The 71,496-nt window shown below is 45.6% G+C and overlaps 1 protein-coding gene, 1 long non-coding RNA gene and 1 other non-coding gene across 4 annotated transcripts; 2 read left to right on the forward strand and 1 right to left on the reverse strand.

Moving 5' to 3' along the window:
• The first annotated feature begins 9,251 nt into the window (after positions 1–9,251).
• Positions 9,252–14,175, forward strand: KLF4 (Kruppel like factor 4). 2 transcript variants are annotated; one of them, XM_033237887.1, is made up of 5 exons: positions 9,252–9,933; positions 10,048–10,168; positions 10,832–11,804; positions 11,904–12,068; positions 13,096–14,175. In XM_033237887.1, the coding sequence occupies exons 1-5, from the start codon at positions 9,929–9,931 to the stop codon at positions 13,269–13,271; spliced, it is 1,440 nt and encodes a 479-aa protein (XP_033093778.1). In that variant the 5' UTR covers positions 9,252–9,928; the 3' UTR covers positions 13,272–14,175. The 2 variants fall into 2 exon arrangements, with proteins under 2 accessions (XP_033093778.1, XP_033093777.1); XM_033237886.1 differs by having other exon boundaries at positions 10,832–12,068.
• Positions 14,176–18,751: 4,576 nt separating this feature from the next.
• On the reverse strand, positions 18,752–55,490 carry LOC117099393. Its single transcript, XR_004443796.1, has 3 exons — positions 55,431–55,490; positions 43,315–43,373; positions 18,752–18,782 (listed from the first exon to the last, which is right to left on the reverse strand). It is a non-coding gene; the product is annotated as an uncharacterized LOC117099393 (long non-coding RNA).
• On the forward strand, positions 23,270–23,376 carry LOC117099545. Its single transcript, XR_004443870.1, has one exon. It is a non-coding gene; the product is annotated as a U6 spliceosomal RNA (small nuclear RNA).
• Positions 55,491–71,496: the final 16,006 nt, after the last annotated feature.

Consider the following 71,496-nt stretch of genomic DNA (forward strand, 5'->3'; position numbering starts at 1 on the left):
ACCTGGGAGGCAGAGGTTGCAGTGAGCCGAGATCATGCCACTGCACTCCAGCCCGGACGACAGAGTGAGACTGTCTCTCAAAATAATAATAAATAAAATAACATAAAAAATAAAAAGAGGGCCGGGCGCGGTGGCTCAAGCCTGTAATCCCAGCACTTTGGGAGGCCGAGACGGGTGGATCACGAGGTCAGGAGATCGAGACCATCCTGGCTAACACGGTGAAACCCTGTCTCTACTAAAAATACAAAAAACTAGCCGGGCGAGGTGCTGGTGCCTGTAGTCCCAGCTACTAGGGAGGCTGAGGCAGGAGAATGGTGTGAATCTGGGAGGCGGAGCTTGCAGTGAGCTGAGATCCGGCCACTGCACTCCAGTCTGGGCCACAGAGTGAGACTCCGTCTCAAAAAAAAATAAATAAATAAAATAAATAAATAAATAAATAAATCAAAAGAAAGTCATACAACTGTGATGTATCAGTTTTTAAAATAAACACACACAAAAAGAGTAAGTCAGGCAGCGTCTCTGCCCCCTGATGCCTGCATTCTAGCAACAATGGCAGCACCAACCTCAGAGAAGTAATGTGAAGACAAGTGACTTACTGCATGAAAGTACTTATCACAGTTACCTGGTACAGAGCAATGATGTTAATGAATTTGAAGGTCCCTGCTCCCTCCTTTTCCTGGAGCGGGAACCCAGCAGACCCTTTCAGTACCCTTCTAGGAAAGACAAGGTTAGAACTTTGCTAACACTGTCAACGACTATAGAATTCTTCAATGTTGAATTTGACTTTGAAATTACCTTTCGTCCAACCTAACTCTTGACTGGCTTATGAAGGGTCAAGGTCACTGTCTTTAGCGATTTGACAGAGCTACAAAAGGCCTTTGCAAGTCATGGAGTGACCCTAGGAAGTGAGATTCCCAAGTTAATGTACATCTTCCCTACTTAAAACAGTGTCCGTGAGATTTTAGGTGAGCCTGGTCTTTGGTTGTGCATCTGTAGTGACACTGAAATATTTGTGGAAAGAAAATACTGTGACAAAGCATTTCACTTTTCAAACCAAGATATTATATCATCTTCCACAGCTGAATACTGTAGGACCAATTTGAAGTTATCAAAGGGGGATTAACTATGTAAGGTTTCACTGGTAGAGAGGACACACTAACATTAATGCCAGTATCTCACTTAATGTTCACACTAGCCTGGTGAGGCAGGTACATTCGTAGACCCATTTTACAGACAAGGAAAGTACAGTGCAACTAGATGATGTAGCTTGTCCAAGGTCACCTGGTTAGTAAGATGCAACTCGGGCCTAGAGTCCAAACTCTTGCGTGGCAGATCCCACCTAAGTCCCCAGAGTCTCTGCACTACTCATTCCCTGTCATTTCTTCTCCCACAGCCCAGTGAATTCTGCCAAGTTCTCCTCCTTAATTGAGTTATGGCAAGATGGCTCTAAGAATTAAAGTCAGACAATGACACTCTAATCTGCACTCAGACCAAAGATATTGTCTTGTCTTTAAAGCAACCCAAGTAAGCCTCTTTTCAAATGGAAAACTGAGTGTGCTGAATGAAACATCAGAACATTGAAATTCAACACTTTGCCCTGAGAATTTTGTTGGGTAAATGTAGCAACCAGAAAAATTCATCACTAACTGACACCATAGACTAAGTTCAGTCTTTGACTAAATTACCTTTTTTATTATCAGTGGTAACGCTGGGAATTCTTCTAAGATTAGGTAGCTATTCCAGGTGCTTCCCCCTTTAAGAAGCTTCTGGTCATCCTTGGATATAAGAGGAGTTTGTGTCTAGATGTTAATTTGAAATAAGACATCACACACTGTATGAGATATTTAGTTGCTGCCAGAACATTTGCTTGGCTTCCCCTCCCCCGCCACATTGGCACTCGCTAGCCCCCTTCCCACCAGCCAGGACATTGAAATTGATTAACAAACACAATGTTTGTGAAAAAAAAAAGTCAGCTACAGGGTAATCAAATGCATTGTTAATTTTTTTTAAAATCATTTCCCTGGTTCAAAGTACATAATTTCAAATTGGCAAAAATAAGCTCCCCTCTTGTCCAGCCCACAAACTGGAAGAAAATTAAACACAGAATTGTTTCTTATTTACATTTCTCAGGGTGTGAAGCATTCATTTTTATACCTTCAACATTCCTACATTTTCCATAAAACAAAAAAGTTCCCTCCAATCCAATCTAAACCTAGGGACTTTGTTTTCCTCAGAAGAACGATATTGTCTAAGAATCTGAGGCACTGAGGCTTTTAAATAAAGGAAGTAGAATCTTGTTTCTCTTCAGAGATAATTCTCCCTCCAAGGGAAGCAGGCAAAACTTGGTGAACCAAGTGAAGAAGAAAATTCCAGCAACAGGTTTTTTTCTGCCCACTGACTTCTTTGCTGGTTCATTTAAGTACTTTTATTTTTTCATTAAAATTAATACTTTTAAAATTTGCTAGTTCATTTACTTTTAAATGTGTTTCAAACGCATATAGTATTGGAGTCGCACTGTATGAAGATGGTAAATGCTAGCCTGTAATTTCTTTTGTTAAGGGAAATATTACTGAGATGCACCTTACAAAATCTTTCTTTTTTTTTTTTTTTGAGGCGGAGTCTTGTTCTGCTGCCGAGGCTGGAGTGCAGTGGTGTGATCTTGGCTCACTGCAACTTCTGCCTCCCGGGTTCAAGCAGTTCTCTTGACTCAGCTTCCCAAGTAGCTGGGACTACAGGCATGCGCCACCACACCTAGCTAAGTTTTGTATTTTTTAGTAGAGATGGGGTTTCACTATATGTTGGCCAGGCTGGTCTCAAACTCCTGACCTTGTGATCCACCCACCTCAGCCTCCCAAAGTGTTGAGATTACAGGCGTGAGCCTTTAAAAATATTTCTCTCTACTTAAACATTTAAAAATAAGCAACCTGGCTGGGCGTGGTGGCTCATGCCTGTAATCCCAGCACTTTGGGAGGCCAAGGCAGGTAGATCATAAGGAGATCGAGACCATCCTGGCTAACGAGGTGAAACCCCGTCTCTACTAGAAATACAAAAACAAAATTAGCCAGGCATGGTGGCGGGCGCCTGTAGTGCCAGCTACTCGGGAGGCTGAGGCAGGAGAATGGCGTGAACCCGGGAGACAGAGCTTGCAGTGAGCTGAGATTTCGCCACTGCACTCCAGTCTGGGTGACAGAGTGAGACTCCGTCTCAAAAAAACAAGCTGAGGACACTGAAGAGCTGAATTTAATATACTGCAGTCAGCATACTTCAAAAGTCTTGAAGATAATTTCATTAATTTTAGATTTTCTTTTTAAATAGCTTAAAGGATGTATTGGGCCTAAGTTTTTTGAGCTAAGAATGTAACTTCAGTGATCAAACCTAAGGGTTCACAAAAAAGATTCTAACGAAATTTCTGAGAATTGATTTTTAAATGTCTGTGATTCATTTTCTGCTCTGAAAATTTCAATGCTTAAGGTTTGGATTTTGAAAGGCAATGAATTTGGCTGCAGAAAAGAGTGGACTCTTTCTCCATTTGGTTTTGGTTTGGATTTTGGTTATTTTTGTTTGTGTTTTCAAGTTTGTTTTATTACAATGCCTTGGCCAGCACTGTTCTATTACTTTGTCCAACTGTTTTTGAGAGTACAGAGTTATGAAGGATTTTATTTCCTTCATAACTGTCTTTGAAAAGTTTTCCTTCATAGAACTTTTCAAAGAAAGAGATGAAGTGGTGAAGAAAGAGAAGGGATGGAAAATGAAGTACCAAACCAGTGACCTCTCAACTAGAAAGGAATGCTATTGACAAGGACCAGGTCCCCCCACTCCCTGCCTCCACCCCATTAATAGTTTGCCAAGTCAGTTTTGCTCTCTTCATTCATTCCACAATTAATGGTCACTGGGCATTTGTCCTGAAGATGCCACAGGGGAACAGGAGCTACAAACAACCAGATCATGCAAGTCCACTGGGTAAACATCATAGCAGTCATCACACAGCTTTGTTAGAGCTTGGAGAAAAAAGGACTGGCTTAAAAGGGAACTCATAGACCAAGGAACAATTAAGGGGGACTTTTTGGAGTTTGGGTATGATGAGGGCCCTGAGGGGAGAAAGGGCATTTCAGACAGGAAAAACAGCTGATGAAAATACACATCCTGTATTCAGGGATTTGAGAGAACATCCAGTTAAGAGTTTAGAGAGGGTGAGGTCAGTCTCTAGAGAAGATTCTGGAAAGTCTGTCTAGGGCCAGAGTAGTAAGTGTTGGGTACATCAAGCCAAACAGTTTGGTTGTATTCCTCTAGGCAAAGCAGAGCTGTTTAAAGATTGGCTGGTGAGGAGGTGAGTAGAGACAGAACTGTGGTGGTTTGTGAGCAAAATGGATTAGATCTAGCTGGAGAATGCCAGTGGGGCTCTGAAGGAGGAGACAAGAGGACTGTTTGGAGTGTACAGACATAATTAAAAGCTGTAAATGAGGCTGGGCACAGTGGCTTACATGTGTAATCCCAGCACTTTGAGAGGTCAAGGTGGGTGGATGGCTTGAACACAAGAGTTTGAGACCAGCCTGGCCAACATGACGAAATCTCTATCAAAAAAAAAAAAAAAAAAAAGAATCAGTGCTGCACGATACTCGCTACTCGGGAGGCTAAGGTGGGAGGATCGCTTGAGCCCAGGCGGTGGAGGTTGCAGTGAGCCAAGATAGTGCCATTGCACTCCAGCCTGGGCAGTAGAATGAGACCCTGTCTCAAAACAACAACAACAACAACAAAAACAACAACAACAAAGCTGTAAATAAGGTGAGCTTAAAGCAAAGCAGCACGAGTAGTAAAAAGATAGTGGAGATATTGAGGAATGGAAATGGATGAGTTCTGCGGATGTCTGGGTGCTCAGGTCAAAGACAATGAGGGAAGAGTTGAAGAAAATCCAGGTTTCTATCTTAGAAATCGGGGAGAGAATGATGAAATTTTAAGTCTGTGTGTGTTGTGGTTCTTGATAAGAAAGGGGATTAATGAGTCTACAGTTGATTGCTGAAAGATGAGCTTCCTGCTAATGGATTATTCAAAAAGAAAAAGTACATTAAACGTGCATTATTCATTCATTCAGCAAACACTTACAAGGCATTACCATGTGCTAGGTAGGCACTATAATAAGACCTGGGGATACAGCAGTGAACAAAACAATAGCCTCAGCCTCATCATGTTTATGATACCCTGGGGAATACTGGTGATAGTAATAGCTACTATGTATTGAGTGTTAAGTCTGTGCTAAATACTTTACTTTAGATTATCGGATTTGATCCTCATCACTCTAAGAAGTAGGCATTATTAATATCCCCGTTTTACAGAAGAGGAAACAGGCAAAGTGCAAAGTGAGGTCAATAACTTGCCCAGCTAGAAAGCAGCAGTCATGTCGGGAAACAAAGGGTCAAAGCCTACTTTCCTAACCTCTAAAGTCTACACAAGACAGAGGGTAAAAAGAGGCTGGCGTTCACAAGGAGATGAGCGTGGAGACTGAGAAAAGCGTTGCCACCTTGTGAAAGTTGCAAACTCCTTTTAGTTATTTATTAGCAGGGATTTCATTTCAAAGCAATTGGGGTACTCAAAATCATCTCGTTTTCACCTTTTTAAAATGCAGTTTTTCAGGCCGGGCGCAGTGGCTCATGCCTGTAATCCCAGCACTTTGGGAGGCAGAGGTGGGTGGATCACCTGAGCTCAGGAGTTCGAGACCACCCTGGCCAACATAGTGAAACCCCATCTCTACTAAAATACAAAAAATTAGCTGGGCATGGTGGCACGTGTCTGTAGTCTCAGCTACTCTGGAGCTTGAGGCACGAGAATCACTTAAGCCCTGGAGGCGGAGGTTGCAGTGAGCCAAGATCATGCCACTGCACTCCAGCTTGGGCTACAAAGTGAGATTCCGTCTCAAAAAAAGGGAAAAAAAGCAGTTTTTCTTGAGTCCTGCGGCAGTTATGCAGAGACACTCAGCCAGGGTGCAGCCAGGTCAAGGGGTGCTCTATGTGTCCAGACCCCATGCCCAGTTATGGGTCCTGAATCTTTCATCTGAAACATGGATGCAGCTTCTTCAGTCTATCACACCCCTCCATGGCTCCACATTAGTCCCCTAGTACTAATGGTGTTCATCACATCTTCTGCCAACTAATGCAGTTTGTGCTGGAAAAAAAATTATTTTCTAACTCCAAGGATATTCATAATTAACTTCTAGTTCACAAAACTAGTAATATCAGTTTGCTGAAATAAAGTCACCAGTGAGTGTTTAATTCTTCTTTAAAGGGTGTCTTCTATTATTATTATTCTACAGTGCAATTTAGTCATCAAAGGTTTACTCAGCCTCATGTTTATAAATTATACAGGGCAAGGATTTAACTCTTCTGGCCCTACCTGTTCTGAAGACAGGGAGGGCCATAACCTTGCTGTCATACAGGGCACCTGCCTTGAAAGACTATTTGTGAACTTGAAGTTCTTTGCTTCTTTTAGAACTAACTCTGGGGTGAATATAGAGATTCCCCTTTATGATGCAATCAGAAGAATAACCAGAGTTGCCTGCCACCAAGAGAGACTGGCTTTTATCCTTCAGAAGGCCGGTTGGAAACAAGTTCATGTTTTTCAATTGAGTTTCAGAATCTTGTCTTGATTATATGACATAATAATAGTGGCTTTCCACTTCATCTGTGCAATATTGTTTTTTCACTGTGGTGGTTACGGATAGTTTTTTTGAGGGGGAAGGGCTACTGCCTTAGAGAAATGAAAGTAAAGCAGAAATAATCTAGTGTGCTGCCTACCTAAGTTGGAAATTCCAAGTCCTGACCCACATGTTTACATCCCAAGGGAGATGGCTGCCAATCAAGGGCTCATCCACTGATCATCCAGGGTGAGGGACTTTGGCCTTCCTGAAAAAGTGGTGAGTTTTCCATGCAGCCCTCAAATCACAGCCTCCCAAGATGTTGCCATCACAATTAAAGGAGTAGGGGAGGAGGTGGCAGGTGTCTTCCTTTTTTGGTTCTTCTGTTTGAAAAGGGCTTAAAGTAAAAATCAGAGTTAAAGTAACTGGCCTGATCCTATGGGGGTGGGGTTGAAGCCCTCGAGGCCATGGGAAGGGGGACCTCAGTTTCCCTGCCAAAACACTCCCCTCCCCCAGCTGCAGCCCTGGCAGCCCTTGGCCAGAGCCAAACTAGAGGATGGAAGTCACACTCAAGGGTGTTCGACTCTGGATCTTAAGAGGGATTCCTGGCGTTGGCAGGGAGGGCCTAGTCAATTCGTTCCGGGCGAGATGCATTCCAAGAATGCTTCTGTGGTCGGCGAGGAGTGGAAAAATCAGGTATCACAAATATTCTGAGGAAATCTAATAGGTACCAGAATCGCAGGGTTCAAACAGGTGACAACGACAAAGGACGTTGGCAACTAGAACTCAAAATGGGGTGAGCGCACTCTCTGCCCGGTGCCCGAGCTTCCATCCCTTTCCCCAGTCTCCCCTCCCTTTTCTTTCCTAGGTTGACACCAGGCTAAGCGCCAGCGTTCACCGGTGAGGGGGCTCCGTGGAGAGGGGGGCGGAGCCCCGCGCCGCGCGCCCGAATCCAAAGTAAACACCTCGCCAAGCCTACGTTTAGAAAGTGATACCGAACACCACATTCACGTTTAAAAAAAATACTGTTTGCTGAGAAGATGAGAGCAAAACATTTCCCAGCTGGAAAATTACTGATCACAAACCAAGGGGAGTGGGGGTGGGGGAGGCAGCGTTAGAAGACTGAAGTAAAGATTGCCGTTTTCTATTCCCTTCCCGGGGGCGAGGACGCCTGAGGCGGGCTCGGTGTGCACTTTTCGGGAGCTAGGATCCTGGCACATAGTCAATTCCCAGCGAAGTCGGGGGGCCTACCTACCCGGAGCCTGAGCCGAAGGAACGAGTTGTCCTTTGACCTTTACTGGCCATTTCACCTCTTTATGACTCAGTTTCTCATCCATAAAGTGGAAAGGAGAGTGCGTGGCTTGAAAAGTGTTTCGAGGCTGGGCGCAGTGGCTCACGTCTGTAATCCCAGCACTTTGGGAGGCCGAGGCGGGCGGATCACTTGAGGTCAGGTGTTCGAGACCTGCCTGGCCCACATGGTGAAACTCCGTCTCCACGAAAAACAACAAAAATTAGCCGGGGTCGTGGCGCACGCCTGTAATCCCCGCTACTCGGGAGGCTGAGGCAGGAGAATCGCTTGAACCCAGGAGGAGGATGTTGCAGTGAGCTGAGATCGTGCCACTGCATTCCAGCCTGGGTGACAGAGCGAGTGTCCAAAAAAAAAAGGAAAGAAAGAGGAAAAAGAAAGGAAAGAGGAAGAAAGGAAAGAGAAAGAAAAAGAAGAGAAAGAGAAAGAAAGAAAGAAAGAAAGAAAGAGAAAGAAAGAGAAAGAAAGAGAAAGAAAGAGAAAGAAAAGAGAAAGAGAAGGAAGGAAAGAGAGAGAGAAAGAGTGCTTCGAGACGGCTGGTTGAAAAGTGTCTCTGCGCCTCACAGTCCCTCTTCTCTCCCTCACTCCTTTGAGTAAATCTTGAGCCCTTTCATTCCCTTTCTCGCTTTTTAAAGTATCAAAACCATAACTCCCCATTCTTGCCTCTTTCTGCCACTTCCCGGCGGAACACTCCTCTGGCCTTCTCATGAGGCTCCCAGTTCACGCTGCACAGTGCTGGGCACCCGCTTCCTCTCCACACCCCTAGCGCCCCCCACCCCTCGGCAGAAGAGACCGCGAGGAACCGTGCGAGGTCAGGCCGAGCGCCGGCACGGGCACTGGCGCTGCGCGGCGAGAGCGGACTCCAGCGAGCGCAGGGATGGAGGGGGAGACCGAGGGCTGGATGAGTCACGCCGAAAATCGCGCTCTTCTCCAGCGCGCAGACAGCGCGGCAAGCGCGTATGCGAGCAGGGGTGGGGACGCGTGACCATCCCGCCCGCTGACCCCACCAGTCTTCGCGGGCTTCGAACGCACGGAACCGACAATGGCGGTGAGTACTGCCCTGGTCGCGCAGAAACCGAACCTGCGCCCGGTTCCTCGCGCCCAGCTCTGGGGCGGACGCCGCCGCCGCCGCCGACACCACTGCCGCCGGCGTCAGCTCGGCTCCAGCCTGCCAGCTGCCCGGCTGGCGTCACGGCCCGGCCCGGCCCCGCCCGCGCCCCTCCTTCCCCTCCCCCGCCCCCACGTGCGCCGAGTTTGTTGATTTAGCTGCCATAGCAACGATGGAGGGGAGCCTCGGGGGGGCGGGGAGAAGAAAGGGAGGGGCGGGGCATGGGAGAAGGCGGAGGAAAAAGCTGAAGTGAAGGAAGTTTATAAGTAAGGAGCGCGCGCCGGCGGCCGGCAGTTCCCCGACCAGAGAGAGCGAACGTGTCTGCGGGCGCGCGGGGAGCAGAGGCGGTGGCGGGCGGCGGCGGCGGCACCGGGAGCCGCCGAGTGACCCTCCCCGCCCCTCTGGCCCCCCACCCTCGCACCCGCCCGCGGCCCGCGCCCATGGCCGCGCGCGTTCCACACAACTCCCCGGACTCCGCGCCCCGCGCCGCCAACCAGTTCGCAGCTCCGCGCCACCGCAGCCAGTCTCACCTGGCGGCACCATCCGCCCACCGCCCCGGCCACAGCCCCTGCACCCGCGGCAGCACTCAAGGCGACCGCGACAGCGGTGGGGGACGCTGCTGAGTGGAAGAGAGCGCAGCCCAGCCACCGGACCTACTTACTCGCCTCGCTGATTGTCTGTTTTTGAGTTTACAACTTTTCCAAGAACTTTTGTATGCAAAGGAACTTTTAAAAAAGGACGCCTCCAATTTATATTTAATCCAAAGAAGAAGGATCTCGGCCAATTTGGGGTTTTCGGTTTTGGCTTCGTTTCTTCTCTACGTTGACTTTGGGGTTTGGTTGCCCCAGCTGCTTCGGGCTCCCGAGGACCTTCCTGGGCCCCCGAATTAATGAGGTAGGTGAGGGGCGCGGTGCTGGGAGCAGGGAGGGGTGAGGACCGGTGGGACGCGCCGGAACGACGGCCGAAAGCCGCCCCTGACCCTGTCTCTGCGCCCTGCCCGGCTCGCAGGCAGCCACCTGGCGAGTCTGACATGGCTGTCAGCGACGCGCTGCTCCCATCTTTCTCCACGTTCGCGTCTGGCCCCGCGGGAAGGGAGAAGACACTGCGTCAAGCAGGTGCTCCGAATAACGTGAGTATCACCCCGGGCCGCCGGGAACGCCCGGTGGGTTTCCGTGGGTGTGGTGGGGGCGGGCGGAGCCCTGGGGTCACTAAGAGCCACTGAACGAGGGTAAGGAGCTGCCACCGCGCGGACTCCGCTGCCTTCCCGGGATAGCTTCCGTGCCCTTGGCTCAGCTGTACATGCCCGTGGTGCGAGCACTGCGGAGCCACCTGGGGCGCAAGCCGGGTCTTCACCAGTCCCCGGGCGCCCTGTCGGTAGGGCGGGCGCGCGCGGGCCACCGGGCGGGAGGTGGCCGCGTCCCCCAGACACTGGCTGGGCCAGAGTGAGTTTAGCGCGTAGGCGGCCCCGTGGCGAGAGCGCACCGAGAAAGCCTCGGTGTGCCAATTTCGGGGACGTCCACGGGACCTGGCGGGGGAGGGACCAGCCTTGGCGCTCACTCACACGCAACTGGGCAGACAGGACATAACGCCTGCGATACAGACGCATCACCGCTTCTCCGACTCGGGTGTGGGCTGAGATTGCAGCCCTGGCGCCCTGGGTTCCCTGGTGATTGCTGCCTGACCGGTCCCCATGTCTGGGCGGTGCAGTCGCGTGTGGCCCGCCAGCACGTCAGTATATCCGGTGGCAACAGGGGACCACCACTGACGGGCCTCTACCCCCCTGTCCCCTCAGCGCTGGCGGGAGGAGCTCTCCCACATGAAGCGACTTCCCCCGGTGCTTCCCGGCCGCCCGTATGACCTGGCGGCGGCGACCGTGGCCACAGACTTGGAGAGCGGCGTAGCCGGTGCGGCTTGCGGCGGTAGCAACCTGGCGCCCCTACCTCGGAGAGAGACCGAGGAGTTCAACGATCTCCTGGACCTGGACTTTATCCTCTCCAATTCGCTGACCCATCCTCCGGAGTCAGTGGCCGCCACCGTGTCCTCGTCAGCGTCAGCCTCCTCCTCATCGTCCCCGTCGAGCAGCGGCCCTGCCAGCGCGCCCTCCACCTGCAGCTTCACCTATCCGATCCGGGCCGGGAACGACCCAGGCGTGGCGCCGGGCGGCACGGGCGGAGGCCTCCTTTATGGGAGGGAGTCCGCTCCCCCTCCGACGGCTCCCTTCAACCTGGCGGACATCAACGACGTGAGCCCCTCGGGCGGCTTCGTGGCCGAGCTTCTGCGGCCAGAATTGGACCCAGTGTACATTCCGCCGCAGCAGCCGCCGCCGCCAGGTGGCGGGCTGATGGGCAAGTTCGTGCTGAAGGCGTCGCTGAGCGCCCCTGGCAGCGAGTACGGCAGCCCGTCGGTCATCAGCGTCAGCAAAGGCAGCCCTGACGGCAGCCACCCGGTGGTGGTGGCGCCCTACAACGGTGGGCCGCCGCGCACGTGCCCCAAGATTAAGCAGGAGGCGGTCTCTTCGTGCACCCACTTGGGCGCTGGACCCCCTCTCAGCAATGGCCACCGACCGGCTGCACACGACTTCCCCCTGGGGCGGCAGCTCCCCAGCAGGACTACCCCGACCCTGGGTCTTGAGGAAGTGCTAAGCAGCAGGGACTGTCACCCTGCCCTGCCGCTTCCCCCGGGCTTCCATCCCCACCCGGGGCCCAATTACCCATCCTTCCTGCCCGACCAGATGCAGCCTCAAGTCCCGCCGCTCCATTACCAAGGTCAGTCCCGGGGATTTGTAGCTCGGGCTGGGGAGCCCTGTGTGTGTTGGCCCCTCGGGGCACACAGGATGATGCTCACCCCACCTTCTCCACCCCTAGAGCTCATGCCACCCGGTTCCTGCATGCCTGAGGAGCCCAAGCCAAAGAGGGGAAGACGATCGTGGCCCCGGAAAAGGACCGCCACCCACACTTGTGATTACGCGGGCTGTGGCAAAACCTATACAAAGAGTTCCCATCTCAAGGCACACCTGCGAACCCACACAGGTAGGGGGACAAACTGCAGAAGGAAGGGGTTAGCTTCCAGCCCTATGGGGCTACCAGTGGACACTCCTCAGTGCTTCCTTGGCTTCCCAGGGCAGTCTATCACCTTGATCTCTGGGATCACTGGGGAGGACAGCAAACCGGCGCCTACTTTTCTTCCCAGGAGCCTTTTGCTTGATGGATGGTATCTGTGCTTGAATGTGCAATTTTGTTTGGCCTTTAAAAGGCAGAGATTCCCCGCGGTCTGTGGGCCTCTCCTAGCTTGGGCATTGTAATCAAGAAATTATACTTTCCTATGCAAAAGCATGATGGTTTTTTTTTTTAAACTAGGTTTTTAATGTTACCTTCCCAGGTTCACCCTCCCTTTCTATTATTTTGAATTTTGGTCTTAACAATTCGGTCTTATTTACTTTTTTGTTATTTGTTTTGATTTACATTTTTATTTTTTTCCCCCCACAAGCAGAAGGTTTTATTTTCAATTCCAAGAATATGATGGTCAAAATTGCTGGGGAGATTCTGATTTAGGATTGTCACTGCAGAGCATTTCCATGTCAATGTAAGTAGGTACTCAAAGTCACGTAGGCACTTAGCATTCAGTAAGGTAAAGGTAAAGAAAAAAAATTAGCCACCTGTGGCTTTTTATCCCCAATTGTAGTAGGAATAAGATTGCCTGGTTTGCACACACCACCAATCACAATTTCCAAATTTCATTTTCACCACTGAGATGTCTTGACTCAAACATTAGTATAGGTTTAGGTGGTGTTTGTGTGTTTTTGGTGAAACATTAGTATAGGTGTAGGTGTTGTGTGCTTAACTGACCCCCTAAAAACAAGACCAAATACTTAAGACATGGAATGTATTCCTGTTTATGACATGGAATTCAATACAGCCCGTCAGTGGTATAAAGACTTTTCCTGGATTCCTTTAGGATAGGGTCAGAGTTGGTTTAGTATCTGGCCTTCAGTTTTTAAAAGGGCCCATTCTTTGATATAGCAATGGCGTTAATTTTTTTTTTCTTTTGCCTTTACAGGTGAGAAACCTTACCACTGTGACTGGGATGGCTGTGGATGGAAATTCGCCCGCTCAGATGAACTGACCAGGCACTACCGTAAACACACTGGACACCGCCCGTTCCAGTGCCAAAAATGCGACCGAGCATTTTCCAGGTCGGACCACCTCGCCTTACACATGAAGAGGCATTTTTAAATCCCAGACAGTGGATGTGACCCACACTGCCAGAAGAGAATTCAGTATTTTTTACCTTTCACACTGTCTTCCCGATGAGGGAAGGAGCCCAGCCAGAAAGCACTACAATCATGGTCAAGTTCCCAACTGAGTCATCTTGTGAGTGGATAATCAGGAAAAATGCGGAATCCAAAAGACAAAAATCAAAGAACAGATGGGGTCTGTGACTGGATCTTCTATCATTCCAATTCTAAATCCGACTTGAATATTATATTCCTGGACTTACAAAATGCCAAGGGGGTGACTGGAAGTTGTGGATATCAGGGTATAAATTACATCCGTGAGTTGGGGGAGGGAAGACCAGAATTCCCTTGAATTGTGTATTGATGCAATATAAGCATAAAAGATCACCTTGTATTCTCTTTACCTTCTAAAAGCCATTATTATGATGTTAGAAGAAGAGGAAGAAATTCAGGTACAGAAAACATGTTTAAATAGCCTAAATGATGGTGCTTGGTGAGTCTTGGTTCTAAAGGTACCAAACAAGGAAGCCAAAGTTTTCAAACTGCTGCATACTTTGACAAGGAAAATCTATATTTGTCTTCCGATCTACATTTATGACCTAAGTCAGGTAATATACCTGGTTTACTTCTTTAGCATTTTTATGCAGACAGTCTGTTATGCACTGTGGTTTCAGATGTGCAATAATTTGTACAATGGTTTATTCCCAAGTATGCCTTAAGCAGAACAAATGTGTTTTTCTATATAGTTCCTTGCCTTAATAAATATGTAATATAAATTTAAGCAAACGTCTATTTTGTATATTTGTAAACTACAAAGTAAAATGAACATTTTGTGGAGTTTGTATTTTGCATACTCAAGGTGAGAATTAAGTTTTAAATAAACCTATAATATTTTATCTGAATAATGTTTTTTATTGTTTTGTTTTTCTCCTGGAAAAATATGAACAATATTTGGTTTAAACACACTGGGGTAATAGGGCATGTAAGAAGCACACCCAAAAAAGCTAACTTTATGTCAACAAATTAAAATACCTTTTTTTAACAAAACTATTTAGTTTTACAATAAATACTATCAATATAGGGCTGAGAACTCTTGAATATTGTAAGTTTAAAAATTACAAGATTAAAAACCCAGTTCAGGTTTTCTCTTTCCAAATGTACATAAAGCTACATGAAAGCAGTTTCCTTACCTATGATTTTCCCAGTAGAAACAGCTTAATCATTCTTAAAATTGCTCAGTTTAGTATGAAAATATTTATGAAATATATACATTTCAGTTTCATACTGGAAAAAAAATCCTTAGGGTTTGTCTTTTAAAGTAAATAAAAATATAAAAGTTTTCTGTGCAGGCCTGTCCCAGCGCCCCTCACATTTGAGTAACAAAAGAACCTTCCCACAGCAGACAACCCTAAGAACATAGTTCCACAGTGCCCTCCTGAGGATTAAAGGATTCATTTATGCTTGGTGTGTCTTACAGATACATTGCTTCTACTAGTTACAGCCCTAAAGAGGTCAGAACCAAAGTTTCTGGCAGATTGTTTTAAAACTAAGTCAGTTCCCCTGATTGAAGGTGGGCAAACAAACTGAAATAAAATAATTTTAAAATTATACAAATTCACAAAACTAAGTGTAAAGTAAAGTCGGTGTTTTCGTAAGTTTGTAGTGTTTATATTAGAAGTTTTAATATTAAAACTCAAAACTGCCCTGTTAGAATCTGAAGTTCTTGAAGTGGGTGGCTGAGAGATTGAAATTCATTTGGGGCTATCACAAAATGGAAAAAGCATTTGTGACACTTGTTGACACCTTATATACTTGTAATAGTGATGTGGGTGACTAATACTTATCATCAAGGGGACAGAGCTCACTGCTCACTGGCATTTTCTTTAGAGTGTTTATTAACTGTTGATTATATCTAGTGTCCAGAGGCGCATTTGTACCATTGGTACATTTACTAAATGAAATAAAAAATGGACATTTATAAGAGGCTTATGGTAGATCAACGCAAGGTATTTTCTTTGGCTTTTGAGAGTCCAGCATGACTGGAAAGCATGGCATGTGTCTCAGCTTAAAAGAAAACAGGTGCATCAATAGGATGGAATTTTATGTGGCCAAGAACATATTCAAAGCATATTTAATGACATGGAAAAATGCTCATGGTATGTTAAGTGGAAAAAGCAGGATATAAGACTATAAACAGTACCAATTCAACTGTGTACATTTAAGTGTATGTGTGCTTTGAAGGAGAGAGAGAGAAACAAAAGGAAATTAAGAGAAAACCCTAGAAGGAACTGCCAAAATATACTGGTTTTCTCAGTTTTAATTTTCTTTTTGTTTTTCTTTCTTTCTTTTTTTTTTTTTTTGAGATGGATTCTTGCTTGTCACCAAGGCTGGAGTGCAGTGGTGTGATCTTGGCTCACTGCAACCTCCACTTCCTGGGTTCAAGCGATTCTCCTGCCTCAGCCTCCTGAGTAGCTGGGATTACAGGCGCCCATCACCACACCCAACTAATTTTTGTATATTTAGTGGAGACAGGGTTTCCACGTTAGCCAGGCTGGTTTCGAACTGCTGACCTCAAGTGATCTGTCCACCTAGGCTTCCCAAAGTGCTGGGATTACAAGCATAAGCCACCATGCCCAGCCTAAATTTTCTTTTTTGCAGTTTTCAAATATTCTAAAGCCGCTATAATAAGTTTGAAAAACTTTTTCATAAGAATGAAGATATAAAGAGCCATTAAAATTATTTAAACACAAAGCCTTCATTAGAACAGATTATTCTGTAAATTATGTTTAGATTCCTTTACGTTTAAATTTCTTAGATTTCTGTTAAATTGTGGTTGGTTGCTTTCATCATCCACCTCTGTTATACAGAATCGTCTGGCACACAGTTGCTGTATGAAAATGACTATAAAATGCCATATTTATATTTGCTAAGTGCATATTATCTCAAATAGAAGAAACATGCATAAATTATCAAGAATTTTAAATTTATTTGAAATTTTCTGATGTCACAGATTAACATTCCTCTATGTTAACTTTTTCTTCATTTTTAAATTTTTATTTAATTTTTTTCTTCAGCTTTTAAGTTTGGGGTACATGTGCAGGATGTGAAGGTTTGTTACATAGGTAAACATGTGCCATGGTAGTTTGCTGCACAGATCATCCCATCACCTAGATATTAAGCCCAGCATCCATTAGCTATTTTTCCTGATGCTCTCTCTCTTCCTACCCCTATTTTTTTAATTTTTAATTTTATTTTAAAAATTTTTATAGAGACAGGGTCTCACTATGTTGCCCAGGTTGGTCTCAAACTCCTGAGCTCAAGCAATCCTCCTGCCTCAGCCTCCCAAAATGCTGGGATTACAGGCGTGAGTCGCAGCACTCAGCCTACATTAACTTTTTCTAGCCTGAAAAAGAAAGCTTCACTATCTAAAATGAATGACGAAGATTTCCCAAAATGGTGACCAAACAAAATACTATTCAACGTACACCAATAACTGAATTATTTACTCTGGGACCTCTCAGCTGTGGGCTCCTAGATGTACTGTCATTATGGTGTTACAGAGCCGTTTATACACTGTACAATAAGGAGTACCTAATAATTGTGATGCCTGCTTATTATATTTTCCTTATGACACTTAATTTTACTGCTTTTTATTTTAACTTGTGTGCCTACACACACAAAGGATTAACAATGATGTTTCCTACGCGCATCAACGGACTCTCAGTCCACCTATTTTCCAGCAAAATGTCTCTTCTGATAAAATTCTTTCTGCTTCAAAACGTATTTGACTCTTGCTACCCTGTTTCAGTTTGTAAAACAAAAGAGATGCCTTCACTATCTCATGTAGGATGGTCATGGGGAATATTTCTTTTTCATCCAAAAATTGTTCCAGGCCGGGTGTGGTGGCTCACGCCTGTAAGGCTGAGGTGGGAGGATTGCCTGAGGCCAAGAGTTTGAGAGCTGCCTGGGAAACACCAAGACCCCATCTCTACCAAAAAATAAAAAAATATAAAATAACTGAAAAAGTGTTAAAATTTTTAGAAACATGAAATGCTCTTCACAGTTGGAGATTACTAATTTTTACATATAATTTATTTCCATATAAGGAAGCCCAGGTGAGGCCGTCTTTATGCTATAGAAGCAAGTCCACAGAGAAAATATTAAAACAAGCAGCGGAGGTACCTGTTGTACTTCAACAAATGGGAGTATCTAAATTTAGCAGCCTGTGTCAGCCACCTGTCCTATTAAATGTTCTAGCTTCTGAAGCTCCATTCAACACAACATACATACATAGATGGATTTGTAGCGTAGATACTCCCTCACCCACTCTTGTCCATTTCCATCTCTCTCATACAGACATGAACGCCACCCAGTCCCACATATAAACCCTTTTACTTTATGTATTATTCTTATCATTTTGTTCATGATTTTATTACGTATTGCATTTTATCTATTTGTTTTACTTCTTTGTATTTGCTTAGCACCTTCTACAGGCTATTGTATAGTGACATGTTTTTATAGTGCTAAACCGAAGCTATGTCTGCCTCCTAAAGGATGTTTATGAAACTATCATTCATTGTTCACATGCAGAGTCATTCAATAATATTTCATATAAAACCTCCAAGACTAGTCTACATAATGAATGCTGTAAAAAATATCACGGGATGTTCTACCTGTGGGGAAAAAAAGTACAAACCACAAACTACTGTTAAAGTCAGAATACTGCATGAAAATAAAAACTTTTTTTTCTACATTAAATGAAACTAAAATGAAAGTTGGAAAGTTTCCCTTTGGAAAACTTTAACTTAAACAAAAAGGTGAATCTTAAGCAAATTTCTCACCATCTCCTGAAAAACTAATAAATTCTTAAATTGGTTTGAAGAACCTGGTTCTTTAATCTCTTGGTCACAGTCAAAACAGAGGGAAAGCAACTGCTAAAATGTTATACACAGAAAAATCTTTCAGGCTGGAATCAAGTCTACCACAGCCAGTTAACTTAGCTGGAGAGGAATGGGTGCATGGGGTAGAAATATTAGTCAATTGCTTCTCTGGAGTCATGTGCATCTGGAGCCCATCTTTTTAATTGTTTTCCACGGTGCCCTTGATATAATATCCTTTTTTGAATTGCTTCGGTCTGCTTGACACCCTAGATGAGTCAGCATGTTGCAATCGTTCGCCCAAATGTCTTTCTCCACTTGGTCTTTTTTTTTTTTTTTTTTTTAAGACGTTGTCTTGCTCTGTCGCCCAGGCTGCAGTACAGTAGCGCAATCTTGGCTCACTGCAACCTCCACCACCCGGGTTCAAGCCATTCTTCTGCCTCAGCCTCCATAGTAGCTGGGACTACAGGCAAACACCAACACGCCCGACTGATTTTGCATTTTTAGTACAGATGGGGCTTCGCCCTGTTGGCCAGTTCTCGAACTCCTGACCTCAAGTGATCCACCCGCCTCAGTCCCCCAAAGTGCTGGGATTACAGGCATGGAGCCACCACACGTGGCCTCCACTTGTTCTTAAAGGAAAGGAGGAAAAAAACAAATTCAATTTAATAACAGCAAAAAGTAAATTCACAGTTAGAAATCCCTTTGACATCTCATCTGAAGATACCTAACAGAACATTTTTCTTTTTTTTTTTTGTTTTGGTATTATTAGTAGAGATGGGGTTTCACCATGTTGGCTGGGCTGTTCTCGAACTCCTGACCTCAAGTAACCCACCCGCCTCGGCCTTCTAAAGTGTTGAGATTACAGGCGTGAGCCACTGCACCCGGCCTGCTTTTGTTTTTTGTAAAGACAGGGTCTCCCTATGTTGCCCAGGCTGGTTATGTTTCTTTTCATGTCCATTTTACATGTTACAATAATATAATCTAAACAGAACAAGAAACAAGAAAGTTAGCGTTTTAGAGAGACAGAGAGGACCAGAAGGTCAAGTGGGGCTATAATTCCTGTCTCACCTATAATACTTGAATATGTACAAACTGGCACTGGATCAATATATTACTAAATAGTGGCCAAATCCCCATGATACAAAACCAATGCACTCAGGTGCTATACCTATATACCCATTTAAAAGCTGAAATGAGCAAATCACTTTATGGAGAAATTGGAGAAACCCTGCATACACTTGCTGAAAAGACCAGGAGATAGTAATTGGTATAAACTATGAAAGAATAATCTCTTAGACATGACAAATGAAAGAGATTTTCTCTGTAGGGATGAGCATGCTTCTTGCCTGCTCCAGGTCACTTTTTGTCAGTGTATAATAATTCCTTCTGCACAGCTCTGTGAGGCTTACAAAGTACTGACACCCTATATTACCTCAATCTTACAAAGTAGGGATGGGATTTTCCTCTCCCATCTCCAGTATGCGGATGAAGAAACTCAGGTTCCCTTTACAGGTTAGCATTTTGCTGTCACTTCTCATTCTTGCTGACATACTCAAAGCACTTCTCTTCTAATACCTTTGTTTCAGTCTGCTGGGCAGGTAGGGCTACAGGTATAAAGGATCCACCCCAATTGAAAAGGATTTGCTAACTCCAGGTTCTTCCAGTAACCCTGTTGAAGAGTCAAAAGCCTCAGACTTTCTGTCTCCCAATCAATGTACTATTTCCTTTGTCAAAGTAGACATATGGGGAAGACAGAGTTTCCTGCAGCTGTTTCTTCAGCTGGGGCCACTATGCCATGTACACAATTCATACTTTTCGTTCTGAAGTTCTTGTTTCTGGCCTCACCTCTGGCCCAGCACACAGCTCTCCTGGTCAAATAGATCTGGTCAAGCCCATCCCCTATTCTGTAACTTCCCATGGTCCCCAGCACTAGTGGATATAGATTTAACATGGTCATTTCCCTAGTTGTGGCTTCTAGCTGCTTGTTCAAGACCCTATCTAGGGCCAGGTGTGGTGGCTCACACCTGTAATGCCAGCACTTTGGGAGGCCAAGGCAGGCAGATCACAAGTTCAGGAGTTCAAAACCAGCCTGGCCAACATGGCATAACCCCGGCCCTACTAAAAATAACCAAAAACTAGCCAGTCATGGTGGCAGGCGCCTGGAATCCCAGCTACTCAGGAGGCTGAGGCAGGAGAATTGATTGAACCCAGGAGGTGGAGGTTGCGGTGAGCTGACATTATGCCATTGCACCCCAGCCTGAGTGACAAGAACAAGACTTTATCTCAAAAAAAAAAAAAAATTGGCGGGGTGTGGTGGCAGTAGCCTGTTATCCCAACTTCTCAGGAGGCCGAGGCAGGAATATTGCTTGAACTCGAGGTGGAGGTGACAGTGGACTGAGATCACGCCACTGCACTCCAGCCTGGGCGACGAGCGCAACTCTGTCTCAACAACAACAATAACAAAAGACCTTATCTAGTTCCTCCTTAGGTAAACCTGCCATGCTCAACAACTTCTGGTCCCCCAGTGCACATGGCTGTTTCAGCATTTGAAACTTGCCTGCAATACTGGTCTCCACTGCTTCTGGAAAGACCCCTACTACTCTCACAAAAGCCTATATATCTCTTAAAGCCCAGCTCTTAAGAATACTCCTCCATTCTACTTAGATCTTGCATTAAACACTTATTCTTATGTATTACAAGATTATGTGGGGTTTTTCTCTGTGTTTTGTTTGTTTGTTTGTTTGAGATAAGGTCTTGCTCTGTTGCCCAGGCTGAAGGGCAGTGGTGCAAACATGGCTCATAGCAACCTCAAACTCCTGAGCTCAAATGATCCTCCCATGTCAGCCTCCTAAGGAGCTGGAACCACAGGCACATGCCACTACTCCTGGTTCATTTCATTATTATTTTTCTGTAGAGATGGAGTCTCACTATATTGCCCAGGCTGGTCTCTAACTCCTGGCCTCAAGTGATCCTCCTGCCTTGGCCTCCCAAAGTACTGGGATTACAGGTGTGAGCCACTGCACCCAGTTTATTATAAGGTCTTATGGGTCTGGCTTCCCCTAAAGACATGAGCTTCTGGAGGGCACTCGGAGGTTTCTTGATTTGTTCTTGAATACCCTCAGTTACTGAACTTAATTGAATAAAAGTAATCATTTATTGGATATTTAGCCAAAATCCTGGGTCATCCAAAGAAAGGACAAAATTTCTCCTTTCCCCAAATTTTGGCATCCTTGAGGACATGCCCAGTGGTCTCTAAATTGCTTCCTGTAGGTCACCTGACATCCACCTGCCTTCCTCAACACACAACAAACCCCTCAAATGAACAAAACTCTTTGCAGAGTCAATCCCAGCACTTTGGTAGGCTGAAGTGGACGGATCACTTGAGATCAGGAGTTCTAGACCAGCATGGCCAACATGGTGAAACCCCATCTCTATTGAAAATACAAAAATTAGCCAGGCATGGTCTCATGCACCTGTAATCCCAGCTACTTAGGAGGCTGAGACAAGAGAATTGCTTGAACCTGGGAGGCAGAGGTTGCAGTGAGCTGAGATCATGCCACTGCACTCCAGCATGAGCAACAGAGTGAGACCCTGTCTCAAAATCCTGGCATCTCCTTTTAGTGAACTCTTCCTTGCATTGACTCTGGGAAAAAAGTATCTGTAATCCCAGCACTTTGGGAGGCCAAGGCGGGCAGATTACTTGAGGTCAGGAGTTTGAGACCAGGCTGACCAACATGGTGAAACCCCATCTCTACTAAAAATACAAAAATTAGCCTGGCGTGGTGGTGGGCACCTGTAATACCAGTAGGAGGCTGAGTCAGGAGAATCGCTTGAAGCCGGGAGGCAGAGGTTGCAGTGAGCCAAGATCGTGCCACTGCACTCCAGCCTGGGTGACAGAGGGAGGCTCAGTATCAAAAAATAATAATAAAATAAAATAAAAGCTAAAAGAGGGTACTTTCCTGACCTCATGATCTACCCGCCTCAGCCTCCCAAAGTGCTGCGATTATAGGCGTGAGCTACCGCACCAGCTAAAAGAGGGTACTTTCTACTCTAGGATATTGAGTGGGCCAGTCTGCCCAAACAGGAAGGTTTAGCTTTGGGTGCTGTGAAACCCACCCATTTGGTTTGCTCCACTTCAAGCTTGAGACTCTTCTAGTTTGCCTGGATGACAGTAGTTTTCTGACCTCTGAATACATCTAAATAAACTGACTCTGACGGTGCACGGAATTGACCATTGCCCTGCCTTTGAGGCACTGTTACAGCCTCACCTAGGAATGGGTAACACTGCAAGGACTGAAGCTGTAAAATTACGTAGGTGGCTCACACCTCTAATGCTAACACTTTGGGAGGCTGAGGTGGGAGGATCACTTGAAATAGGGAGACTCTGTCTCTACAAAAAAAATAATAATAATAACAAAGTTAGCCAGGAGTGGTGGCATGTTCCTGTGGTCCCAGCTCCTCAAGAGGCTGAGGTGGAAAGATTCCTTGAGCCCAGGAGGCTGAGGCTGCAGTGAGCTATGATTGTTCTACTGTACTCCAGCCTGGGTGACAGAGCAAGACCCTGTCTCAAAAATAAAATAAAATTACGTAAGATGTTTGAAAAGGAAAGTATCTTCAAGACCATTTAACTCAAGGAAAAGACCCAGATAAAGGATTTGTGACCTTGCCCAAGGTCACATTGAGTTGGCATCTGAGCAACCAGCACCTAGATCTGATTTACTTAACAGGCCAACCACAGATGGCTTCATCCTAACAGCCCAAGGGAAGCTTAGAGGAATCAAGATGATCAAAAACACCTTGCTGGCTGGGCGTGGTGGCTCACGCCTGTAATCCCAACACTTTGGTAGGCCGAGGTGGGTGGATCACTTGAGATCAGGAGTTCCAGACCAGCATGGCCAACATGGTGAAACCCCATCTCTATTGAAAATACAAAAATTAGCTGGGCATGGTGGTGTGCACCAGTAATCCCAGCTACTTAGGAGGCCGAGGCAAGATAATTGCTTGAACCTGGGGGACAGAGGTTGCAGTGAGCTGAGATCACGCCACTGCACTCCAGCCTGGGCGACAGAGTGAGACTCTGTCTCAAAAACAAAACAAAACAAACAAACAAAACACTGTGCTCACCTCGGCAGCACATAGCCTAAAACTGGAATGATACAGAAAAGATTAGCATGGCCCCTGCGCAAGGATGACATACAAATTCGTGAAGTGTTCCATATTTTTCTGTTCTTGCATGGGCTCTTAAGCAACATGGAAATAAGGTTGATGGAAAATAAACACCAGTTTCTAAACAAACAAACAACAACAACAAAACAAACAAAAAAAAACACCAGGCAGAAAAGATGGCTTTCAGAGGAGGTTCTGTTTTTTGGTTTTTTTCCTTTTTTTGAGATGGGAGATGAGGTCTCATTCTGTCACCCAGGCTGAGTGGTGCAATCACAGCACACTGCAGCCTCGACCTCCTGGGCTCAAGAGACTCTCCCTCTCAGCCCCCTAAGTAGCTGAGACCACAGACATGCACCAACATACCTGGCTCATTTTTCCAAAAAATTATTTTGTAGAGACAAGGGTATCCCTATGTTGCCCAGGCTGGTCTCTAACTCCTGGGCTCAAGGGCCTCGACCTCCCAAAGTGCTAGGATTACAGGCATGAGCCACAGTGCCTAGCCCTGGAAAGTCCTAAATTCAATGTAATGTTGTGCTCTAACATCCAAAAAGTATTTTACTGTGCTTTATCATCCTTGTATGTAGCGCTCTGTTACTGGCCAACTAAGACAGGACTACTTACTGGTCACTGTGTTCCCTCTAGAGAGAACATAGGAAACCATTCCCTCAAAGTGTTATAGTATTATTCTGGCTTTGTTCTACGTTCTCTTTCCATGCAATTGATTCAAACATATGTAATCAATTCAGGGATCTACTGTATCAGCCTCTGTGCAAAGGTCAGGAGAAACAAAGATGAGTAAGAATATGTAAATATGGCCGGGCGCGGTGGCTCACACCTGTAATCCCAGCTCATTGGGAGGCCGAGGTAGGTGGATCACCTGAGGTCAGAGGTTCAAGACCAGCCTGGCCAACATGGTGAAACTCCATCTCTACTTAAAATATAAAAATGAGCTAGGTGTGGTAGTGGGCGCCTGTAATCCCAGCTATTTGGGAGGCTGAGGCAGGAGAATCACTTGAACGCAGAAAGTAGAGGTTGCAGTGAGCTGAGATCGTACCACTGCACCCCAGCCTGGGTGACAGAGGGAGACTCAGTCTCAAAAAAAAAAAAAAAAGAATATGTAAATATGCAGGTTTACAGATACTGTTTCTCCCTACAACTGCTCTGGAAAGGGCATAAAGTGTAAGTTAAATGAAAATCAGCATTCTAGCCCCAGTAAAAAAGTTGTTACCTTTCTTGAAAAAGTGATACATGATTCTTTACAAGACTCAACCATGTTAACTACAACCACATATACCATTCTCCCCCCTACAATTTTCTTGATTGCTTATTATTATTACTATTATCTTTGAGACGTTGTCTTGCCCTGTTGCCCACGCTGAAGTGTAGTGGCACGATTGCAGCTCACTGCAACGTCCACCTCCTGGGTTCAAGCAATTCTCTGCCTCCGCCTCCTGAGTAGCTGGTATTACAGGTGCCCATCACGCCAAGCTAATTTTTTTGCATTTTTAGTGGAGATGGGGTTTCACCATCTTGGCCAGGCTGATCTAGAACTCCTGACCTCGTGATCCACCCGCCTTGGCCTCCCAAAGTGCTGGGATTACAGGTGTGAGCCACTGTGCCCAGCCGATTGCTTATTATTTTTTAGATACATTTAACTTGTTTATCGCGTGCATGTTAAGGCATATTAAGACGTGTTTTTCAGATTCATCATGAGGGTTTTGGCCTTCTTCAAAAATATCACAAAATTCTGTTGGAATTAATGATTTGGTCAGAATGGATCTTAATTTTCAAACCAAGACACCTTGGGTTGCTATGGATTCGAAACTGCATAGCTAGACCACAAGAACACGTGATTTTGTTTTAAGCACAATTAACTCTACAGCGAGACAGCATATCTGACATCATATAGCTCTCACTGTGCCAAAGCCCGTAGAAACAGAAGAGGCCTTGCCTAGGGGATTCTTTGCATTAACGACTTTGTTAGACAAAGCCACTCTGGCATGGGAATTGGATTTGCAATTTGGGTCTTTGTAAAAGGATTAGATGATCTCTATTGTTTAATGTTTGGATCTCAATTTGCATTTGGAAACCCATGACCCCGCTGGAGGTTTAGTTCTCTTTTATTTTCATTTTCTTGTCCCGATACACAATCGATACTGTATGTTAAAAAGTTGATAAAATTGCTTGGTCAAATGGTTGTACTGATTAGGAAGTGTGATAATGTTGGTCTTCTCTGTGAATGGTGGAGTCTACCTGGGCTCCAGCAAAACTGAGCCAGTAATCTATTTGCCAACTGACAAATAACTCATAGGTAGAGGTCTGCACGTTTCATTGATTTCCTTAATTAGAATGCATGGCTCTTTGTTAGAGAAAGAAAGCACACAGAGATATGGTCAGACAGTGGATCTGCAGAAGGAATGAAAGAGAAAAGCCTCTGACTGCCTCAGGACATAGTTGAACACTCCTGTTCAATGTCTTCCTTTATAAATAAAGGTTTGAGAAAAATTATTTTAGGTTTCAGATAGCAACACTCTCAGCTGTACACGGTTTTTAACTACCTGTCCTTTGGTAAACGTTTTTTGTTGTTGTTGTTGATACAGAGTAGGAGTCTTGCTCTGTCGCCCAGGCTGGAGTGCAGTGAGGTGATCTCAGCTCACCGCAACCTCCGCCTCCCAGGTTCAAGCGATTTTCCTCCTCAGCCTCCCGAGTAGCTGAGATTACAGGCGCTCACCACCACGCCCGGCTAATTTTTGTATTTTTAGTAGAGATGGGATTTTGCTGTGTTGGTCAGGCTGGTCTCAAACTCCTCACCTCAGATAATCCGCTAGGCCTCCCAAAGTGCTGGGATTACAAGGGTGAGCCACCACACCCAGCCCTGGTAAACATTTTTTTTTTTTTTTGGAGACAGAGTTTTGCTTTTTTTGCCCAGGCTGGAGTGCAATGGTGCGATCTCAACTCACCGAAACCTCTGCCTCCCGGGTCCAAGCGATTCTCCTGCCTCAGCCTCCCGAGTATCTGGGAATACAGGCATCTGCCATCACACCCAGCTAATTTTGTATTTTTAATAGAGACAGGGTTTCTCCATGTTGGTGAGGCTGGTCTTGAACTCCTGACCTCAGTGATCCGCCCACCTCAGCCTCCCAAAGTGGTGAGATTACAGGCATGAGCCACCAAGTCCAGCATGGTAAACATTTTTAACTAACATTTGCTTTGAGAACCTTCTCACATTGGCCACGTGAAGCCTGGAATAGAAACTGCTTGAGGAGGGACAATTTCTCAGATTGTGGGTTTAGGTCAAGTGGTTTATTTGTTTGTTTTCTTTGTAACTCTTCAGATTCTTGCTCCTTTATCTTTGTCATTGACCACAGGAAAACATTTTTTGCATGTCAGGATGAATGTACTGGGAAACACAAACTTGGAGTTGTTGGTTAATTGAGCTGGAGGTAGAATAGAAAAAGGCATTCACATTCATTGAACACCTATGGCATGCCAAGAACTCTGCTAGATGTTTAGGAATTTGTTATTATATAACACTGAGGCCCAGAGGAGTCAAGTGACATATCCAAGGTCACAGAGCTGTGATTGAAACCCAGATGTGCCGGATTGGAAGTCCAGGCCCCTATTGCCATATCACACCGTTTCTCAGATAAAGTAAAGCTAACTTCTGCTTTATCTGCTCCTCAGCTCCTTGGAATGTGTGTTTGATTGTTTATTCTAAACAAGGGTTATATTTGGTGCACATGAAGCTATACGGGCAAGACTGGCCAAACCCATCCCTTTTTGTAACAGAGGCAAGTAATTTTTTTTTTTTTTTTTTTTTTTGAGACAGTCTGGCTCTGTCGCCCAGGCTGGAGCGCAGTGGGACAATCTTGGCTCACTGCAACCTCCGCCTGCCGGGTTCATGCTATTCTCCTGTCTCAGCCTCCTGAGCAGCCGGGACTACAGGTGTCCACCACCATGCCCGGCTAATTTTTTGTATTTTTGGTAGAGACGGGGTTTCACTGTGTTAGCTAGAATGGTCTTGATCTCCTGACCTTGTGATCTGCCTGCCTCGGCCTCCCAAAGTGCTGGGATTACAGGCGTGAGCCACCGAGCTGGCAAGGCAAGTAATCTTATCTGTCATTTGCTTAAAAATATACCACATTCTTCTAGGTTCCAGTTTGGATAGTGACTTAAGAAAAGGCAATAGTTTTCTGCATCATAGCACCCCCATAACTGCTATAAAATAACCAAGAGTAAATAGGTCATTGCCTTTCTTCCTGGGTATTTCACTCACGGATTTCAAAGTATTTTACACATGTATTCAATCTATTGAAACAAAAGCTAGCAGCCCTTTTTATAGTTGGGCCAACTGGAAGTACTCCGAAGAAAGAATCTTTTCTGAAGGTCACACACTCTGAGGCCTTCCTAAATGGAGAATGCAGGAGAGGAAGTTCACCCCAGGAGTGGCACATTCGATGGTTGTGCTTAGAGCCCACATTCTTAGCCATGGCCCATGGGAAACACTTCTGCTTCTTTGCCCATCTTCCAAAATGCTTTGCCAACATTCTCCTAATGCTACCAATATTTAAAGATAATTTCTTTCCCCTAAACAGGATCTTAGCCTAAAATAGATCTGGGTCTGTGTCAATGGGCATGAACAAATGACTCAGAGAGCCATTTAAGATCTCAGAAGCAAGGAAGGCTCTTTGGAGCACCAGAGCAGAGTCTGGGAACAAATGAGTGACAGAGCTGGAAGGTGTTCCGAAGAACATTTTATTTCTTTTTTCTTTTTTTGAGATGGAGTCTCACTGTGTCACTCAGGTTGGAGTACAGTGACACGATCTTGGCTCACTGCAACCTCTGCCTCCCAGGTTCAAGTGATTCTCCTGCCTTAGCCTCCCGAGTAGCTGGGATTACGGCACCCGCCACCATGCCTGGCTCTTTTTTTTTTTTTTTCTGAGACAGTGTCTCACTCTGTCACCCAGGTTGGAGTGCAGTGACGTGATCTTGGCTCACTGCAAGCTCCGCCTCCTGGGTTCACGCCATTCTCCTACCTCAGCCTCCCTAGTAGCTGGGACTATAGGTGCCCGCCATGACGTCCAGCTAATGTTTGGTATTTTTAGTAGAGACGGGGTTTCACCATGTTAGCCAGGATGGTCTCAATCTCCTGACCTCGTGATCCGCCTGCCTTGGCCTCCCAAAGTGCTGGTAGTACAGGCGTGAGCCACTGCGCCCAACCCCAAAGAACATTTTATTTCAAGCCTACTTTGCACAAATGAGGAAGATGAGACCTCACATCCCCCACAGCTAAGCCACTGCAGAACTTCATTCCCAACTAACACTTCCTGACCCTCATCCTCTGCCTGCACAGGAGGTCATAGAAGCAAGACCTAGGGGGTCTCCTAACTAAGACACAGGTGGTAGGTAAGAAGGCAGGTTTTTATGAGTGGGTATGTTTAGCATCAGGGATAGCAGAAGAAAAATGGGTCTCTCCTAGAAAATGTGTTGATTTGGACTATTTTCTACATGTGTTGGGTTTTGATTATTTTGTTTAGTTGTTTCACTTTTCTCCTTTAGCTTATTCACGTCATCTGCTAGGTTTATATCCCATTCTCTCTGCCCAACAGTAGGGCATTGGTTATATAAGTTCTGACATCTCTAGAGTGGACTCCTATGTGCCATTAAAATTATCTAGTAAACAATAATGAAGGCAGGGAGTGGTGGCTCATGCCTGTAATCCCAGCACTTGGGGAGGCCAAGTGGGGCAGATCACCTGAGGTCAGGAGTTCAAGACCAGCCTGGGCAACATGGTGAAATCCCGTCTCTACTAAAAATACAAAAATTAGCCAGGGGCAGTGGCAGGGTGCCTGTAATCCCAGCTATTCGGGAGGCTGAGGCATGAGAATCGCTTGAACCCGGGAGGTGGAGGTTGCAGTGAGCCAAGATCGTGCCATTGCACTCCAGCCTGGGCAACAAGAGCGAGACTCTGTCTCCAAAAACAAACATACAATATAATAAATAAGGGCCAACATTTAGGAGGGTTTACTCCATGATGTCTCTGTACTCAGCATTTCACAGGCATTTTTTTTCATTCAGTCCCCACGATAATCCTACAAGGTAGTCATGACCGTTCTCATTTCAGGGATGAGGCATCTGAGGCAAAAAGAACTTAGGTAACCTGCCTTGAGTCACAAAACAAGCAGGTGATGGAGCTGGAATTTAAACCTGATTCTACTCAGACCCATATTCTTGAACCACCTGCTCATTACATGCAGAAGAATGCTCAGAAGTTAACAGCGGGGAGGGGGTGGCGGGTGGTGTGTGAAGGGGAGGAGCTTAGATAGTATTATCCAACTTGGTAAAACACATTTATATTTATGTGTTGGGGGTATATTTGCACTCAGAAAATTCTAGAAGGGCCACTCAAATACCAATTCCTTAAAGCAGCCTTTTCTGACTATACTAAAAGAGCCCTCCCATCTTGCTTATGTTATTATGTCTTTAACCTGCTTATGTTGTCTCATGACACTTACCATTACCTGAACTGTAACATATACTGGATCTGTTTACTCTCTAGCTTCCCTCTAGAATGAGGAGGAGGACAATGCCTAGGAAACTACCTGGGACGTAGTAGGTGTTCAATAAATATTGTTGATTTGAAAGCCTGAACCAAACCCTTGATGTTGGTTGCTGTTGTCCTGCTCCACCCCACAACCACTGCCAAATGGAAACCACTTAGATTGTTATCATTGTTATTATTTTTATAAGGCAGCTTCCTGAGCCAGAGTAGGCTCAGAGAGACTCCCAATTTAGATTCCTGATACTTAAATGGATTGAAAATTTTTCTTCACGTTTCATTAAAAATATTCCAAATGAAAAAAAAAAAAAAAAAAAGACTGGGTGCAGTGGTTCATGCCTGTAATCACAGCACTTTGGGAGGCTGAGGCAGGCAGATTACCTGAGGTCAGGAATGTGAGACCAGCCTGGCCAACATGGTGAAACCCCATCTCTACTAAAAATACAAAAATTAGCTGGGCGTGGTGGCAGGCACCTGTAATCCCAGCTACTCAGGAGGCTGAGTCAGGAGAATCTCTTCAACCTGACATCGGAGTGGCGGGGTCAGGGCGGGTTGAGGCGGGGGCATTGAAATGAGCCGATATCACACCACTGCACTCCAACCTGGGTGACAGAGAGACTCTGTCCAAAAAAAAAAAAAAAAAAAAAAAAAGCCAAGCATGATGGTTCACTCCTGTGATCCCAGGGAGGCCAAGGCAGGAGGATCACTTAAGGCTAGCAGTTTAAGGCCAGCCTGGGCAACTTAGCGAGATCCTGTCTCTACAACAACAAAAATCAAGAATCTAAAATGGTCCACTTTAAAGTGCGAAAAGGTAATCTGCCCCTTCCTGGACAGAGGCTTCTCTAGAGCAGAAAGTTCTTTTGATTGCATAAGAGAAGACCATTGGAAATCTGCTTAGATAAACTTGCTTTGAGTCAAAAGTGAATCATTAATGTTTCAACTGCTAATCCACTTAGTGTCCCATTCACCCAGATGGCTGTTTTGAGCACTCACGTCATGGTTTTTTAGAAAGATAAAGTTTCCAGTCACCAGATTCAGTTGAGCAAGGGTAAAAGACAATTGATGGTAGATGAAGAGATTGAAGTTTCTGAGATGAGTGAACAAACACTTATCTGGTCAATGTGAAAATGAATGAAACATTTGAAACGAACTAATATGAGTTCGTTGGGCTTTATCCCTATAATAAACTCTTTCCGTTGCCCTCCAAAGATTAGGTCTTGTGTGAATGGGAGTTATAACTAACTCATCTCTGTCCTCAAGCCATACAGCCTTGACCTTTCTTAGTGACAGCATAGTCACTTTAAACTGTGCGTGGCTGTTCGGAGATTTTTCTTGTTTGCAGCCAAGTCCTTCTGAAGGGTGACTTTGGCCCCATCAGCAGCTTCAGGAGCCATCTAAAAGCCAGGGGCAATGCACCCCTGCATTCCCTGAAGCCAAGGGGCTGCTTTAGCTGGCTTCCTTCCCTCTTCCCCAAACAGAACCAAACTCCTATAGAAAATTCATAAATTCTTGGCAGGAAAGAAATCCTCCCATTGGAAGGAACAGATGTTGTAGGAGTAACTTTTGCCGTTATACTGTTCCTAATATCATAGTTTTAAAGCGTGGGGGATGTTAACTTTTTTACAAATGTCAACATGTTCTGGGCAGTTTTTCCATCTCCATCTGTGGCATACACATCACCAATCCTACTGCTGCCCCTGTTAAAAATTTTCCAGGGAGTAGTTGGAAATTGGAAATATATTAAAAAGTGAAAGTGGAAAATTCAATTCAACAAGTATGCTAATGTATACTCTAATGCAGAAAGTAATATGCTGTTTCCCTCCCAGTTGTAAATTTCAGAAATATTCTTTCTCTTGTCGTCTTAGAACTTGGAATGGTGTACAGAGTTCTAACAAAGTAATTATGACCAATTAACAATCAGAGACTATGGCTGTTACCAGAATTCCCTGAGTGAGTAATCTACTCATAAACCCCCCTTCTAAAGAAAGCCTCCATCCTACTTCAAATTCAAGGGGCTTCTAGGCCATTTGCACTTCGTTTACACCTCATTAAACTGCCCACATTATATGCCTGGGTCCAGGTGACTGTGGGAAAGGATCAAGGTCAGTGGATGCCATGTATCTAGCCTCCCAGTAAGCTTAAAAAGGGTGACTGCACCTCTACTGGTGCTAGCTGGGGTCCCCTCCCCGGGGACAGCGATGCCCGCTTGCTGCGACTTCTGCGAAGGCCAGAGCGCCCGCTGGCTGTGGCCGGGCACAGAACACGCCTGACAGCTTTTGGGTTCAATGTCTGAACTGGGTGAGCGGTCTGGGTGGGATGAGGTGGAGTGGGGTGCGGAATTGCAGTGCAGAGGCAGAGGAAGGTGACAGCGGGGACGGGGCGGGGAAGCATCGCAGCCAGATTTAAGGGCGCCCCCGGAACGTCTCGCAGTCTCCGTTCTCGGGCCAGGTTTCCCCCCTTCCCCCAGGTCGGAGCCAAACGAGTCTCCAGATAGGTGTGGAGCCTAGTGTCGGAACACGCACCCCAGAATAGCCTGTCCTTGAAGCTCCGTGCTCAAGTGGAGTGCAAGTGGTAGCGTTTGCGGGGCGGGGCGCGGCTCGGGGGGCACCTACATCCAGAGCCAATCCCATCCCGCGCCCTTACCCGGTTCCCGTGGGCCCTGGTGCGGCTTCCCCCGCATCCTCGCTGGGAGGCCAGTCGGCTCTCCCCGGCGCGACCAGGGGCGTGAGCAACACAGGAGAGCGTGGCCACCCCTCTGCACTTGGAGCCAGGGGCGCGCGCAGCGCCCGCGCGGTCTGCAGTGCCCCCCACCGGACGGCCCGGCACAGGACGGCTCCGGACAGGGCTACCCGCGCCGTGCCGCCTTTGCAGGCGGAAGCCGGCGCCCCTCCTCTTCTTCCCTATTGAAGCTACCAAAGTTGTGAAATTTAAAATCAAGTCAAGGAGGATACGCTGGCGCTGTCACTGCCTGGCTTCCAGCTCTCGGGGACTGTGGATTTCTAGGCCTCCCTTTGGCTAACGTGAAAATAGAACGGACAAGGTCATGTAACCATTAAGTGGGAGTGTGCAATAACGTGTCTGCTACATGACAAATACTCGCTGAAAGACGGACATTGTTATGATTACTCGCTGGCTAGGCTTTGGCTTCTCTGGAGTCTGCTCCTCTGTGGCAGATAGCGATGATTTCTACCTTTCCTTTGAGGTAGAAAAGGAACCTGAGCACCCAACTGGGGGCCAGTCTTGCAGTGCCACTAACTCCATCTATGGCTGTGGCTTCAGCTGTGTCCTTTTTGAACCTAAATATTTTCATCGCAAAATGGGAGTAATTATACTCCACCCATAGAGTAGCTACAAGATGAGAAATGCAGGGCTCCTGGTTGGGGCAAACTCACTCCCATTGTCAGCCGGCGGGTCCCGGACCACCTGCATCTGTAAGCACGTAGCAGGTGCAGTGCACAACATTTGACTCTACTCGTAGGCGGCACCCTTTTCTTTTTAATTAAGTTTTATAGAGAGAGGGTCTCACTTTATTGCCCAGGTCGGTCTCAAATTTCTGGCCTCAACCAATCCTCCCACTTCAGTTTCTGAAAGTGCTGGAATTACAGGAGTGAGCCACCGCGCTCAGGGTCCTTTTTCCTGAAACACATAGTAGGCACTCAGTGCAAGCCTCGCCCACCCACAGCAGCTAGCCCATCCAGGATACCTTTTGCAGCCCTGTCTGTGACTAGGAAGCCTGGGCTGAGGGAGGTTTTAACTGTTGGGATTCTTCTTCCTTCTCTCCCCTTGACACCCCTTCCACAAATGCCTGGGATCCTTTCTGGAAACTGGTGATGTTAGAAATAGAAACACACGGTCCTGAGACATAGTGTAATGGAATGCACAGTCAGAAGACCTGACTGTTAAGGGCAGCCCTGCTAGTTAGTTCCTGGCTTTCTCCTGCAATCTCTCTGAACTCCAGTAACCTTATCTTTTGTTAAGGGCAGCCCTGCTAGTTAGTTCCTGGCTATCTTTCTCCTGCAATCTCTCTGAACTCCAGTAACCTTATCTTTTTTTCTTTTCCGTTTTTTTTTTTTTTTTTTTTGAGACAGAGTCTCCCTCTGTCACCCAGTCTGGAGGGCAGTTGCACGATCCTGGCTTGCTGCAACCTCTGCCTCCTGGGTTCAAGTGATTCTCCCACCTCAGCCTTGTGAGTAGCTGGGACTACAGGCACCCGCCACCATGCCTGGCTAATTTTTGTATTTTTAGTTGAGACGAGGTTTCGCCGTGTTGGCAGACTGGTCTCAAACTCCTGACCTCAGGTGGTCTGCCTGCTTCAGCCTGCCAAAGTGCTGGGATTACAGGCATTAGCCACTGTGCCCAGTCCGGTCACCTTATCTTTCTTTTTCTTTTTTCTTTTTTCTTTGGAGACGGACCTCACTCTGTCTTCCAGGCTGGAGTGCAGTGGTGCAATCTTGGCTCACTGCAACCTCCCGCTTCCGGGTTCAAGCAATTCTTGTGCCTCAGCCCACCGAGTACCTGGGATTACAGGTGCCCACTACTATGCCCAGCTAATTTTTTTGAATTTGTAGTAGAGACGGGATTTCACCATGTTGGCCAGGTTGGTCTCGAACTCCTGACCTCAAGTGATCCGCCCGCCTCTGCCTCCCAAAGTGCTGGGATTACAGGCATGAGCCACTGCTCCCAGCTGTAATACAATACTTTATGCCAGCAATCCAAATTTTGGGACTGTGTGATAAGGCACCAGCAACTTTCAGGTCCCATCCCGGTAACTTCTCAAGCTCTCCAATATGATAAACTTTAAGTGAGAAAAAAAAAATTACAGAAAACCAGTGTTCAATATTTACATGGCCTCACCAGTCACAGTGCACTTCTGCATACATTATATCCATTTAATTATCAGTTAGCCCATTTTCCAGATGAACCTCAAAGAGGTAGGGTGACTTTGGACACAGTGTTTATCTCCACAACACAGAGTCGCCTCTCAATTCAGCCTTATCTCTATGCTGTTAGACAAAGATGCTGGGTCGGGTGCAGTGGCTCATGCCTGTAATCCCAGCACTTTGAGAGGCTGAAGCATAAGGATTGCTTGAGTCCAGGAGTTCATGACCAGTCTGGGCAACATAGCAAGACCCCATCTCTATTTATTTATTTTTAAATTTTAGTCTTATTATTTATTTGTTTTGAGACAGAGTCTCACTCTGTCGCCCAGGCTGGAGTGCAGTGGCTCGATCTCAGCTCACTATCACCTCCGCCTCCCGGATTCAGGTGATTCTCCTGCCTCTGCCTCCTGAGTAGCTGGGACTACAGGCACATGCCACCACGCCCAGCTAATTTTTGCATTTTTAGTAGAGACGGGGTTTCACCATATTGGTCAGGATTGTCTCGATCTCCTGAACTCATGATCTACCCACCGCGGCCTCCCAAAGTGCTGGGATTACAGGCACCAAGCCACCAAGCTCGACCTATTTATTTAAAAACAAAATAAAAAAAGATGCTACTCTCCTAGGTACGACAAAGCAGGACTTTTCACCAGCCATCTGAGCAAGGGTTCTTTGAGACTCTTTGGAAATGATAGGACACAAACTTTACTAATACAGGATATTAAACAAATTAAAGAGTGTTTACATATTATGACAAGACATGCAGCAGGCTGTTACTTTACCAAAACTATTCATTATGGGGCTGTTTGTTTTTTTTTTTGTTTTTTTTTTTTTTTTTTTTTTTTGTTGAGACGGAGTTTCGCTCTGTCGCCCAGGCTGGAGTGCAGTGGCCGGATCTCAGCTCACTGCAAGCTCCGCCTCCCGGGTTTACGCCATTCTCCTGCCTCAGCCTCCCGAGTAGCTGGGACTACAGGCACCCGCCACCTCGCCGGCTAGTTTTCTGTATTTTTTTTAGTAGAGACGGGGTTTCACCGTGTTAGCCAGGGTGGTCTTGATCTCCTGACCTCGTGATCCGCCCGTCTCGGCCTCCAAAGTGCTGGGATTACAGGCTTGAGCCACCGCGCCCGGCCGGGGCTGTTTGTTTAAAGGTTGTCCTGGTGGCTTGGAGACAGTGCCTTTTGCTCTCTGACTCACAGGAAGCAAAAATAAGTCACTATCAGGTGGTGAGCATACTTAGAAGCCAAACTAAAAATGAGAGGGTTTATCATCCTCTGGTGTACAGCAGTCGGCTCCACTTTCAAACTGGTAAATGCCAGGCAGTTGAAAATTTAAGATTTTATTTGTGTGACACATGTTGTGTGTATGTGTGTGTCTATTTTTTGTTTGTTTGTTTGTTTGTTTTGAGACGGAGTCACTCTGTCGCCCAGGCTGGAGTGCAGTGGCATGATCTTGGCTCACTGCAACCTCTGCCTCCCGGGTTCAAACAATTCTCTGCCTCAGCCTCCTGAGTAGCTGGGATTATAGGTGTCTGCCACCACACCTGGCTAACTTTTGTTTTTTTTTTTTGTAGAGACTGGATTTCACCATCTTGGCCAGGCTGGTCTTGAACTCCTGACCTCATGATTCACCCGCCTCGGCTGCCCAAAGTGCTGGGATTACAGGCGTGAGCCACCGTGCCCCGCCTGTATGTGTTTTTTAAAAAACTATTTACCAAGCATTTGCTAATTACAGTATGCTAATTTCTGTGTTTGGAAACACACAAAGGGATATGATAAAATCTTGTCACTAAATGGTCCACAGTCTGATAGGAGAGACACCTATATAAATGTGTCTAGTAGTTGCCTCATTTGTAAAGTGGGAACAACCATAGTACCCCTTTGTGGGGAGCTTCTGAGGACAAGCCATGAAAAACATGGGTGAGAAACAGTTGTTGGAAGCCTGAGCCAAAATAGGCTCTTACATAGATATGGCTTGCATTAGCCCCTTTTTCACATGAAGAAGCTGAGGCTCTGAGAGGGGAAGAGATTTGCTGATTCACTGCACAGCCCGCATTCAAATTTAGATCTGATCCTTCTCTTTCCACCACATTACATTCAACGTTTATGTTGCTCAGGCTGGTCTTGAACTCCTGAGCTCAAGCGATCCTCCCACCTCCCAAAGTGCTGAGATTACAGGCATGAGCCACCACGCCCAGCCCGATAAACAGTTTTATTTTTTGTTTTTTGCTTTATTAGCTTTATTGAGATATAATTGTATACATTTAGATTGTACATTTAATGTATACAACTTGATGAGTTTAGATTTACCCGTGATTTCATTACCACAATCAAAATAATAAACATATTCATCTCTCAAAAAAGTTTTCTTGTATCCCTTTCTGTGTGTGTAGTTTGTGGACTTAACACGAAATCTTAACACGAGATCTTAACAAATTTGTAAGTGCACAATACCATATTGTTAACTGCAGGTGCTATGTCATACAACAGTTCTCTAGAACTTACTCATCTTGTGTAACAAAAATTTTATACACATTAAGCAACAATTCCCTATTTCTTTATTCCCCCAGCCCCTTACAACCACCATTTTACTCTAAGTTTTTATGAGTTTGATTATTTTAGATACCTCATATAATTGAGATCATGTAAAATTTGTCTTTCTGTGGCTGGCTTATTTCATGTAGCATAAGTGAAATTAGCTCTTTATCAGATAAATAGTTTCTCTTTTTTTTTTTTCTCGTGCCTCAGCATTTCTACTTTTTTATGGTTTCTATCTTTTGGTTGATTCTTTTCATTTAGTTATGTATTGCTTTCATGGTATTATTTAGTGTTCTATTTATATTCTCTTGTAGCTTGCTGAGCTGCTTTAAGATGATTATTTTGCACTGGGCATGGTGGCTCACCCCTGTAATCCCAGCACTTTCTGAGGCTGAGGAGGGTGGATCACTTGAGGTTAGGAGTTCAAGACCAGCCTGGCCAACATGGTGAAACCTCGTCTCTACTAAAAATACAAAAGTTAGCTGGATGTGGTGGCGTGTGCCTGTAATCCCAGCTACTTGGGAAGCTGAAGCAGGAGAATCGCTTGAACCCAGGAGGTAGAGGTTGCAGTGAGCCGAGATCCTGCCACTGCACTCCAGCCTGCATGACAAAACCAGACTCCATCTCAAAAAAAAATTATTTTGAATATTTGTCAGACAATTCACAGATCTCCATTTCTTTAGGGTTGGTTACAGGAGATTTATATCATTCCTTTGGTGATGTCATATTTCCCTGATTCTTTGTGTTCCTTGTAGTTTTGCATTCCTGTTTGCACATTTGAAGAAGCAGCCACCTCTTTCAGTCTCTGTACATTAGGTAGGGAGAGACCTTTACCAATCAATCCAGTTAGAGATTCTGGGAATCTCTCAGATCTTTTCTGTGTGTGTGTGTGCCTACTTTACTCCTCTCTCTGTCTCCTGCTGGAGAAGTCTCAGGATTGTGTGCCTTCTCCTGATCCTGCAGTGCTCTGTCAGGTGCTGAGAGCTGTCCAATTTTTTTTCCTGGGGTTATGCACAGAGATGCTGGTTGTTGGGTGCAAGCTCTCCCTCCTGAAAGAGAAGTCTCAGGATTGTGTGCTTTCTCCCAGTCCCACAGAGCTGAGCTGGCTGCTGAGGTCCACACTGGCTGTAAATACCTGTGCTGGCTGCTAATATTCATATCAGCTGCTGAGACCCATAGGCCAGTTGCTGAGATTTGTGAGCTGGTTGTTGAGATTTACATGTAGGCTTCTGAGAGTCCCACTTCTTTGTTCTTAGCTGCCCGAGACATTCTAACTATTCAGACTCTGGGTGAGATAAGACAGAATTGGATCTTCAGCTCTATGGGGCATTGGCCCAGAGACTCTACTCTGCTAATTAGCAAGTAGTGCTTAAACCAGCAAAGTGGCTTTGAAGTTTGTTTAGATAACAGAGCTATTATGACTTTATTTACAACATGCATCCTGAAATCTCTAAATATGTAATGTCATAACTTATCACATATCATCTGCTTGCTTTGGTGACAGAATAAGAAAATGGCAGACTTGGGTCAAATCTCTGCTCAGTCACAGATTAGCCATGGGACCTTGTGGAACTCACTGAACCTTTTTTTTTTTTTTTTTTTTTGATGAAGTCTTGCTCTGTTGCCCAGATTGGAGCACAGTGGTGCAATCTCAGCCCCACCTCCCAGGTGCAAGCAACTCTCCCAACTCAGTCTCTAGAGTAGCTGGGATTACAGGTGCATGCCATCACGTCTGGCTAATTTTTTTTAGTAGAGACGGGGTTTCATCATGTTGGCCAGGCTGGTCTCGAACTCCTGACCTCAGGTGATCTGCCCTTCTCAGCCTTCCAAAGTGCTGGGATTACAGGCACGAGCCACCATGTCCAGCTTGAACCACTTTGAACCTTATGTTTACCCTTTTTTATTTTTATTATTATTATTTTTTTTTTGTTGAGACGGAGTCTCGCTCTGTCGCCCAGGCTGGAGTGCAGTGGCTGGATCTCAGCTCACTGCAAGCTCCGCCTCCCGGGTTTACGCCATTCTCTCGCCTCAGCCTCCCCAGTAGCTGGGATTACAGGCGCCCGCCATCTCGCCCGGCTAATTTTTTGTATTTTTTTTTTTTTTTTAGTAGAGACGGGGTTTCACCGTGTTAGCCAGGATGGTCTCGATCTCCTGACCTCGTGATCCGCCCGTCTCGGCCTCCCAAAGTGCTGGGATTACAGGGTTGAGCCACCGCGCCCGGCCTGTTTACCCTTTTTTAAATGGGCAGTTGGAAGGACACAAGGAAGCAACAAATGGGAAGTGTCTCTGCACACTTACATGTTATGAATATGAGTTTTGATGTACATTTGAGAAGCCCTACTTGACCCTTTCCAGCTCCTTCCAAACACTGGCCTCCAAAGGTCCATGGTGCTTACTCCCACTCTTCATGGTGCTGTGGTTAAATAAATTTGGAAGCCTAGACTCAAGTGGAGATAAAGCCAAGGTAAAGGGTGAGACTTTGGTTTAGGTTATTTAACCTAGCTAAGCCTCAGTTTCGTCATCTATAAAATGAAAACAATAGGGCTTGTTAAAGGTAAGATTGTTAGTAAGAATTAAATGGGATACTGCTTATAAGTGTTTAAAACAGTGTCTGCCTCATAGCAAGCATTTCATAAACACTAGCTATTTTTATCATTATTATTAACTAGGTCACCTTTCCAGGGTATTGGGAGAAGGAGTACAAGCCGAGGTACAGTTCCTAAGTAATGATGGTAATGCGTCTCTTTTTTTTTTTTTTTTTTTTGAGACGGAGTCTTGCTCTGCCACCCAGGCTGGAGTGCAGTGGCCGGATCTCAGCTCACTGCAAGCTCCGCCTCCCGGGTTTACGCCATTCTCCTGCCTCAGCCTCCCGAGTAGCTGGGACTACAGGCGCCCGCCTCGTCGCCCGGCTAGTTTTTTGTATTTTTAAGTAGAGACAGGGTTTCACCGTATTAGCCAGGATGGTCTCGATCTCCTGACCTCGTGATCCGCCCGTCTCGGCCTCCCAAAGTGCTGGGATTACAGGCTTGAGCCACCGCGCCCGGCCGGTAATGCCGTCTCTAAGAAGAGATTGTTGGAGTGAAGTTCCTAGGGCTTCTGATGCTTGATGATTTCCAGCTTTAGCTCATCTACTCACTAGCCCGTGATCTTAGAGTCTAAGGCAAGTCTCTTCCCCTGTTTATACCTTAGTTCCCCCATTCCTTCACCAGTCTTCTAAAAGACCTAGAATTGATCTAGGTCTGTAAGAGCACTAAGCATGCTCTTTGCTATAACTTGGGAGACCTCAAAAAATTTGTCATTATTCTTCTGTTTCAATTCCTTGCCCTGAAAGTAGAGAAGAATCCACATTAATCTCACTCCCCATGGCTGCAAGTTGAAAGGTCCAAGGGGCCACATCTGGCACCTTGAGATGAGTTTCAGACAGTCAAAACCTAATATAAATTGACTGACAAATTTGGAATATGGATGGTACATAAGACAAAAGTCCCATATCAATTTAAATGTATGAAATGATAAGTGAAGTTGAATAAAGTTGGATATTCCTATCTTTTATAAATGCACACTGAAGTATTCAGGGGTGAAAGGCCATGATGCCTGTAACTTACCCTCAAACAGAGTACAATCTTCACAATAGGTGAATCTGGGTAAAGGATATATGTTGTGACTTACACTATTTGTGCTTTTGCAAGTTAAAAATTATTTCCAAATAAAAATTTAAAAATAAAAACCTAGGAGCACTGTGAAGAATAAGAGGCGAGAACAACCCCCGGACAGACCAAAGCCCTGCGCCTTTGCATCCCGTGCCCAGCGCCCACGTCCCACCACCATCGTCATCACCATGCCCAAGAGAAAGAGCGGAGGGGATGCTAAAGGTGATAAAGCCAAGGTTAAGGACGAACCACAGAGAAAATCCACAAGGTTGTCTGCTAAACCTGTTCCTCCAAAGCCAGAGCGCATGCCTAAAAAGGTCCCTGCAAAGAAGGGAGAGAAGGTGCCCAAAGGATAAAGGGAAAAGCTGATGCTGGCAAGGAGGGGAATAACCCTGCAGAAAATGGAGATGCCAAATCAGTCCAGGAACAGAAAACTGAAGGTGCTGGAGATGCCAAGTGTACTGTCTGCGTTTTTGATAACTTGTGTACTTCTGCTGACTGTACAGTTTGAAATACTTTTTTATTTATTTTTTGATACGGAGTCTTGCTCTGTTGCCCAGGCTGGAGTGCAGTGGCGCGATCTTGGCTCACTGCAACCTCCGCCTCCTGGGTTCAAGCCATTCTCCTTCCTCAGCCTCCTGAGTAGCTGGGACTACAGGCACCCACTACCACGCCTGGCTAATTTTTTTGTATTTTTAGTAGAGAGGGGGTTTCACCATATTAGCTAGAATGGTCTTGATCTCCTGACCTCATGATCCACCCACCTTGGCCTCCCAAAGTACTGAGATTACAGGCATGATCCACCGTGTCCGGCCCTTTGAAATACTATTTTTAAATCAGTTTTATAAAAATGCAGAATTTTGTTGTCCTTTTTTTTTTTTCTTTTCTTTTTTTGAGATGGAGTCTCACTCTGTCGTCTGGCTGGAGTGCAATGGCGCAATCCCAGCTCACTGCAACCTCCGCCTCGCAGGTTCAAGTGATTCTCCTGCCTCAGCCTCCCAAGTAGCTGGGATTACAGGCGCCTGCCACCATGCCCAGCTAAGTTTTTTGTGTTTTTAATAGAGACAGGGTTTCACCAGGTTACCCAGACTGGTCTTGAACTCCTGACCTCAGGTGATCCACCTGCCTCGGCCTCCCAAAGTGCTGGGACTACAGGCGTGAACCACCATACCCAGCCTCTTTTCTTTTTCTTTTCTTTCTTTTTTTTTTTTTAAAGCTATGTTGTGAGCACATGGAACACTTCATTGTTGTTTTGGGGGGACGGGGCATATGTCACTAATAGAATGTCTCTGAAGCTGGATTGATGTGGGGAAAACATGTTTCCCTTCTAGTTTTGAGAGACTTCTTCTTGGCTCCAAGGAGGAGGGACTCCCTGACTTTGACACACTTGGCCACCTTGGCACAAAACCTTGTGGTATGAAAACACAAATTCATTTTTATGTCCTCTTCTCCCTTTCCATCTTTCAGCATAGAGTTAACTCCCTTAAGCCCAGACATCCATTGGGACCTGAGCCCCAGTCATTGGTTACTAGTGTGTCAGGCAATCTGGACTTTGGAGAGATGGCATCCCTCAAAAGAGCCGTGGTTCCATCTCTAGATTGTGGATAAATTCTGCCATTTTCTGCCATTAAATTCAGATAAATTCTGCCATTTTCATTTCACTTCCTGAAAGTCAGGGTTGACTTGTGAAAAGTTATTAAACAACATGCTAAATGTGAAATGTCAACCCTCACCCTAAACCTTCCCTGTTCAGAGCATCAAATGAAGACTTCATTGGGCTTTATAGTGGCTTCCCAATTTTTGGTAGTCCATTGAAGAAAGGAGTTTGAAGGTTGTTGTATACTGTTAACGATTGTCTACCCATGTCCTGTCTGAAATACCATGATTGTTTATAGAAAGTATCTGTAATAAAGCCGCATACAGTCTGAAAACAAAACAAAAAACAAATAAAAACCTAGTAAGGGACGAGGAACTCATGACTTTCTTGTTAATCCTTCCTCAACTAACATGAGCACTATAAAGCAAATAGATGAGGTTCTGGAGCAAAAGTTCCCAAGCAAATACTTCATTATAAAACACTGAGTTCCGAGGAGTATGCAAATCCTATTCAGGCCGCCAATCACTTCACAAGCTTTATGCATATCTTTCATATCAGCCGCAAATAGTTACTAGATGAAGTTTAATTAACCTCTAGGGGCTCACACATTAAATAGCTTGCTCAAGGTTGCCCAGCCACTCTATGTCAGAGCCAGGCTTTGAGTCTAGAGACACCTGTCTCCAAACCCTGTGCTCTTTTCTCCCCCACCCCCAACCCTGTGCCAACATGGGCCCTGCCCTGGGGGAATTTACAGTTTACAGGGGACAGTACATACCTATATGAAAAGAGAGGCCAGCACTTGCATATAAATCATGTATGGGGTTGTAGAAGCAGCTGTAAAAACAATGGCACCATTACAGAAGATTAAAATGAAGTCAATTTCAGCCACAGAACAGGCTTTGTGTGCTTTCAGCATGGACTCCACAGACTGTATCTGCAGTTAAAAGGAAACCCCCAGGTGTTTTATTAACAATGTGTTTCAAAATCATATAAACATAAGGCAAGAAATATGCTGGCATTTATTACCACATTTACCTTATTGTATTTTTTCCTTCCTTCCTTCCTTCCTTCCTTCCTCCTTCCTTCCTTCCTTCCTTCCTTCCTTCCTTCTCCTTCCTTCCTTCCTCCTTCCTTCCTTTCTTTCTTTCTTTCTTTCTTTCTTTCTTCTCTCTCTCTCTCTCTCTCTCTCTCTCTCTCTCTCTCTCTCTCTTTCTTTCTTTCTTTCTTTTCTTTCTTTCTTCTTTCTTCTTTCTTCTTTCTCTCTCTCTCTCTCTCTCTCTCTCTTCTCTCTCTCTCTCTTTCTTTCTTTCTTTCTTTCTTTCTTTTTTTTCTTGACAGAGTCTCACTCTGTTGCTAGGTAGGAGTGCAGTGGCACGATCTTGGCTCACTGCAACCTCCAACTCCCGGGTTCAAGTGATTCTCTTGCCTCAGCCTCCTGAGTAGCTGGGACTACAGGTGTGCGCCACCACACCCGGCTAATTTTTGTATTTTTGGTAGAGATGGGGTTTTACCATGTTGGCCAGGATGGTCTCCATCTCTTGACCTCATGATCCACCCACCTCAGCCTCCCAAAGTGCTGGGATTATAGGCATGAGCCACTACGCCTGGCTGTTTTTACATCTTTTCTCCCTAAACATTGTTATATTGCCACATCTTATATGGTTTTGTCTCCTCCTAGGTTTCCTGCAACCTCATTGGGCATTTTCAGAATGATCTGTACAAGTGTTGACTAAATGATTGATTCCAAGTCCCCCTTCCTAGGAATTCAGACCTCGTCTTGACAAGTGATGAATGGGCCATCTTAATCTTTTTTTTTTTTTTTTTTGAGACAGAGTCTTGCTCTGTCGCCCAGGCTGGAGTGCAGTGGCGCAATCTCGGCTCACTGCAAGCTCCGCCTCCCGGGTTTACGCCATTCTCCTGCCTCAGCCTCCCGAGTAGCTGGGACTACAGGTGCCCGCCATCTCACCTGGCTAACTTTTTTGTATTTTTTTTTTTTAGTAGAGACAGGGTTTCACCATGTTAGCCAGGATGGTCTCGATCTCCTGACCTTGTGATCCACCCGTCTTGGCCTCCCAAAGTGCTAGTGCTGGGATTACAGGCTTGAGCCACCGCACCCGGCCTGGCCATCTTAATCTTGTTTGGATCAGAAAGGACCATACACTGAGGTAAGAGGGGAGCTGGTCTCTTGAGTGTGACAGAGACAACATCCTATCATTCAGGTCCCCTCACCAAAAGCTTTTTTTTTTTTTTTTTTGAGATGGAGTTTCACTCTGTTGTCCAGGATGGAGTGCAGTGGCACCATCTCTGCTCACTGCCACCTCCACCTGCCAGATTCAAGCAATTCTCTTGCCTCAGCCTCCCAAGTAGCTGGGAATGCAGGCATGTGCCACCATGCCCAGTTGATTTTTGTATTTTTAGTAGAGATGGGATTTCACCATGTTGACCAGGCTGCTCTCAAACTCCTGGCCTCACTTGCCTCAGCCTCCCAAAGTGCTAGGATTTTAGGCATGAGCCACCATGCCCAGCCACCAGAGCTTTTATTTTTATTTATGTATTTTTTTGAGATGGAATTTTGCTCTTGTTGCCAGGCTAGAGTGCAATGGTGCGATCTTGACTCACTGCAACTTCTGTCTCCCAGATTCAATTGATTCTCCTGCCTCAGTCTCCCAAGTAGCTGGGATTACAGGCGTGCACCACCACACCTGGCTAATCTTGTATTTTTTGTAGAGACGGGGTTTCACCATGTTGCCCAGGCTGGTCTCGAACTCCTGAGCTCAGGTGATCTGCCTGTCTTGGCCTCCTGTCATTGTATTTTGTGTACACCATACTACCTACAAGGTCTGGAACCGCCCATGGCCTCCTCAGATGAGCAGTCTGAACCAAGAACAATCGTCTTTCTGAAACAGCGTTCATGCGGTGGTGACTGCAGCTCAGAGCAGCAATCTCCTTCCTATTCCTCGTTGCTTCCCAACCAGTGAAAACTGGTAACACAACTTTGCCCAGTTATATGCCCATAATGTGTTTCTATCGTATGCTCATATGTGCACTTGTATAAAGCCAGGTATTCATGGGGCCAGACATTTATTATATGCACCTGTTGTTGTTTATATATACACAATTGTAGAACAGGTAGATTTTAGGCACATAGATACTGTGAAAGAAATGGCACGAACACAGGTAGAAACCGACGTTTAAATGCTTTTCTCCAGCCCCACAGTGGGTCAGGCAAACCTCTTGAGGAACCACTGCTCCAAACTGGTGATGTACAGTGTGGCAGGCGGGATCAGCAGCACTCAGATTGCCTGAAGGCAATATTAAAAATGCACATTCACCACTACCTCCCTCACCCCATCAGAATCTCTGCAGAGAGCCAGAAATTAGTATTTAAAAGATGCCCCCAGGTGATTCATAAACTTAGACATTTTAGTAGGTTTTAGTAGGTTTTCAAGACCTTAGGTCTAAACCTGGCTTATATATCCCTGACCACGTATCTTCTCTGAGCCTCAGTGTGTGCATTTGTAAATGAAGATAACAAGACCCATTCTCAAGGGAGATGTATGTGAAAGTGTCTATCATGCACTATTTTTCAAACGTTAGAAAAATGTGGCCTATAATAAGAAATACATTTTATATCACCACTAGTAAAAACATATATCTGTCCATGTATATATAACTGCAATAAATTCTATAAAACAATACTCTCAAGCTGTGGCACATGCCTGTAATCCCAACACTTTGGGAGGCTGAGGGAGGCAGATCACGAGGTCAGGAGTTTGAGAACAGCCTGGTCAGCATGGTGAAACCCTGTCTCTACTAAAAATACAAAAAATTACCTGGGTGTGGTGGCACATGCCTGTAATCCCAGCTACTTGGGAAACTGAAGCAGGAGAATTGCTTGAACCTGGGAGGTGGAGGTTGCAGTGAGCTGAGATCGTGCCACTGCACTCCAGCCTGGGCGACAGAGTGAAACTCCATATTGGAAACAAACACAAACAAAAAACCCAGAAACAATACTCTAAGCCTTTCTATGGGCAGTGCCCCCTGAGAACTTCTGATTTATTCTATTCTGATTCATTTAAGGAAAAAACGCTGCTAGGGATCCTGGGTGGCTTTTCTGAGTAACAGTTGGCTTTTATAAAGTTCTTGCGCATACGTGACTTCACTGTAGTTTGGATCTTCACAATAACCCAGTGAGGTGAGAGGTAAAAAGTGGAGGTGCAGAGGGGAAGGAGGGATCTATGGATCTGGGACTCGGATCTATTTTGCTTTTTTGAGACATAGTCTCACTGTTGCCCAGGATGGAGTGCAGTGGTGAGATCTTGACTCACTGCAACCTCTGCCTCCTGGGTTCAAGCAATTCTCCTGCCTCAGCCTCCTGAGTAGATGTGATTACAGGCATGCACCATCATGCCCGGCTAATTTTTGTATTTTTAGTTGAGATGTGGTTTCAACATGTTGGCTATGCTGGTCTTGAACTCCTGACCTCTAGTGATCCATCTGCCTTGACCTCCCAAAGTGCTGGTATTACAGGCATAAGCCACCGTGCCCAGCCGGGACTGGGGTCTTAACCTTGGCCCATATTGCTCTATGCTGTCCCCCAGTGTCACCCCAGCCACGCCTCCCAAACAGGAACAGGTCCCACTGGGCTTCTTGGAGACTGAGTGTGGCTGGGGCCGTTTTCATTTTTGAGGGCTCTGTTTTTTTTTAATGGAGGTAGTGCCAAAAGAGGGTGAGAACTATTATATTTCACAAATTAATGCCCTGAACATACAAATACATCAACTGCAATGACTACACATGTACTCTCATTTGGAGATTATGTCTGAAGACCGTTCATGATGTGGGACCCTGTCTCAATAACCCTCTTGTGTCCCTCTCCCTTGATTGGTGAGGGGTCCTCATGGCCAAACTTGTTTCACATAAATTTAGCTGAATGGAGGTTGCAGGTGAATATGCTGGAGCGGGTTCCCTGGAGGGTGAGGATGGAAGCCCGCCGTCTATGATCCATGGCAACAAAGAAGATAAAGAAGGAGAATGAATGAGTATAAAAATGCTTTTCTGGCCGGGTGCAGTGGCTCACGTCTGTAATCCCAGCACTGTGGGAGGCCGAGGTGGGCGGATCAAGAGGTCAGGAGGTTGAGATCATCCAGGCTAACATGGTGAAACCCCAAACCCCGTCTCTACTAAAAAAATTAGCCGGGCATGGTGGCACGTGCTTGTAGTCCCAGCTACTCGGGAGGCTGAGGCAGGAGAATCACTTGAACCTGGGAGGTGGAGGTTGCAGTGAGCCGAGATCGCGCCACTGCACTCCAGTCTGGGTGAAAAAAAAAAAATGCTTTCCCAAAGCGTAGCTCTGAAAGGCAGGTGAGAACCAGGGTTAGTAATAGCAAGGGTTGCTTGAAGGAGTACTGAGACAAGACGAGAGAGATTGAGCACGTAGAAAATGATAAGACGATCTATCTAATAGACAAGGCTGAATTTAAAGACACAGAAGAAATTAAAGTGTGGAAAGATGGGAAAACATGAAGACACAGACTATGAGAAATTAGTGTCTTACATAAAAAGGCACTTTCTTTTTCTCCAGAATCAAATGTAATAGGTGAACTGCATCACTGAGCCACCAAATAATATGTGAGGGAAAATGTCTCCTTATAAGATTTTCATAAGATCAATCTGCAGAGGACTTTAAGAAAAATAGAAAATGTATGGATCATGCCCTCCAGGTTTATCTATGTTGTTGCAAATGGCAGGCTCTCCTTTTAAAAGGTTGAATAATATTCCATTGTGTGTATATGTGTGTATATATGTGTGTGTATGTATATATAAATATATAATATACATATAAAAATATAAAAATATACATATATATATAATTTCTTTTTTTTTTTTTTTTTTCTGAGGTGGAGTTTCATTCTCGTTGCCCAGGCTGGAGTGCAATGGTGTGACCTTGGCTCACTGCAACCTCCCCATCCGGGGTTCAAGCGATTCTACTGCCTCAGCCTCCCAAGTAACGGGGATTATAGGTATGCGCCACCACCCACCACGCTTCCCACACCCCGGGCTAATTTTTGTATTTTTAGTAGACACGGGATTTCACCATGTTGGTTATGCTGGTCTCAAACTCCTGACCTCAAGTGATCCACCCACCTTGGCCTCTCAAAGTGCTGGGATTCCAGGCGTGAGCCACCGCCACTACACCCAGCAGATCACAATTTCTTTATTCATTCATCCATCACTGGAACATAGCTTGTTTCTATATCTTGGCTATTGTGAATAATGTTGCAATGAACATGGGAGTGCAGATATCTCTATGAGGTGCTGATTTGATTCCCTTTGGTGTATATCCAACAGAGGGATTGCTGCACAGGTAAACCTGGAGGACATTATGCTAAGTGAAACAAGCCAGGCTACATAAAGAAAAAGACTACATGATCTCACGTATAAGTAAATCTTTTAAAAAGCCAAATACATGCCGGCCAGGCATGGTGGTGCATGCCTGTAATCCCAGCTACTTGGGAGGCTGAGGCAGGAGAATCGCTTGAACCCGGGAGTCAGAGGTTGCAGTGAGCCAAGATCGCGCCATTGCACTCCAGCCTGGGTAATAAGAGTGAAACTCTATTAAAAAAAAAAAAAAAAAAGTCAAACGCAGGCCGGGCTAGGTGGCTCACGCCTGTAATCCCAGCACTTTGGGAGGCCGAGGCGGGTGGATCACTTGAGGTCAGAAGTTCAAGACCAGCCTGGCCAACATGATGAAAACCATCTCTTCTAAAAATACAAACATTAACCAGGCATGATGGTGCGTGACTGTGACAGAGTGAGACTCCATCTCAAAAAAAAAAAAAAAAAAAGAAAGAAAAAAGTCAAATACATAAAAATGGAGTAGAACATGGTGGTTACCAGGAGCAGGGAGGGGAAGAAAAGGGGAGAAGTGGGTCAAATGGTACAAACTTGTAGTTCTGTACTAAGTCTAGAGCACTAATATGCCTCATGAGGACTATAGTTAATAATATTGTATTGTAGGCTGAGTGTGGTGGCTCATTCTTGTAATCTCAGTACTTTGGGAGGCTGAGGTGGGTGGATCACTTGAGGTAAGGAGTTTGAGACCAGACTGGCCAACATGGCGAAACCCCATCTCTACTAAAAATACTAAAAATTAGCTGGGTGTGGTGGCATGTGCCTATAATTCCAGCTACTCAGGAGGCTAAGATAGGAGAATTGCTTGAACCTGGGAGGTGGAGGTTGCAGTGAGCTGAGATTATGCCACCGTATTCCAGTCTGGGCAAAGGTGCGAGGTTCCATTTCAAAATAAATAAATAAACAAATAAAACTGTATTATATATTGAAAATTCGCTAAAAAGTAAATTTTAGGTGTTCCTACCACACGCACATGCACACAACACACACACACACTCATAAAGATAACTATGAAAGAGGATAGATAGGGCTGAGCACGGTGGCTCACGTCTGTAATCTCAGCACTTTGGGAGGCTGAGGTGGGCAGATCACGAGGTCAAGAGATCGAGACCATCCTGGCCAACATGGTGAAACCCTCTTTCTTCTAAAAATATAAAAATTAGCTGGGTGTGGTGGCACGCACCTGTAGTCCCATCTACTAGGGGGCTGAGGCAGGAGAATCGCTTGAACCCAGGAGGCAGAGGTTGTGGTGAGCCAAGATCGCACCACTGCACTCCAGCCTGGTGACAGAGCAAGACTCCATCTCAAAAAAAAAAAAAAAAAAGAAAGAAAGAAAGATGATGGATAGGATATTTTCTTGACAGTAATAATTAGTTCACTATTTTTATGTGTATCATATATATGATATATCATATATATCATCATATTATATACTTTATATCTTTTTACATTTTTTTGAGACAGGGTCTTGCTCTGTCATCAAGGCTGGAGTGCAGTGGCGCAATCTCAGCTCACTGCAGCTTCTGCCTCTTGGGCTCAAGCGATTCTCATACCTCAGCCTCACGAGTAGCTGACATTACAGGCATCCACCACCATGCCTGGCTAATTTTTGTTATTTTTAGTAGGTATGGGGTTTCGCCATGTGGGCCAGGCTGGTCTCGAACTCCTGGCCTCAGGTGATCCACCCACCTGAGCCTCCCAAAGTGCTAGGATTACAGGCATGATCCACCGCGCCCAGCCTATGTAATACACTTTAAATATATAGTTTTAAAAATCAAATCAATAGATTAAGTAGATTTAAGAGACATATCAAATTTCTTTTAAAAAGAAAAATAATTATTATGTTTAGAGATGCCTAACTGGATGATGGATGCAAGAAAGTGAGTATTGTAGAAGTGAGAACCTAGTTGGGCATGGTGGCATGTGTCTGCGGTCCCAGCTGCATGGGAGGCTGAGGCAGGAGGATTGCTTGAGCCCAGGAGGTTGAGGCCACAGTGAGTCATGATTGTACTACCACACTCCAGCCTAGGTTAGAGGGTGAGACCCTGTCTCAAAACATAAAATAAAATGACAAAATAAATAAAAGTGAGAACCATAGTTACTTCTGGAGTAGGATTGGAGCCATGATTGGGATGAGGTTGGTAGATGGTTATTGGGATGACTAGGAAATTCCTTCCTTCCCTCCCTCCTTCCCTCCCTCCCTTCTTTCCTTCTCTCCCTCTTTCCCTCCCTCCCTCCCTTTCTAAATTAGAGACGGGTCTAGTTACCTTGCCCTTGCTGGTCTCAAACATGAGGCCTCAGGCGATCCTTCTGCCTCAACCTTTCAAAGCACTGGGATTACAGGCATAAGCTGCTGTGCCTGGCCAAAGTTCTATTTCCTGATTGGAGTGGTGGTTAAAAAGAGATGTGCCTCATAATAATTCACTGCACTAGATTTGTGTGGTTTTGTTTCTCAGCTTTAGACAAGACTAAAAATATCAAAGGTAGCACCCTGCAATTTTATGTGCATTTGGCTTGGAGCTCTGACACCAACACAACAGGTAAGGAGTCAATGACTGTGGTACTTCAAACCCTAGCACATTTGCAGCTGTCTTCCCTCCTCACAATACCAGCAGGAAGGAGAATTTGTAGCCTGACATAAGAGAAATAACAAAGGACTTGGAATCAGGTAGTCCTGGGCTAAAGTCTGCTGTCTACACTTTTAACTGGTTGCCTTCTATTTAGTTGCTGTGCAATGTTGTGCAAGTTGGCCAGTCCCACGGAGCTTCAATTTCCTCATATATCAAATAGGGATAATGAATTGCATGGATTAGATAAGTGTGTGCAATGTACACAGTAGATGCTCAGGTGATACCAATACCATAATTGTTTTTATGAGTCAAACAACAGGTTGACCAGGTTCTAGGACCTAGAAACTGTGTGTGAATCTGCTGCCATGTGGGCTCATTGTCCTGATTATTCCCATAGTTGCTCTAAACTCCAAACAAGGGTCTGTTCTCCTTCTGCTGGCTGCCTTTCCACGAAAGACAGGCCCAAGCAGGGAAGCAATGAGTCATGCTTTTGAGTGCTGGAAGCATGTGACCCTCTTTGAGATGTCTTTCCTTGCACATCAAATGATAGAATCAATAGTCAATGAGTGTTAGGGAATCAATGAGTCACACTTTCAGTGACAAAGGCAATGATAAAAACTTCTTCGTTGACTCTTCCTTTCCCATCTGGGGTTCTGAAATTGTGTAGCACTGGTTATCTGCTGGAAGCCTTCTGCTCTCCCAGGTCCAGCTTCAGCCAACACTGCTGACACCACCAGCACTCACTCTCCCTCTCTAAAGACAAGCCTGGGTGTCATCCTCCTCCTCCTCCAGGGGCATTTGGCAATGTCTGGAGACATTTTTGGGTGTCATAGCTTGGAGGATGCTACTGGCATCTAATAGGTAGAGATTAGGGATGCTGCTAAACACGCTACATCACACAAGACAGCTCTCCACAGCAAGGAATTATCTGGCCTCAAATGTCAATAGGGCCAAGGTTGAGAAATCATGATCTAGAGGGAAGTGGACAAAGAGACTTGGAGCCCACAACTTCCAGGTCCTGCCCAGGTCCCTTGGTATGCGTCCAGTTCACAGACAGCATACTTGAGGCCACGGGAGGTCATATGACTTGCCCAAAGTCATGTAGGTGTCAGGGTGATGGTTTTCTGACTCAAAGACTTGTTCTAGGTTAGAAATCTGCCCCCTCAAGACTTCCTGATAATTGAGGTCTAGACCTTCAAAGTACAGCCTGAGTCACAAGAAAGAGGTCCTGGCTTTCTCTGGCCTTGTGAGCTGCTCATAGCATAGCCTTTCAGTGGCTGTCTCTCCACGACTCTGAGATGATCCAGCCTGAGTCAGGAATGCAAACCCTTCCAGGTTCAGGTCCTATTCAGTCCCGTCCTCACATCCCAGTTCCCTCTTGCTCTTTTTCTTTTTTTTGAGACGGAGTCTTGCTTTGTCGCCCAGGCAGGAGTGGTGCAGTGGCGCAATTTTGGCTCACTGCAACTTCCACCTCCCGAGTTCAAGTGATTCTCCTGCCTCAGTCTCCCTAGTAGCTGGGATTATAGGCGCCTGCAACCACACCCAGCTAATTTTTTTTTTTTTCATATTTTTAGTAGAGGTGGGGTTTCGCCATGTTGGCCAAGCTGGTCTCAAACTCCTGACCTTAGGGATCCGCCTGCCTTGGCCTCCCAAAGTGCTGGGATTACAGGCATGAGCCACCACTCCTGGCCACCCTCCTGCCCTTTCCTGCTGCTTTTTCAGTGGCCCCATCACCCCCACACTCTTACTCATCGCTGTGCCTTTGTTTACAGATTCCCAAATGTGGTACCCATTCTACCTGGATATACCAGAGGATTTTGTGGGAATAAAAGGATGACTGTTTTTCACTTGAATAATTAGGTATGTAGGTATGTATGTATGTATTTATTTTTGAGACGGAGTTTCACTCTTGTCGCCCAGGCTGGAGTGCAATGGTGCCATCTCGGCTCACTGCAACCTCCGCCTCCTGGATTCAAGTGATTCTCCTGCCTCAGCCTCCTAAGTAGCTGGGATTTCAGGTGCCTGCCACCACGCCTGGCTACTTTTGTATTTTTAGTAGAGATGGGGTTTCTCCATGTTGGTCAGGCTGGTCTCAAACTCCTGACTGCAGGTCATCTGCCTGCCTCGGCCTCCCAAAGTGCTGGGATTACAGGAGTGAGCCACTGAGCCCAGCTAGGTGTTTATTTTAATGTATATTAGGAAAAAGCAGCAAGCAAACCCATGATATACTATGTCTTTTTTTTTTTTTGAGATGAAGTTTTGCTCTTGTCATCCAGGCTGGAGTGCAATGACCTGATCTCGGCTCATAGCAACCTCCGCCTCCTGGGTTCAAGTGATTCTCCTGCCTCAGCCTCCTGAGTAGCTGGGATTACAGATGCCCACCACCACACCCGGCTTTAGCAGAGACAGGGTTTCAACATGTTGGTTAGGCTGGTCTTGAACTCCTGACCTCAGGTGATCCATCCACTTCGGCCTTCCAAAGTGTCGGGATTACAGGAGTGAGCCACCACGCCCGGCCTACTATGTCTTTTTTATATAATTATATTTAAATTTTAAATATAGTCCAATATGAATATTACATAAATATTGTACAGGTGGCAATCTTACGGAGTAAAAATCATGAAGGTGGATGAGTAGACATGAAGTTTATCTTCACTCAAGAGCTTTGCGGCCGGGTGCGGTGGCTCAAGCCTGTAATCCCAGCACTTTGGGAGGCCGAGATGGAGGGATCACGAGGTCAGGAGATAGAGACCATCCTGGCTAACACGGTGAAACCCCGTCTCTACTAAAAAATACAAAAAACTAGCCAGGCGAGGTGGCGGGCGCCTGTAGTCCCAGCTACTCGGGAGGCTGAGGCAGGAGAATGGCGGGAACCCGGGAGGCGGAGCTGGCAGTGAGCTGAGATCGCACCACTGTACTCCAGCCTGGGTGAGCCACTGTACTCCAGCCTGGGTGACAGAGCGAGACTCCGTCTCAAAAAAAAAAAAAAAAAATAGAGCTTTGCCTAGGTTAATGTCCTTCTCCCTGCCTGATCTCTATGTGTCCTCACTCACTGTACCCCATGCCTGGCTAATGGCCACACATCCTTGAACACTCAGCTCAGGCTTTCATTCCTATAAAAGCTTCTCTCACCAATACCCAGCACTCCTACCCCAGGCTGGGTCAGGTGTCTCCTCTGCGAATCCTTGGAGGCAGGACACATAGCTAAGTTAATTCAGAAATAAAACTGCCTACCATAAAGCCATATTGAGTGGAGACTCTAAAGAGCTACAGTTGTTGAACTTGCAAGACATGGAGCACTGCTTTCTTTCTTTCCTTTTTTTTTTCCTTCCAGATGGAGTCTAGCTCTGTCGTCTGGGTTGAGTACAGTGGTGCAATCTCGGCTCACTGCAACCTCTGCCTCCCGGGTTAAGGTGATTCTCCTGCCTCAGCCTCCTGAGTCGCTGGGATTACAGGCGCCCGCCACCATGCCCAGCTAATTTTTTGTGTCTTTAGTAGAGACAGGGTTTCACCACGTTAGCCAGGCTGGTCTTGAACTCCTGACCTCGTGATTCGCCCACCTCAGCCTCCCAAAGTGCTGGGATTACAGGCGTGAGCCACCACGCCCGGCCAGAGCACTGCTTTTCTAGTGTGCAGGTTTAGTTTCCCATTCAGCTCAGCCTGAGAAACAAGTTTCTGACCAGAACTGAGTCTTAGTAACAAGCCAGGGCATGAGAGCAATGCAACTTCATCCCTGGACAGAAACCAAGCACCATGTAGCCTACTATACCAACCCGTCACTATGTGCCAGGGAGTCTCTGACTTTGGGACTGGAAGACCTGGATCTGTTTGACTTTGGCCAAAATAGTTTCCCTCACTGAGCTTCGGTTTCCCTATTTATAAAATGAAAGGAATGAACACTACTCACCTCCTAAGGTTGCCGTGAGTTTTGAGCTGAGTGAATGGACGTGAAAGCACTTTGGAAATCATGAAGCACTTCTGAGTGAATGGAAGGGGTTGTTGTCTTTAAACACTTAAATGAGAACAGCCTAATACTGTGGGGTTTTCAGTGCGATGCTGTGTAACCAGAATAACCAGAGTGCGTGTTTGCGCATCTTTACCCACATGCATACACACACCCTGACTACAGAATGTGGCTTTAGGCTTCTTTGAGATGCTGTGAGGTAGAGCACACATAGGCAGCTCACGGAGGATAGTAGGGCTCTGGGGTTTCGCAGTGCAAAGCCTGAGAGGAGAGATGTATGATCAAAATCTAGAAACAATTTCTTTCCTTCAGACATTCAACAGCTCCTGCTTGAGCAGCACCTCTGTGCCAGACTCTGGCAACATTGGAGATAAAGGATGTGTCTCTGTTCTCAACAAGGATCGATTCCAGCAGGGAGAACCTACATGTGAATAAGCCACTCCATGCAAGGTGTAGCTGGGATTATAGGTGTGCACTAGCACTCAGCAACACACGGTGCTGCAGAAACCCTAAGATTTAACCCCAAGTTCTGGAGAAGAGCTCACTGCAAGACAGATGAGAAAGAGGTTGTTTTAAGATTAAAAAAAAAAAAATGAAGTAGTGCTTGATTCATCATCTTATACATGATTCATAAGAAAAATATAATGTCTTTATTTTTCAGAGGGTTTTTTAAAATTAAGAGATGGGATCTTGCTACATTGCCCAGGCTGTAGTGCTATGGCTATTCACAGGTATGGTCATAGCTCACTACAGCCTTAAACTCCTGGGTTCAAGCCATCCTCTTACCTCAGTCTCCCATGTAGCAGGACTACAAGTGCCTGTCACCACATCTAGCTTTCCAGTGGGTTTTCAAATGACCTAAGTGTTTGAGGAGAGGAACAGGCTGGCACTGAGGGGCATGACTAAATTGTGAGCCCTCCTTGAGGATTGGAGCTGTGTCTTATATTCCCAGCATAAGACCCAGTGTGAAGCAGCACACTCTGCATAGTGGTCAAAGCTGCTGATAAATATAAGGTCAATATCAGGACACTCTGACAGCCTCACACAGTCAAAAACACTGACTTGCCAAGTCCTATGCAGGGCACTGGGGGTGGGAGGGGATGGGAGGATGCACACTAGCTAGAAGTCAATAAGTCAGACTGCTAACAGTCGCTCGATAGCGGGTTGGCAGAGGGGTAACAGTGTGATGGTGCCTCCACCTGGGCAGAGAGCAACAGGGTGCACAGGAAGACAACATCTGCCAGTGATGAAACCAGCTCCACCCCTGGCAACTGTGGCCTCCTCTGCAGCATATCCCTGCGGCCACCATCGGAGGCCCAGAGGAGCCAGGAGCTGATTCCATGCTTTGCTCTATTTGGTATTTCTGGGTTCCTACATTTCACACCCTGTCAACACTTTGAGCTCTTCTAGAGCAAGGACCAATTCTTTATCTCCAAGTCTCTGGAACAGAGTGGGAACTGAGAATGGGTGCCGAATGAATGAAAGATTGAAACAGTATTACATATCCAATAGAATTGCTCCAGGGACCTTGTTGTATTCTCAAGAGTTACAAGGGGGCCGAGCACAGTGGTTCATGCCTGTAATCCCAGCACTTTGGGAGGCTGAGGAGGGCAGATCCCTTGAGGTCAGGAGTTCAAGACCACCCTGACCAATATGGCGAAGCCTCATCTCTACAAAAAATATAAACATTAGCTGGGTGTGGTAGTGCACGCCTGTAATCCCAGCTACTAGGGAGGCTGAGGCAGAATTGCTTGAACCCAGGGGGTGGAGGTTGCAGTGAACCAAGATCACGCCATTGCACTCCAGCCTGGGCAACAGAGTGAGACTCTGTCTCAAAAAAACAAAAAAAAGAAAAAAAAAGTTACAAGGGGCTGTAATTTAGATCTCACTCATTTAATTTATTTGAGAATTTCTACTAGACTCCTCTACATTAAAAAAAAAAACAGTTGTGGCTGGGCATGGTGTAATCCAAGCACTTTGGGAGGATGAGGTGGGAGAATTGCTTGAGGCTAGGAGTTGGAGACCAACCTAAGTAACATGGCAAGACACTGTCTCTATTTAAAATTTAAAAAAGTAAAAAATTAAATTAAAATAAATAAATTAGTATTAGGAGGCAATATATATATAATTAAATATAAAAGTTATATGTAATACATAAGTACTGCATACAAAAGTTACATGTACATATGTAAGTATATATGTTTTAGATAAAAATTATATAAATTATATCATATATTCTTATATAATAAAAAATGAATACATATAAACCACCACCCAAGTTAAGGATTAGAACATTTCTAGTGCTATTGCATCTACTGAGGTGAGTCCTTCCTAACTCATGCCCTAGAAGACCCCTCCAGACTACCCCCCATGGCCACTATCCTGTGTTTGCATTCCCTTTACTTTATAATGGGTTTACTCCAAATGTATTTGTAAGAAAACAATCTATTATTTTATTTATTATTTTGTTATTTTTGTTTTTTGGAGACGGAGTCTCGCTCTGTCATCCTGGCTGGAATGCGGCGGTGTGGTCTCGGCTCACTACAACCTCCGTGTCCCAGGTTCAAGGGATTCTCCTGCCTCAGCCTCTGAGGTAGTTGGGACTACAGGCGTGGGCCACCACGCCTGGATAATTTTTGTATTTTTAGTAGAGACGGGGTTTTGTCATGTTGGCCAGGCTGGTCTGGAATTCCCGACCTCAGGTGATCCACCCACCTTGGCCTCCCAAAGTGCTGGGATTACAGGCATGAGCCACTGCGCCCGGCCTTTTTTGCTTGTTTTTAGCTTTATAAAAAGGCATTATATTCTAATGTTTTAAAGTTTTATTGAGGTATAACCGATATATCAAAAATTGCACATACTTAATGTGTACGTGTGTGAGTTTGAACATAGGCATATACCCGTGATACCATCACCACAACTAAGGTTCTGAACACACCCATCACTTCCAAATACTTCCTTGTATTCTTTGTTTTTCTTTTCTTTATGTAGTAAGAACACTTAAACATGAAATCTCTCCTCCTCACATAAAGCGCACAACACCGTATTGTTAACTTTATGTGCTGTGTTGTACGACAGATCTCTAGAACTTACTCATCTGACCAAACCTTTATACCCATTGAGCAAAAATTCTCTATTTCCCCTTCCCCCAGCCCCTGGCAACCACTGTTCTACTCTCTGCTTCTACGAGTTTGACTACTTTAGATGCCTCATATAAGTGAGATCATGCAGTAGTTTTTTCTCTCTTTCTCCCTTCCTCCTTCCCTCCCTTCCTTTTTTCCTTTCTTCCTTTCTTTTCTTTCTTGACAAGGTTTCACTCCCATCACCCAGGCTGGAATGCAATGGCGCAATCTTCACTAGCTGTAGTCTCCGCCTCCCAGACTCAAGCAATTTTCCTGCCTCAGCCTCCCGAGTGGCTGGGACAGTATTTGTCATTCTGTAGCTGGCTCATTTCACTTAGCATAAAGTCCTCCAGCATAATGTCATCTACGTTGTCACAAATGGTAGAATTTCCTTCCCTTTAAGGCTGAATAATACTTCACTGTGTACAGCTTGCTTTCTTTACTTATTATTTCCATGTTACTGAATGTGGCTTTAATTCATTCATGTTCACTTTTGTATAGTATTCCATTGTGTGAATAGACTAACAAATCTTTTTTTTTTTTTGAGATGGATTCTCCCTCTATCACTCAGGCTGGTGTGCAATGGCGCAATCTTGGCTCACTGCAACTTCTGCCTCCTGGGTTCAAGTGATTCTCCTGCCTCAGCCTCCCAAGTAGCTGGGAATACAGGCACCCACTATCATGCTTGGCTAATTTTTTATTTTTAGTAGAGATGGAGTTTCTCCATGTTGGCCAGGCTGGTCTTGAACTCCTAATCTCAGGTGATCCACCTGCCTCAGCCTCCCAAAGTGTTGGGATTACAGGTGTGAGCCACCACACCCAGCCAAAAAAATCTTATTTATGTGTTGGTAGACATTATGCTTATTTGTAGGGTTTTTTTTTTTTTTTTTTACCATTATTTACAATTCTGCTACGAACATTCTTATGTGTATCTCCTGGTGCACAGGAGCAGGGCTTTATCTGGTGTATAGATCTCAAGAAGTTTATTGCTGGGTGGTAAGATCTGTGAATGTTCAGATGGTGATGTATATTCTTGGCCTGGCATTCAGAGGTATCTGTGACCTGGCCTAGGATACGCTCCCACCTGGCTCCCACATCCCCAGCCAAGCCCACTCCCCTGAGGGCCATTTCTGGAACTCTGATTCACCCTGCACTTCCATGTCTCTAGGACTTTAACCACGCTCTAGTCTCCTGCCTGGAATGCAGGAGTGGGCTTCCTGCCCCTCTTCCCTCTCCTTTGCTCTTTTAAAATCTGGCTCAAAGCCCCTCCTCCCTGCCTGGTAGTCTCTTCTGTGCCTTTGCACACTTTGTGTTTGGGGAGGAAAGATCCAATGCTAAGCCCCAGCTTTATTATCTCCTGGCATTGTGACTCTAGAGAGTTTTTAAAATCTCTCTGAACCTCAGAAGGCATAAAACAGAAGGGAAATGCTACAACTTATTGTACTGAGGCTGGGCTTACTTTTTTTTTTTTTTTTACAAGCATCCCTCGATTAATAAAATGAGGTGTCACATTGTGGTTAAGAGCATATGCTTTGGGATTAGATCATCCTGGGCTTGAGGATTAAATGAGACAATGTATATAAATGATTTAGCACAATGCCTAGCCCACAGAAAATTTCCAGTAATTTCTGGCTGTTATTCATACTCATATCCTTCTACAAGAGTCACTATTTCTTTCTTTTTTCTTTCTTTCTTTCTTTTCTTTTTTTTTTTGAGATTGAGTCTTGCTCTGTTGCCCAGGCTAGAGTGCAGTGGTACGATCTCAGCTCACTGCAAACTCCACCTCCCGGGTTCAAGCGATTCTCCTGCCTCAGCCTCCCGAGTAGTTGGGATTACAGGCCCCAGCCACTGTGCCCAGCTAGTTTTTGTATTTTTTTAGTAGAGACAGGGTTTCACCATCTTGGCCAGGCTGGTCTCAAACTCCTGACCTCATGATCCACCCGCCTCGGCCTCCCAAAGTGCTGGGATTACAGGTGTAATCCACCATGCCCGCCCAGGAGTCACTATTTTTATCCCAAATTTACAGACAAGAAAACTGAGGCACAGAGCAATTGTGTAGCCTGTCCACAGTATATAGTAAGCTAGGATTTGAACCTGGGTTCCTTGACAAGCCCAAGCCCCTAATTACTTCTCATAATCACAGTTTGAAGATAAAAGGCTAAAAGGAAAGTATGAAAGGAAGTATCTTCTCCTTTTCTGTCTTCTGGATATTTGGCCAAACCACTGTGACCTGTGCCTAGGTCTATATTTTATCTCTTTGCAAATAAAAACTCTGAGATAGAAAAGCCTTGCCATGTATGCATGTGGCATCTAGTGCTTTCGTGGTATAGTGAGGGACAAAGGATGTATTTAAATGGCTCACTTAGGGGAAATCTTCTAAGAGCCATTGCCTTTCTCTGTCCCTCTCTCTCTCTCTCTGTTTTTTTTTTTTTGTTTGTTTGTTTGTTTTGTTTTGTTTTGTTGTTGAGACAGAGTCTTGCTCTGTTGCCCAGGCTGGAGTGCAGTGGTGCAATCTCTGCTCAGTGCAACCTCTGTCTCCCAGGTTTAAGTGATTCTCCTGCCTCAGCCTCCCAAGTAGCTGGGATTATAGGCATGCGCCACCACACCCGGCTAATTTTTGTGTTTTTAGTAGAGACGGGGTTTTGCCATGTTGCCCAGGCTGGTCTGGAACTCCTGACCTCAGATGATCCGCCTGCCTCAGCCTCCCAAAGTGCTGGGCCACTGTACCCGGCCTCTGACCCCCTCTTGTCTAAAATATAAGCTTATAAAGTAGAAAACCAATACTAAACATGTTTTCTGATCACTATCAGCTGTGAATCATGCAGCTCCTTGAAATGAGGCATAAACACGGACTATCTTGACAGTGAAAAGATCAGGTTACTTTCGGTTTTCAAGTGGTAAACTGGCAAACACATGCCTTTGGACCACTTAGGTCTTTTGAAGAATAAACACCCTGCCCTATGCCTCTTTGGCATTTTCATCCAGGTAGCCCCAAGCACTTTTCAGCAAGATTTGGCATTCATCCCTGGGTGTTTCAACCCATGGACAGGTGCTGGGGAGGGGGTGAAGTTGTGCTGGGAATCCTGCCTTGGGCTGTTTGTCTCTGGAGTAAACAGCATTCCTTTGGGAGGAGGGTAGAGTGAGGGAGCAATTGGCATGCAGATGGAGAAGGGCTGGGAAGGGAAACAAAGTTGTCCTGAGTGTTCCCAAAGGGCAGAACAAACTTGGGTTCCATATTAAGAGGTCCTTTCTGCATAAGTACCATGTCCTAACCAAGAGCCACTGGAACTCCTCAACTTTCTAACAAGTCAGCACTGCTTGGTGACAGAGGGAGCTCCCTATTTCTAGAGAAATAAGAGCAGTCACTTGACGAGGGTGACACAGTGAGCTGTCCGGCAGCCTGGAGGCAACATCAGGGACTCCTTGGCCTACCCAGAGAGGCTCTGACCACATCACTCCCTTAAACCAGTGTCCCTTGACCTAAAGCCCCGGGCTCTCCACCCCAAACCAAACTGCCTCGTGGTTCCCGACTTCCAAGTTTGTCTCTCTCCAAGAGTCAAGAATGTTACTGTTTTTAAAACATTTTTTAGTTGTGGTAAAATATACGTAATATAAAAATTTATCATTTAATCACTTTTATGTTTTAATTTCTTTTTCTCTCCTTTTCCTTTTTTTTTTTCCCAGCCAGTGTCTCACTGTATCACCCAGGCTGGAGTGCAGTGGCACCATCACAGCTCACCTGCGCACTCTCGACCCCCTGGGCTCAAGTGATCCTCCTACCTCAGCCTCCTGAGTCACTTTAACCATTTTCTTTTTCTTTTTTTTGACAGAGTCTCACTCTGTCGCCCAGGCTGGAGTGCAGTGGCACCATCACAGCTCACCTGCGCACTCTCGACCCCCTGGGCTCAAGTGATCCTCCTACCTCAGCCTCCTGAGTCACTTTAACCATTTTCTTTTTCTTTTTTTTGACAGAGTCTCACTCTGTCGCCCAGGCTGGAGTGCAGTGGCGCGATCTTGGCTCACCGCAACTTCTGCCTCCTGGGCTCAAGTGATTCTTGTGCCTCAGCCTTCTGAGTAGAAGGGACTACAGGTATGTGTCACTATGCCTGGTTAATTTTTTTGTATTTCTGTTAGAGACTGGGGTTTCATCATGTTAGCTAGGCTGGTCTTGAACTCCAGACCTCAGGTGATCTGCCCACCTTGGCCTCCCAAAGTGCTGGGATTGCAGGCGAGAGCCACTGCACCCAGCTGTTTTAGTCATTTTTATTTTTATTTTTCGAGACAGTCTCACTCTATAGCCCAGGTTGGAGTACAGTGGTGCAATCTTGGCTCACTGCAACCTCCGCCTCCCGGGTTGAAGTGATTTTCATACCTCAGCCTCCCAAGTAGCTGGGATTACAGGTGTGTGCCACCATACCCAGTTAATTTTTGTATTTTTAGTAGAAATAGGATTTTGCCATGTTTGCCAGGCTGGTCTCAAACTCCTGACTGCAGATAATCCACCCGCCTTGGCCTCCCAAAGTGCTCAGATTACAGGCATGAGGTACCACACTTGACCTTTTAGTCACTTTTAATGTACAGTTTAGTGACATTAAATACATTCACATCATTGTGCAACTGTCACCACCGTGAATCTCCACTTTTTCATCTTCTCCAACTGAAACTGTTCCTATTAAACAATATGTTCCCATTACCCTCTCCCACTAGCCCCTTGCAACTACAATTCTATTTTCTGTCTCTATAAACTTGACTCCTCATATACATGGAATCATAAAATCTTTGTATTTTGTGGCTGGCTTATTTTGCTTAGCATAATGTCTTCAAGGTTTATCAATGTTGTAGCGTCTATCAGAATTCCTTCCTTTTCAAAGTTGAATTATATTCCATTATGTATAGACCATACTTTCTTGCTCCATCCATGGGCTGATGGACACATGAGTTGCTTCCACCTTTCGCTGCTGTGAATAATGCTGTACAAACACAGGTGTATAAATACCTGTTTGTGACTCTGCTTTCAATTCTTTTGTGTGCACACCCAGAAGTGGAATTGCAGGGTCATATGTTCATTCTATATTTTTTTAGATGGAGTATCACTCTTGTTGCCCAGGCTGTTGCTTGTTGCTCAGCCTCCGGATTCAAGCAGTTCTCCTGCCTCAGCCTCCTGAGTAGCTGGGATTACAGGTATGCACCACCACACTCTGCTAATTTTGTATTTTTAGTAGAGACGAGGTTTCACTATGTTGGTCAGGCTGGTCTCAAACTCCTGACCTCAGGTGATCTACTGGCCTCAGCCTCCCAAAGTGCTAGGATTACAGGCGTGAGCCACTGCGCCAGGCCCATGATCATTCTATTTTTAATTTTTTGAGGAACTTCCATACTGTGTTCCATCATGGCTTTTTAATTTTTGGGGGAACTTACATACTATGTTCCATCATGGCTGCACCATTTTATATCCACCAACAGTACACAAGAGTTCCAAATTCCCCACATCCTCCTCAACAGTTAACTTTTCTTTTTTTTTTTTAAGATGGAGTCTTGCATTGTCCACTGAGCTAGGGTACAGTGGCACCATCTCGGCTCACTCCAACCTCCACCTCCCAGGTTCAGGGGATTCTCCTGCCTCAGCCTTCAAAGCAGCTGGAATTACAGGCGCCTGCCACCATGCCCAGCTAATTTTTTGTTTTTAGTAGAGACAGGGTTTCACTATGTTCACCAGGCTGGTCTCGAACACCTGACCTCGTGATCCACCTGCCTGGGCCTCCCAAAGTGCTGGGATTACAGGTGTGAGTCACCGTGCCTGGCCTAACAGTTGATCTTTTCTGTTGTTGTTTTTATTGATATCACTATCCTAAGGGAGGCAAGGTGATATCTCTTTGTGGTTGTGAAGCCACTAAGTCTTAGTCCCCTCTTGTTCAGGTCCTCCAAGAAGCAGATGCTAAGATGGGTTTAAACACACAGGGATTTCATTAGGACAAATGTCTGTGAGAGAAAACCAGGAGGGAGTAGTGGGAGGCTGAGGGAGCTCCAGGGGTGGGAAAGAGAAATAAGTTGTCTGTAGAGGCAGACAGCGGGTGGATGCAATTCTGACCCAGAGTGAAGGCGATAAGGAAGGAAACATGGGTAGAGGCATCCTAGATGGCCATTCAGTCTATAGAAAGTTCAGCAGGTGTGTTGGGGAGTCCCTGAACCAGTGGCGCCTATCACAGGAGTCCAGCATCTCCAGGAACAAGGCTGCTGTGGGTTGCCTGCCACACTCAGTCAAACCAAGTTGCAGCCCGTGGAAAGTGTGGCTGGTACAAAAACAGTGATAGATTTCAGGGCAGCCCCTGGGTTGGTTATGGTTAATTACACTCCTTGTGGCTGCATACCTGTGTCACCTGGGGGGACTATTTAAGGTGTTGTGGGCTTATTTTCTTTTTTGGTAACCTGTATATATTCAAAGCTAGTTAGCAGACATCTGAAACATACTAAGTGCTCAACAATTATTGGTAAACAAAAGATTGCACTTCTGGCTTCAACGTGTTTCCTAAATGTTTTCACCCACTTAAGAGAGGTAACTTTTTTATCTCTAAAAACACATATATGATACTGTGTTTGTTTTCTGAGGCAGAGTCTTGCTTTGTCACTCAGGCTGGAGGGCAGTGCATGGCTCACTGCGGCCTCAACATTCCAGGCTCAAGCAATCCTCCTACGTCAGCCTCCTGAGTAGCTGGGACTACAGGTGTGCACAACCACACCTGGTTAATTTTTTTAAATTTTTTGTAGGGACGAGATCTCATGACGTTGCCCAGACTAGTTTTGAACTCCTGGGCTCAAGCGATCCTCCCGCATGAGCCTCCTAAAGTGCCTGTGAACCACTGGGCCTGGCCATATACTTTTGTTTTCACCCCAAAGCATATGCTGCATATTCTCTAAGGTGTTTTCATTTCTGTGTGATTGCTGAAGAAGACAGCTGTTTAACAATGGAACACTTTCTGTCTAACTAGCTGTCCCCCTTAGTCACAAATGTGGGGGATTTTAGTTTTCTTTTTGCATAATCATTAGAAAATCCTCACCCAAATATTGTTTGACTTGGGATTCAAATCCAAGACTATTGAATCCTCCAGCTTGGACAGTATGTCTCTCTCCTCGCAACCCACCTCCAGAAGCTGGTATTTGTATCTACGGAGAGGATGTACATGAAGAGTCTTGTTTGGGGCAAACTCCTATAAAGGATTTTGTTACTGTGAAGAACAGGGTAGCCCTATGTTGATGTTGAACCTACATGCTGAACCTGAACACTCAGAATTTTCTTGAGCCCCAAGGCAGTACCGCACATTTCACAGAAAAGTTGAGGAGGAAAGGTGTTATGTTTTGTGTTCTGCCCCCACTAATTCATATGTCAAAGGAAGTCTCTTGCTCTCCCCAAAGGACCCCACTCCTTTCTAAGGAGAATGGCCCAGTCCTTTCCCGAGTCCACACAGGGGAGGTGATAGCATTGCTTTCATGTAAATTACAAAGCGCAGGCCGGGTGCGGTGGCTCACGCCTGTAATCCCAGGACTTTGGGAGGCTGAGGCACGTGGATCACCTGAGGTCGGGAGTTCAAGACCAGCCTGAACAACATGGTGAAACCTCGTCTCTACTAGAAATGCAAAAATTAGCCAGACATGGTGACAGGCGCCTATAATATAAAATTAGCCAGGCATGGTGACAGGCGCCTATAATCCCAGTTGCTAGGCTGAGGCAGGAGAATCACTTGAACCCGGGAGGTGGAGGTTCCAGTGAGCCGAGATCATGCCACTGCACTCCAACCTGGGCAACAAGAGCGAGACTCCATCTCAAAACAAACAAACAAACAAAAAATTACAAAGTGCAAAATTTTTAAAATCTTCACCTTAATACTTTTTTATTTTGTTTTATTTTGAATGATCAGCCTTTGTGACCCCCTCCCTTTTATGTCCCCCAACTTGAGAAGTATGAAAGCCTTCTGTCTCCCTGGGAGTGGCTGGAGGCAGCCAGGGCTTGCCTGTACACTGACTTGAGACCAGCTGAATAAAACTGCACACTTTTAAAAAAAATCATATGTCAAATTCACATGTCGTTAATTCATATGTCCAACTCCTAACCCCGGTACCTGAGAATGTGACCTTCTTTGGAAATAGCATTGTTGCAGGTATAATTTGTTAAGTGAAATGAGGTGATACTGGAGTAGGGTGGCCCCTAATCCAGTATGACCGGTGTTCTTATAAAAGAGAGATTTGGGGCCAGGCACGGTGGCTCACGCCTGTAATCCCAGCACTTTGGGAGGCCGAGGCAGGCGGATCATGAGGTCAGGAAATCGAGACCATCCTGGCTAACACGGTGAAACCCCATCTCTACTAAACACACACACACACACACACACACACACACACAAAATTAGCTGGCGTGGATGCCTGTAGTCCCAGCTACTCAGGAGGCTGAGGCAGGAGAATGGAGTGAACCTGGGATGCGGAGCTTGCAGTGAGCTGAGATTGCTCCACTGCACTCGCCTAGGTGACAGAGTGAGACTCCATCTCAAAAAAATAAAAAAAATTAAGTAAATAAATAAAATAAAAGGGAGATTTGGACACAGGCATGTACACAGGAAGAATGCCATGTGAAGACGAAATTGTGGTGATGCTTCTACAAGTCAAGGAACAGCAAAGGTTACCAGAAAACTGCCAGGAGCAAGGGGAGAGGCAAGAACAGATTCTTCCTTACAGCCCTCAGAAGGAACCAACCGTGTCAACACCTTGATCTTGTACTTCTAGTCTCCAGAATTGTCAGATAATAAATTTCTGTTGTTTGAGGCACTCAGATAGCAGTACAGTCATACATCCCTTAAGAGTGGGATATCTTCTCCTCCCTCCCTCCCTCCCTTCCTTCCTTCCTCTCTCTTTCTTTCTTGACGGAGTTTTGCTCTCATTGCCCAGGCTGGAGTGCAATGGCGAGGTTTTGGCTCACTGCAACCTCTGCCTCCTGGGTTCAAGTGATTCTCCTTCCTCAGCCTCCCAAATAGCTAGAATTACAGGCATGCACCAACACACTCTGCTAATTTTGTATTTTTAGTGGAGATGGGGTTTCTCCATGTTGGTCAGGCTGGTCTCAAACTTCTGACCTCAGGAGATCCATCCACCTCGGCCTCCCAAAGTACTGGGATTACAGGCGTGAGTCACCACACCAGCCAAGAGTGGGGATATTTTCAGAGAAATGCAGCGTTAGGCGATCCTGTCATTCAAGCATCACAGAGTGCACTTACACAAACCTAGGTGATAGAGCCTACTACACACCTAGGCTGTACGGCATAGCCTGTTGCTCCTAGGTTACAAACCTGGACAGTATGTTACCATACTGAATTATGTGTGCAACTGTAACACAATGGTAAGTATTTGTGTATATAAACATAGCTAAACGTACAAAAGGGACAATCAAAACACAGTATTATAAACTCACAGACATTGTATGTGGGGATCATTGTTGAGCGAAACCTTATTATGTGGCACATGACTATCTTTTGTTACAGCAGCCTGAGAAAACTAATATAGAAGGAGAGGAAGAAACCAGGTTAACATGATAAGCACGTGGAATATTTGCTTTTAAAGAGGCTGTATCCCACTATATGATTGCACTGCAGAAAATGATATTACTAGGAAAAAATGGTTGCTTATCGGGAGATTATTCTATGTGGCAATACACAAATGTTTTCAAACAGCTGGTACCTTGTAAAAGGAGGCTCCTGTAAACAGGATATTCCTGTTGGCATGGGACTGCATACTTGCTTAAAAAAAAAAAACAGTGCCCTGTTTCTGCAACAGTCAACCCATAGAAACAAGGAAATATAACTCGAGAAATTAGAAACTGCATGCATCATAGAAAATCCCCTGAACATGAAGTGTAGACAAGGCCAGCCGAAGAGTGACAAAAGATGTCTGGCAAACACAGACGCTTGCCCTTTGAAATGTCTGACGTTTTCCTGGAAAAGTCACAGTCAGGTACATTTAAAAGGAAAAAGCACAGAACATCAAAGCTGGAAAGGGGCTTAATCTAATCCATCTACTGAATTTGACTGGTTGAGAAAACTGAGGCCCAGAGAGGGGAAGGGATTTGTCCAAGGTCACACAGCAGTAAGTGACTGCTGGCAGTCCTGAATCCAGCTTTTCTTTTCTTTCCCTCCCTCACTCTTTCTTTCTTTCTTTCTTTCTTTCTTTCTTTTCTTTCTTTCTTTCTTCTTTCTTTCTTTTCTTTCTCTTTCTTCTTTCTTTCTTTCTCTTTCTCTCTCTCTCTCTCTTTCTTTCTTTTTTGATGGAGTCTCGCTCTGTCACCAGGCTGGAAGGCAGTGGTGCAATCTTGACTCACTGCAACCTCTGCCTCCCGGGTACAAGCGATTCTCCTGCCTCAGCCTCCCTAGTAGATGGGACTACAGGGGCAAGCCACCACGCCCAGCTAATTTTTGTATTTTTGGTAGAGATGGGGTTTCACCATATTGGCCAGGATGGTCTCGATCTCTTGACCTCATGATTTGCCCACCTTGGCCTCCCAAAGTGCTGGGATTACAGGCTTATGCCACAGCACCTGGCCGAACCCAGCTTTTCTTACTCCAAGTCAATGAGTCCTTCCCACCCTGCCATCCTTTCCTCTTTCATTCTTTCACATCTCTCCCTTTGGTTGGTTCCTGAGTTGAGTTCACGAAAAAAAAACCCTCTACCTGACAAGTAAGTTCTCACCACTATTCCTGTTGTCCCTGGGATTTTTGCAGGGCTGGCTTTATGCTGTCTTCAACTGGCCTGCGAGTGTCAGAGAATTATTCAGAGTTATGTCAGGGGAGCCGATGGTCAGGATGGCATTCTTCTTTACAGCCCGATGTGTCATGGGAAAAACGGAATGCGTGGGAAATTCCTCCCTTCCTGGCTCTCTCTGTCCCCATGAATATTTCCAAAGAGACTCTTTCACCTTCAGTGACTAGAGGGAGAGGAGGGGATTGGGAGGCAACTATCTAGCAGTATCCAGCACACATAACACAGACACTGCATACTCACACCCACCTAGATGTGCACACACAACACACACATACCTGGAACACACCCACACAACACATACACTGAGCACTCACAACACATATGCCTACGGCACACATAGCCTCAAAGCCCCTGAGAGAATGGGGCAAGCTCCTAAAGAATCTAGACTGTGCGAAAATGCGGAGTGCTGGAGAGAGAACGGGTTTCACCTGGGTTTGAATCTGGCTGCATCCTAACCTTGGTCCGGTTCCTGAACTTCTCTGAGCTTCGATGTGAACACCTGATCCAAAGACTGTGAGGAGTATGTGAAGAGGTGAAGCACATAAAGCATTTGCTCCTGGGCTCACTGCTTACTGCCCACTCAGTGGTGGTCCAGGTTGCTGTTTTACAGGAACTGCTGCTTGTCTGAGTTTCTGATTTCTCCCCACTCCTGGGACTCTGGGTGGCATAAGATCAAGGCTAGTGGGATCTGACAGGCTAGTGGTGACAGCCTCCTAACTAGTCTTTCGGCCTCCATTTTCTCCTCCCCACCCCACCTGTCCTCCAAAGTGATCTTGCAGAACCGCCAGTCTGTTGGTATTCTTCCCTCCTTTAGATGTCCTTTAGATGTCCTTCACTTCCAGGATCCAGTCCAAACTCCTGGGCTTGGCACACGAGCTCTCCATCTCCTGGCACCTGGCAGCCCACATGCTGGAGCCTCACAGATTTGCTTATCGCCCTCTGAACACCTGTTGCCTTCTCACTGCTCTGTGTCTTTGCACATCCTTTCCCCAACCTCCTGGTAGGTCCTTTCTCCTCCTCTTGATACAGCTCAGTGGTTCTCATAGTGTAGCCTCTGGATCGGAGACGCAGCATCGCCAGGGAGCTTGTTAGAAATGCCAGTGTGGGCTGGGCGCGGTGGCTCCTGCCTGTAATCCCAGCACTATGGGAGGCGGAGGCAGGCAGATCACCTGAGATCAGCCTGGTCAACATGGTGAAATCCCGTAGCTACAAAAATTAGTCCAGGTGGTGGTGGGCTCCTGTAATCCCAGCCACTCAGGAGGCTGAGGCAGGAGAATCACTTGAACCTGGGAGGTGGAAGTTGCAGTGAGCCAAGGTCGCGCCACTGCACTCCAGCCTGGGCAATGGAGTGAGACTTCATCTCAAAAAAAAACAAAAGAAAGAAAAGAAAGAAAGAAAAGAGAACCACTGACTAGTGAAAGCACTCTCAACCATGCTCAGGGTTTTTTGTTTTTTTACAACATTCTTCCCAACTCTTTGTTCCCCTTTGCAGCAGTAGTGCTTCTTTCCCCAAAGCCCATCAAAGTGTTCATAGAATTCCGAAAACCCTTCATCACACTTACTGAGTTCTGTGCTTGTTAGTGTTGTCTCTATACATTTATATTCCCCACCATTAACACAGCTTGTCACACCTGCGTCTGCCCCGATGCACAGCATAGGACCTAAAACATGTGACACAAGTGCCCATGAATATTAGTGTTCTGAAGATTTGCAGACCTTTGATTTGTCTATGCTTACAAAGCTCATCAAACTCTATAACCCTGGCTGAAGTTCAGCAAAGTGGGCAGACAAGGCCTCTGAGAGAGTTTATCTGTAAACTCTGCCTCTCTACCTTCCCCCCATTCAGTCCATATCCCCCAAACCCCAAGTGCTAGAAAGGTCTTAAAATCTCATTTTTATTCAAGTGCTTTTGCAGTCTATTCCCTAATATATTTGTGCCAGTTTTTAAATTTTTACTTTTTTTTTTCTTTTTTTAAAGATGGAGTCTCACTCTGTCACCCAGGCTGGAGTGCAGTTGTGCAATCTCGGCTCACTGCCACCTCCTCTTCCTGGGTTCAAGTGATTCTCCTGCCTCAGCCTCCCGAATAGCT

Source organism: Trachypithecus francoisi, unplaced genomic scaffold (genome assembly GCF_009764315.1).
Source record: "Trachypithecus francoisi isolate TF-2019V2 unplaced genomic scaffold, Tfra_2.0 Lachesis_group16, whole genome shotgun sequence".
NCBI classification, from domain to species: domain Eukaryota; kingdom Metazoa; phylum Chordata; class Mammalia; order Primates; family Cercopithecidae; genus Trachypithecus; species Trachypithecus francoisi.

Excerpts from the sequence above, each read along its gene's own strand:
- KLF4 (XM_033237886.1), top strand. Across the intron at positions 10,169-10,831 it reads AAGCAGGTGCTCCGAATAAC|CGCTGGCGGGAGGAGCTCTC; the intron begins GTGAGTATCACC and ends CTGTCCCCTCAG. Across the intron at positions 12,069-13,095 it reads ACACCTGCGAACCCACACAG|GTGAGAAACCTTACCACTGT; the intron begins GTAGGGGGACAA and ends TTGCCTTTACAG.